The sequence below is a fragment of the Equus asinus genome, chromosome 13, assembly GCF_041296235.1.
Source record: "Equus asinus isolate D_3611 breed Donkey chromosome 13, EquAss-T2T_v2, whole genome shotgun sequence".
Taxonomy (NCBI): domain Eukaryota; kingdom Metazoa; phylum Chordata; class Mammalia; order Perissodactyla; family Equidae; genus Equus; species Equus asinus.
Window position 1 is genome coordinate 58,092,225 of NC_091802.1, and position 69,378 is coordinate 58,161,602.

The window sequence follows — 69,378 nt, forward strand, 5'->3', positions numbered from 1 at the left end:
AATGGTGGGCAGCTGTGGGGAAGGCATGTGGCACAGGAGGAGCCCTGTCTGAAGCGCTCTGCGTCTGTGGCAGGGGGCCAAGGCGGAACCGAGAGCCCAGCCTGCCTCGGCCCCTCGCTGAATTTCTGCCCATGGTGGACGTTTGTCCTTTTGGTTGCTTGGTGTCCAAACGCCCTTCCTACTTTGGAGAAATCCCAAGATAGGAGGGAGGGAGGGCCCTGCTTCCTCTCCCAGGCTCTGAAAACTCAGTAGGCACGTGACCAAAGTGACCGGTCAGATGCTTCCACCTGCATCTTTGAAACGTGAGGGGAGATGCCAAGGCAAAGAGTAATTTAGGATCGTTCACAGGGCCTGTGGTAGGGCAGGCAGCATGCAATGAGGATCCAGCAGGGCTATCCCATGCAGGCCGTTCTGTGCTAACCAATATACCCACAAACTACTCTTCTGCTTAACTTAACCAGAGAGCTCCTCTGGCAGTGACAGCACTGACTAGCGACTTCCCTTGGGTTCCATGAGAACTCCCTGAATCAGTCAGCTATTGCTGTAATCAGGCTGCATAACAAACAGTCCCACCATCTCAGTGGCACTCAGTAGTGAGCCTCTGTCTTTTACTCCTTTCTCTGTGGGTTTGCTGGGGTTCAGCAGCTCCAGACTGGGCCTAGCTGGGCTTGGCTCCAGGCCGTGAGCTGGGTCTGGGTTTGCTCCACAGGTTTCCTATCCTCCTTGCACCGGCAGGCTATGCTGGGTGTGTTCTTTCCAGGGCTATTTCAGTAGTGCAAGAGAGCCAGTTTGTTGCACAAGCACATTCCAAGTCTCTACTCACTGCACATTGCTAACATCCCATTGGTCAAAGCAAGTCATGTGACACTATGGTGTGAATGTTTGTGTCCCCCCAAATTCACATGTTGAAATCCTAGCTCTCAAGGATGATGTATCAGGAGGTGGAGCCTCTAGGAGGGGATTAGGTCATGAGATCTCCGCCGTCATGAGTGGCATTAGTGTTCTTATAAAAGAAACCCCATAAGCTCCCCAGCCCCGTCTGCCATGTGAGTACCCAGGCAGAAGGTGCACCTAGGAACCGGGAAAGAGTTCTCACCAGAACCTGACCGTGCTGGCGCCTTGATCTTGGACTTCCAGCCTCCAAAACCGTGAGAAATAAACTTCTGTGGTTTACAAGCCACCCAGTGTACTCTGTTATAGCAGCCTGAACAGACTAAGACAGGTGGCTATGCCCCAAGTCAAGGATATGGATGCATAATTCTATGAGAAGGGAGTGAAGAAGCAGGGTTGATAATTCAATTCCCCCTTTTTTATTTTTAATTTTCATTATGAAAATAGTTTTCAGGAAACCCAAAAACCAGAAGTAGGCAGAGAGGCATAACGAATCCCCACAGAACATCACCCAGGTTCCATAATTATTAATATCTTCCCATATTTGTCTCATCTGTTTTGTTGGGTTTTTTTTGGTGAGGATGATTGGCCCTGTGCTAACATCTGTTGCCAATCTTCCTCTTTTTGCTTAAGGAAGATTGTCCCTGAGCTAACATCTGTGACAATCTTTCCCTATGCAGTATGTTGGATGCTGTCACCGCATGGCTCAAGGAGCAGTGTGTAGGTCTGCGCCTGGAATCTGAACCCACGAACCCAAGGCCGCCAAAGCGGAACGTACGAACTTAACCACTACACCTCTGGGCCAGCCTCTAATCTGTCTTTTGTTCTTCTTGGTAGGGCATTTTTAAACTTTTTAAAATTGAGGTAAAATATACGTAACATAAAATTGACCAGTTTAACCATTTTTAAGTATATGGTTCAGTGGCATTAGTACATTCACATAACGCACCTGTCACCACCATCCGTCTCCAGAACATTTTCTTGGTCTCAAACTGAATTTCTGTCCCCATTAAATACTAACTCCCCATTCTTTCCTCCCCCAGCCCCTAGGAACCACCATTCTACTTTCTGTCTCTGTGGACTTGACTATTCTTAAATCATAGAATATTTGTCCTTTTGTGACTGGCTTATTTCTCGTAGCACAGTGTTTTCAAGGTCCATCCATGTTGTAGCATGTGTCAGAATTTGCTTTCTTTTTAAGGCTGAGAAACATTCCCTTGTATGGATAGACCACATTTTGTCTATCCATTCATTCATTCACGGACACTTGGTTTGCTTTTGAAACTCGTAAACAGTTAGGCATTGCTGATTAGGTAGCTAGTAGCTAAAGTTTTTTTTGCAATTACTAATTATAGCTTTTAGTCGCTTCCCTTCCCGTTGCTCACTGTGCTGCTTAAGCAATACGCTATCCGACTCCCAGTAGGTTCCTATAGATAACATCTCACTGGCACCTGGGTCATCATTGTAACGGATGTTTGAGCTGTCTTTTAGGGATTAGGACCCTGTGTCCAGTTAGGCTGGTTGAGACCACCGACCCATCAACTGGGCCTGTGCAAATGCTCCACAAGTAACTTTGTCATGTCAAGAGGTTAAAACTCCACCCTCAGGTCATGAGGCCACTGCCATGTTGGGAACACACACCCTGTGAAGAGGCATGAAGCTTGACCATGCTCGCGCAGATCACCAATTACCTCCAATCATCTATTCCCACCTTCAGACCACCTTGCCCCCTACCCCATAAATAGCCCTGAGTCCTCATTCTCGGGGAGGCAGATCTTAGATTGATTCTCCCGCCTCCTTGCTTGGCCGTCTTGTGATTAAATCCTTTCTCTTTGCAAACTCGTCGTCCCAGTGATTGGCAGAATTGTGCGGTGGGCAAAACGAATCAGGTTTGGTAACACTTCCACCTTTTGGCTGTTGTGAATAACGCTGCTATGAACAGGGGTGTACACATATCTGTTCGAGACCCTGCTTTCAGTTCTTTTCGGCATATACCCAGAAGTGGAACTGCAGGATCACGTGGTAATTCGAGGTTTCACCTTTTGAGGAACCGCCATACTGTCTTCCACAGCAGCTGCACCATTTTACGTTCCCACGTGCAGTGCACCAGGGTTCCAGGTTCTCCACATCCTCACTGATGTCTGTTATTTTCTGTTTTTGTTTCTTTTTTAATAACAGCCATCTCCATGGATATGAAGTGGTGTCCCACAGTGATTTTGATTTGTGTTTCGATCTCCTTTTGATTAAGCTAGTTTGAGACGGGTTTCTATTTCTCGTGACTGGTACTGGTTGGGGTGGGTCTGGGGGCTATAACAAGTTCCAGAAGCAGTAGTCGTGGCTTGTGGAGAAGTTTACTTCTCTTTCACGTGACTGCCCGGGGTGGGGTGTCCCCAGTCAGGGGACCATCCTGCCCTCAGGGACCCAGGGGGATGGCCATTCCGTCATTTCAAGGTGGAGCTCCTGAGGTTGCTCTGCCCGCAGCCACCTTGGCTCTCAGGGAGGGGGAAGAGGCCCTGGCTAGGGTGGAATCTCATCACGGGGCCACACTCACTGCCAGAGGGGCTGGGAGCCATCCCTGGCCCCACAGGGGAGGAGAGAATGGATTCTAGAACAGTTCCAGCTGCTGAACAAGCGCCCCCCCACCCCTTCCTGCTGTACAAACTCAGGAGATGCCAGGAGGAGCGGGGACTCCATGGCAAGGTCGGGGCTGCTGCGAGGACCAATGTCCACGGCTGCTAATGTGTCAGGAGTGGACCCTTGGTGGAAGGAGCCTGCGGTCACGTGCGTGGAGGGAGGCCCTTGAGAGGCTCCCCACCATGGGACCCTCCAGGTGAACAGTGACCCCCAAAAAGATATGTCCACACCCTGATCCCCAGAAGCTGTGCATGTGACCTTATTTGGAAACAGGGTCTTTACAGATATAAGTAAGTTAAGGACTCGAGATGAGCTCATCCTGGGTGTTCTGGGTGGGCCCTAAATCCAATGACTGATGTCCTCATAAGATTAAGGCAGAGGGAGATTTGAGAGCAGACCCGGAGGAGAAGGCCATGTGAAGATGGAGACAGAGATTGGAGTGATGCTGTCACAGGCCAAGGAATGCCTGCGGCCACCAGAAGCTGGAAAAGACAACGGAGCCTCCTCCCCTAGCGCCATCAGAGGGAGCGCGGCCCTGCTGACCGGCCTGCTGATGCTGAAGTTAAGACTCAGCTTCTGAAGTTAAGACTCAGCTTCTGGTGTTGTGAGCACCCAGTGTGTGGCTTTCTTACAGCAGCCACAGAAAACTCATACTCGGGGACACCTGGACAACGCCAGTGGCCAGATGGCCAAGCCCAGAACTTCCACTGCTGACTGTAGGACGTCTGCGGTCTGTCTGCTGCTGACTGGGAAATGCCTGCAGGTCTTGGGTCTGTCGGAATCAAGAGCCCGTTAGAAGGGCCAAAGCCGATGCTCGCCCATGGCCTCCCTCCTTCTGTCGGTATCCTCGGGGGGGGCCCTCCAGGATTTCGGCTCTCAGCACTGGGCCCCAACCCTCCTTTCTGTGCCTGCCTCTCTGGAGTGGTCTGATGCCCTGGACAAGCTGACCCACCAGCTTCCTGGGAATCCTACCCAGAGCCTGAGCCCCTGTCAGCTGCAGAACTCCCAGCCTGGATGCCAGTTCCCCCTCTGGTTCTAGTTAAGGTGTGCTGAAAGCCTGCTGCGGGCCAGGCTCCGTGCCCCCCGCGCTCTGTCGCAATTAACCTCCCACAGCCCAGTGAGGTGGGTGCCGCTTGTGATGCCCAGCGTAAGGTGAGGACATGTTAGGGCAGCCAGGTGACTTGCCCAAAGGCACGTAGCTGGGGTTCAAAGGCAGATCTACACCTGAGCGGTGACTGTGCAGCCCAGGACCCGAGCACTGCGACTTTGGGCCCTTGCCAGGGTAGGGTGGGCATTCCCAAGTCCCTGCCAGGGAAGGCCTGCCCTCTCTTTGGCCCAAGACTTGGACAGCTGGTGTGGAGAGGGCGACCCCAAGACTTGGTGAGCTCCCGGGTGCAGGGGAGGCTGGTGGGGGAGGCACTGAGGTTCCTTCCTTCTCTCCCAGGATGAGGCGTTTGGAGGCTGATGGCGTCTTGGAAAGGGGTGCTCATTGCCCAAAAGGGTTGCTGTGATGTCTAAAAATACGGGCTTCCTTCCTTCCGGGAAGGGGCTTGAGAAGGAAGCCCCCCTGCAGCTGACTGTGGACTCAGCTCGATTTCGGTTAAAACCCTGCTCGTCGGCCTGGCCCAGGGGCCTTGGGTGTGTTATTGAACTTCTCCTGTGGAGAGGGTTTGCTGTATGGGTGTCATGGGAAGATGGGAGGACGTGAAGCTGAGGAGACCCTGCCCATGGGGATCAGAGACTTCAGATCCATGCCCAGAGGGAGTGGGGGAGGGCCTCCTCCACCTGCTCAGTGCCCACAGCGCACCCCTGCCCCGCCTTCAACAGGGGTCTTTTTTGCCCCCATGTGGCCCATAAGCCAGGGCGTTAATGCCACGTTTCCTGTAAACCAAGGACTGGTCTTGGAGGAGGCCCTGCAGAAGGAGGGGCAGAACCAGCTGGGTGTGGATGCCCACCCCCACCTACCCCCAGCGCCTCGGGGCCCCAGGAGATCACCTGCAGGAGCCGGGAGTGGGGCCAGGCTGGGGCGGCAGGCACAGCTGGGCCTGTGGGGGGTGGAGGGGCCGCTGGGGAAGGGACTTACCAGCAGGCAGCTCTGCTGAGACCCCAGGAGGCCCTCCGGATTCCGGTAATGACAGAGGTGGGGTAGGGTGCCAGCTTCTGCTCGTGCCAGGGCCCAGCCCCCCGCCAGGCTGTCTCCCACCTGCTCCCCCCACACTCCTCCCTGCAGTGCTCCCCCGCCCCTTGTGTCTATTCCCTGATGAGCCCCTCCCTGGAAGGTACAGAGCTGGGCTAACTCACTCTAGGCAGGTCCAGCAGGGCCATTCTGAGTGACAACTGGGAAGAGAAGCAGGGGCCAGTGGGGGCTCCACCCCCGCCTGGTACAGCGTGCTGAGGGGTTTGGGGACACCCCCTGCGCCCCTTCTCCCACCTGGCTGCCAGCCCAGGCACCTTCCCAGCCATACCTGAAGCCAACACCTGCCAACCCACAGCCCCACAACCCACAGCTGCTCCCTGTCTGCCCCCGTGCCTCCCTCCACGGGCCCGGCAGGCACAGAAGGAGGCGGCAGTTCCCCGGCAAGTAGACAGGGATCTTCTCCAGAGCTCCCATGACCCTGCTTTGGGGGCTGGGCCTCTCCCCTCCACCCTGTGGGGACACGGCAGGTTGCAGGGCTGCCCACCGAGCTGACACTGCTCCCCTCCCCCATTTCTGCTCTCCTGGCATCTGGGGCTCCCCCTGAGGGGCGGGTAGTCCTTGCCCTGCCCACCCCCACGGCCACTCAGGTGCAGGCAGCCAAGCATGGTCTCGGGGAGGCCTTTGGGCAGGTTCCCAGGGCCTACAGGGTGTCCCCTCCTTTTCCAGAAAGAGGAAGGAAGGCGCAGCATCTGGGGAGCGAAGCCTCCATCCCCACCCTCTCTGTGGCCAGAAGCTCCACCCTGTGACCCAGCCTCCGGGAGACGGGCCAGGTGGGGGGTGGAGGCCAGCCCTTTGGGGTCCCAGGGGCCAATTTCCCCCATGCCCACCTTCCCAGGCCCAGTGCGGCCAGGGAGGAGTCCAGGTGCTCCCACTTCTCCAGGAGCCCACTAGTGGCCCTCTGCCCTCTGACTGGCACTGCAAGCCTTGCCCCCCTACCGTGGGAGCAGGCTGCTCTGGGGACCCTCCTCTTGGTTCCAGCCCCAGCTTACCCCGGTCTAGGGATGCAGAAAAGGCCATTTCTCTGATTCCCCCAGGCTCCAAGCTCCAGAAGAGGAAGGGAAGCGGGCTGTCTTTAAACTCCCACTTTATGCAAAACACCATGCAAAGCACACACAGATGGAGGCCCTGCCCAGCCAGTCACCCCCACCCCGTCCCTGCAGCTGCTGGCCTGTGGTCACCAGCGGCAGCCTCAGAGACGCAGGGGCGCCTGCAGCACACAGGGCTGGGCCCTGAGGCTGTGACGGGGAAGGTGCGGTGGCGGCTTTCAGAGGGTTTAATCCCAAGAGGGAGACCAGGAACAGGCAAAGGGGACAGAGAGACCACTAACAGGTGAACGGGTCAGTCAGTGACCGTACCCCAGAATAAATGGGTGCAGACGCGCATGAGGTCCAGAGATCGCTCTGTAAAGCCAGCTTGCTCCTTGCTCCTTCACGCATTCCTTTATTCAGCAACTATTTGCTCGGGGCCTGTTAAGAGCCAGGCCCTGTTCTAGGGGCTGGGGACAGCGCGGCCAACCAAACCGCCTGCCTGTCAGCTCACATTCCCTTGGGAAGACATACTCGTGACGAGGAAGGGAGGTTTACAGTGTATTTGAAGGATAAAGGGGAGCTGGGTTAGGGGGCCCAGGAGCGGGGCCAGGGATGGATTATAGACTTCAATAGGCTGCTCAGGGCAGGCTCCCTGTGGAGGTGATGGAGACAGGCCTTCTGTGATTGAGCCAGGCCTTGGAGGCGGTGAAAGGTAAACCATGAGCCACAAGGAAACCTGAGGGACAGCTGGAGCAACGGCCCTGGGGAATAATGACCCTGGTGACTGACTGGGGAATAATGACCCTGGTGACTGATGGGTGTGTGTTCCAGGAACTGCAAGGAGGCCTGAGGCTCCAGGCAGAGGAGGAGACCAGGGACTCTGCAAGGAGTGCCAGTGGAGGCACTGAGAAGTGGCTGGCTTCTGGGTATATTTTGGGAATATTATTATATTTCCAACTTATTTGCATTAAGAAGAAACAAAAAGCAGAAAAGAAGACCTGTGTGTCCAGGGATGCGGGGATGGTGGAGCACAGGAGCCTGTGGGAGCACGGGGAACGGGAAATGGGGAGGGTGGGAGGTCGGGGGGGAAGGGCATCTTCTCAGTGCTCTGGAACTTGGGGGTCTCCTTCATTGCCCGTGCCCGTGTGCTAACGGTGTACACCCACGGCCACCACCAAACTAAGCAAAACCCCGTGTCGGGACCACGACAGGAAAGAGAGCTGTTGATGTAAGGAGTGGCCCAGAGCTCATGTACGAAGCCCCCCTGGGGTGGAGCCTATTCCAGGGGTCCCTGGGGTTCACCTCTCCTGACTTCCTCCTGTTGGAAGGGGAAAGGGGCAAGCTGCCCAGCTCTGAAGGTGGAATTTTTACAGCAGCCAAAGGTCATTTGCTGCTAGGCTTGGCAAATGAGCATCTCATCAAAATTGCATCATGCGACTTTTGATTGAAAACTAGCGCTCGCTCTTCAAGTCCCTGAGGCTGATGATGTTCCTGGGGGCTCGGAGGCCGGCTGCGAAGCATTGACCGAAAGCAGGAATAGGCTCCCAAGTGAACAGCCTCTGCAGGCTGATTGAAGCGCCCACGGTGAGCCTCTGTACGACCTTGACCTGCCGTCAGCAGAGAGAACGCGGGCGTTGTCAGTCCCACAGCTGCCTGTGTAGCCGGGTGACCGCGCGCCAGCTGCTTAAACTCTCCTGAAAAACAGCAACCGGCATACCCCCGCCTCCCATCACAGTCGTGAGGCGTAAATGAAACGGGGGCATGAATCCCCATCAAAGTCACGACTAATCCCCTCGTCATTTACCTTCGTACCCCAGCGATCAGTGCCAAGGCTGTGGGAACAGCCCCAGAGCACCCCTCACTTCTCCTCCCCCAAAAGCCCTGGGGACGTGGTTAAGCCAACTGAGGCCAAGAACACCCTGCATGGCCAACTTGGAGCACTGGTACCTGTGACAGTCCCAGCAGTTCTTCACTTTAAGGATTCACTTATGGGGTGGACGGTCATCTTTGTTCTTCAGGCCCACCTAAGGTTGCCCAATTTAATAAAACAAACAAACAAAACAACAGGTGCCAGCTAAATCTGCATTTCAGATAAATGACAAGTGTTTTTTCAGTATAAGTATATCCCATGCAATATGTGGGCTATACTTACACTAAAAAATTTATTTGTTGTTTATCTGAAATTCAAATGTAACTGAGCATATTTTATTTTATCTGATTTTATCTGGCAACCCTAGTTCCATCCCCCACCGCCCCCCCACCCCCATTTCCCAGTGTAAGAACTACTTTCGGGCAAAACCATAGATTTCTTGCAGATGAAGCTGTATTTTTATCATGCCATCTTTCCCGGAGCTGAAATGGCTTCTTTTTGCATTTTATAGCTTCACAATTGCAGCAGTAAAAAATTCTTGTCAGCAGGATGATTGAAAATTTCATTACGAAGGGAATCATTTGTTTATTTGTGTCTTGTCAGAGGCATAGAATGGATTCCTAATAACACCACTGCAGTTTTTGGACGTCATCTTAGCGTTTGACAGCCACCTGCCCTGCACATCTGTGATCATCAGGATGAGGCCCCTCTGCAGCCAGAGTGGAATTATTATTTGTGTTTGGGGCCCAGCAGTAACATTTATTCCCAATAATTTGCTGTGATGGGTTCTTGGTACTTTACAGTTATTATGGCAGTAAAATTTATATTCTACAGAATTATAACAATATTCAGCTACTAATGGGATTATTATTTTTGTTGGTTTGTGTTTTAAAGCCATGGAAATAAAATTTACTCCCAACAATACAGCTGCAATTTTATGTCCCTAAAACTGACGGTAAATAATAAACACAATAACAGAATGCCTGTAAAACACATAAAACATTCTTCTCGGAAAAAGTGGGCTCTCTGTGGCTGTCCTGGGGGCACCGGCGGGGTCAGGAGGCCAGCCCAGCAGTTAGGGGTCCCGGGCCAACTTCACACGGATGAAGCAACTTCTTTGCAGGCCTGGGGAGCAAGTTGCTTGACATTTCAGACTCCCTGAGCCAGTGAAATGAAACCAAAAGACTGACTCGAAGGTTTGGTCAGGAGTGCGTGGAGCGGCCTCTCACGGGATGGCCCCCGTGTTGGGGTCCTTGGGCTGCTGGAACAAGTTCCCACATACTGGGCGGCTGAGGACAACAGCAATGGGCTCTCGGGCTCTAGAGGCCAGAAGCCTGAGATGGAGGCATCAGCAGGCCGCGCTCCCTTGGAAGGCTCCCGGAGAGCACTCGTGCTGGCCTCTTCCAGCTTCTGGGGTCCCCAGGCGCTCCTTGGCTGCCTCACTCCAGGCTCTGCCCCTCCGGTCTCAGATCTTTCTCTCTCTGTGCCTCTCTGTCGGTCTTCTCTTCTCTCTTTTAAGGACATTTGTGTTGGATTTAGACCCCACCTGTATCCAGGATGACCTCATCTCAGGATCCTTAATTGCATCCCCACAGACCTTTTTTCCAAATAAGGTAACATTCACAGGTTCTGGAAGAACATTTGGGGGGCATGCAATTCAACCCACTACAGTAACATCATCATCATCTTCATTATTATTGCCAGCTGGGGGTAAGATGGAAAAGTTGAGAAGCACTACCCCCAAGGATGGAATCAAGTACGAGATGTCCCTGGGGGACCATGTGGTCCATCCATACAAGGGAATATTATTCAACCTTAAAAAGGAAGGAAATTCTGACAGCTGCTGCAACATGAACGCACCTTGAGGACATCACGCTGAGTGAAATAGGCCAGTCACAAAATGCCAAATACTGTAAGATTCCTCTTACATGAGGTCCCTAAAGTAGTCAAGCTCCTAAAGACAGAAAGTAGGATGGTGGCTGCCGAGGGCTGGGGGGAGGGGGAAATGAGGAGCTAGGATTTAATGCGGATAGAGATTTAGTTTGGAAAAACGCAAGGTTCTAGAAATGGATGCTGGTGACGGTTTGCCAACAATGTAAATGTGCTTAATGCTACTGAATTAAAGCTTAAACATGGTTAAAACGGCAAATTTTATGTTCTGTGTATTTTACCACAATTTTTTTTTAAAAAAGAAAGCTCACAAAGAATGCATTAACTTTTATGGCCCCATCTAGCGGTGCAGAAACCGGGTCTCCGAGAGGCGAAGCGGGCTGTCCAGGACCCACGGTTGCTAAGTGGCGCCAGCAGGAGCCGCAGGTCCGCAGCCTGGGCCTCTGCTCCACTGGCAGCCAGCACCTTCCAAGCGGGCTGGGGCCAACGTGCCTCCTCTCCTGAGTGGGCCCAGGGCCCCAGAGGGTATGGCTGGCTGAGGTCACCAGAGCCCTCCTAAACCGTGAGCCCTGGAGTCACTCCGGTGTCCGCTGTATGGCAGGGTGCACCAATCCCTCCTGCCTCGGAATCCGGGGCTCTGGTTCCACACGCAGTTTCCGGGGCTCACGGCAGGCCTCCTGGCCCCGAAGCTCGGGCCTGGGGCCTGCCCGGGCAATGAGATGATGGCACAGGGGGCCCAGGAAGTTTCCAGACTTGATCTCAGAATTACCTGGGCTGCTTGTTAACGTCTGGGTTCTCTGGCTTCCCTCCCACTGAGTCCAAATCAGCAGGTTAGGGAAAGGGACCTGAGACTGTTGTCAGGAAGCCTCACGGCATTCTGTGATACGACAGTGGCAGAGCCGTCTGCTGGGTGGTTCACTCTTTCATTCATTCACTCATTCGTTGCACGCCTGCTCTGTGCGGTGGTCACTCACCCCTCTAGCTCCATCTCTTCCCACCTTGCCCCCCCACCCCCTTTACATTTCAGCAAAGCCCAGCCGCCTAGAGTTCCAAGCATTCCACGCAGCCTCCCGCCTCCGGGCCTTGTCCAGCCTCCCATTCTTCCTGGACTGCCCTTCTTCTCTCTTTCCCCCACCCCCGAGATCAAGGCGGTGGGCCTGGGGCACCTTGCTCCCCGCTGTGCTAGGCTCCCTCTGCTAGCTCTGTGAAGGATGTGGGCCCTGGGGTGGCACCCAGCACCAGATGGTGGCCGGCTTTACTCCGGCCAGCCTGGGACCCCCTTGAGGTCCCCACAGAAGCAGGTGTCCAGGCCTGGCTGGGAGCTGGGAGGGAGCTGGGGCCCCTTGGGGTTCTGCTGCAGCCCGGAGCAGGAGCGGTTCCTGTTGCTTCCTGCGGACGGGCAGAAGTCGGGCCCCAGTGAGCAGCTGCTGTTTCTGGGGCCACTAGAGGGAGACCTTCGCATCCCAGCCTCGTGCTCGGTGGAAGCCACCTAGTGCAGCTGCACAGCCCGGAGAGAGCAGCCCGGCGAGAGTAGCCCGCTGCAGGGTGTGTGTGCCGGAGAAAACATTTGTGTGTCCCCCCCTGGGCTGATGGCGGTGGGCAGTGGCCTGGCTTTCTGCAGGGGGAGAAGGTCTTTTTACTGGATGGTGGGCAAGACTCAGAAGCTGGGGCATGTGGTGGGGGCAAAGGGCGCCGAGGCAGGGAGGACAGCAAATGAGAACCACAGTGGCATCAATGGAGGACAGGAATTTGGGGCTTCTTCCGTGCCTGGTGCTGTTCTAAGCATTCTGTGTATACCATGAGAAATAACCCTACAGAGGGTAGGGTCCAGTAATGCAATATCCATTTTACAGTTGAGGAAACTGAGGCCCAGAGGGCCTGAGGAACTTGCCAGGGCTGTAAGGCCAGAGCTGGGATTTGAACCCAGGAAGGGAGACCCAGGGCCTGGGCCCCGCAGCTCCAGGGAGGGGAACACAGCCAGGATGGCCCAAGACAGCCCTTTGGGGTTTCAGGCCTGGCTTTGGATTCCAACTCTGCTGCCTGGCAGCTGAGCGTCCTCTGGTAAGCCCCTTTACCTCTCTGAGCCTCACTTCCTCCTCTAAGATGGGATGAATGACTCCTATCTTGTGGGGTAATTTAGAGGTTTAACTGAGACACAGGAATTAAAGGGAGGCAGATTCCAGGGCTCTTGTTAGGACCCTTGGCGTGTGGCCACAGGGCCTTTGTACATATTGTGCATGCACCTAAGATGCTGTTATAACGTTCTTGCTCCTCTTACCGTGGACTTTTCTCATCTTCTTCCCTCTGCCACCAGGCTGGCTTCAGGGTGTGCAAACGGTACAGGTGCCCCATGCTCAGAAGGACCCTCCGCTGGGTTTAACGCTCTACTGTCACCATTTTGAAATTCTCAATACTTTTTGACCCAGGGGCCCCGCACATGTGGCAGCCAGGCCAGCTCTCCCGGTTCCGTCATTGCCCCATCCCTGTGTCATCAAGTGCAGCAGACAAGGAGCCACCTCCCAGCAAGAAAAGGGCATGAAGAATGCAGAGGGACCGTGGAGATGCTGCTGATGCCTTTGCCCAGGTCCCCAGGAGCTCCCCCTGCAAAGGTCAGTCCCTCCTTTCTTGGGCACACACTCACCTGGCCCCCAGGTCAGTTGCTCCCCCAAAACCCGGCTGAAGGTTGACGTCCTCTGAATCTCCCAGTCGTAGTGGCAGAATCTCTGAGCCCACATAAGTCCACCCTGGATTGTTAGTGGGGATTCCTGAAGCCGGGATCTCACTCAGGCTGGTCAGCCCCACCATTTGTTAAGCTTTCTGGGCCTCGCTGCACCTCCAGTTCCCCTAGGTAGGTGGGAGCTCCGTGGTCGACACTCAGAGCCTCAGCCTAAGCATTGCACCGTTTGGAAAGAGAAATCCTCATGCTTCAGAGCGGAAGCCTCTGTCCCGGTCCCCCTTGGACAGCTCACTCGCCTTCGGACCAACATCTCAGAGCCCCCACAGCACCTGTGCGTCGGGCAGCCTGAGTGGAGGCACATGGGACATTTCTGCTGGCATCTTCCATCCTGCACCCCTGGCTCCTAGGCTGGGGACCTGCCCTCTGGCCCAGCCTGACCGGCCGAGGTGAATGGCCTTCGGGGCAGGCGGTATTCTGGGAAAAGGCAGTGTCCTAGCCAGCAGGGAGGCCAGAGCTAGAGTCTAGCTGGAGGCCTCTCCAAGGTCTGCCCTGGGCCCACTGAGGCTTCCCCAGGTGCTGTGGACACTCGTCGGTTACAGGGCATCCAAGAGTTGCCCCAGGTTGCTGGTAGGAGGGAATGGGGCCTGGTCCTGTCCACTTGGTCTTCCCGCGCTGCAGCCTGGTCTGGCTGCATCCTTCACACTGGCTCACCCTTCTCTGATCTGAGATTTTGCCTCCGGGTCTGCCAAGTTTGCCAAGGTGGACATCAAAGGAACGTGGGGGCCACCGCTCCCAGGGTCAGCCCCGGCCAGCCCACCTTATCTTCAGATCACCTCTGCCCTCTCCATTTGGGCCCCACTCCACAGCTTGGTGGTCCCTGTGGGTTTCATCCTCCTTCTTGTGGCTTTGTTCTCCGTCTTTGACTCGACTGCTCCCTCCCAGGGAAGAGCAAGCTTCAGCGACTGCTCTCAGAAGGGACTCTTCCTTGTCGCCGGGACCCTCTACTCTTGACCTGCCCTTGATTGCTCCCGTGTCCACCGGTCTTCTGGAAGCCAGAACTGCAAATGGGCCTCTCTGTTGGCAGCTTTCTCCTTCTTTCGTGCTTTTCCCTCCTTCCCTCCCTCCCTCTCTCTCTCTCCTTCTATCCCTCCCTCCTCTTTCCCTCCCACCCTCCTTCTCGCCCCTCCTTTCTTCCTTTTTTCTCTTTTTCATTTATTCACTCAACAATCATTTGCCGAACCCCTGTTATGTGGACACCCTGTGCATCTCCAGATGTCCTCTAGGCACTTATAATCATAGGATTTCGGGGCTCGCCCAGCCCACCTCTCAGAGGGGACATTTGTTGTTTTCCTCCCCACCATTCACTTTCCCTGTTGACCCATCTCCACCCTCAGGGGTGAGCCTTGATCGTTTTAAGTCAGTTTGAACATCTCACCCCCTTGGTCACCGTAATTCAGGACAAACATCCCAACTCAGGCCAGATGGCCCCGTGAGACGTAAACCCTGAACTTCCACTGTACCCGGAAGAAGACTCATTCTTTTTCTGTTGGATTTGGACCTAGAGGCATGTGGCCCCAGGGCCGCTCGAGGGCATCCTGCGACCACTCAGGAGAGCCCGCGAGGCTGGAGCCTGTCCCCAGGCAGCAGGGCCCCTCTCAGTGACTGCTCCTGTGGATGGAGGAGCCTTCCCCGGACCCCTGGACTACTCAGTGATGGAGCCACTCAGTGCCTTTTGATGTTCAGCTGGGTTGAACTTGGTTTTTGTTTATTTGCAATCCCAAGCATCTTAGCAGACACAGTTTTCTACGTTCCCAAGAGAAGTTCAGTCTCTCCTGAGTGCCCAGTCGTAAGGAGCCACGACTGAGCGAGGCAGCCTGCTTGATTTCTGGAACATTCTGCCTCAGGAGAGTACTACTATTGACCCCAGATCTGCCATTTTACTTTCTGACCTTTCTAACCCTTGGTCTTGGGTCCATTATTTCCAAACTCAATGTGCGCAAAGTCCCTGGGATTCTCTGCCATCGCTGCCCAGGGACACACACTCGAAACCCTTGCTTTAGGCCACTCCCTTTTGCATCTCTCCAGGATCCCTCTTCCAGAAGGTCTTCAAGTCCACACAGGCTGGTCCTGCTTGACCCTAACGCAGACCTCCAGGGCAATCTTGTAGGAGGCTAGGCGAACACAGGTAATGGTTTCGAGGGAGGGCATGAGAAGTCCCCAGGGTGTTCCAAGGGATGGAGACCTCCGAGGGGTCAATGATTGACCGTAAGTGGTGGTCCAGGAGGCAGATAGGGGCCAAGAGGGAAGCAGACTCCCTCAGAACGCTGGGGGAGGAGCTCAGTCAGCCTTCGCCATTTGCTGGCGAGACAGAGCTGGGAGCGTGAGAACGCTGAGAACTGGACCCTGCGAGGCTTCAAGGTCTCCCAGGGCACGTGGGCACAGGTTGTGAAATGTGTGCCAAACTCGGCCGCAAGCCTGGGCCGCTGCTGACGTGCCACAGTGTCCAACCACTGGAAGGGGTCTCGCTCCTTAACTGGGGAGAATGTCCCAGAAATAAGGCCAGTCGTGGGTGCTGGCCCGGCTCCCAGGCCAACGCCCAAACATGTGGTCTTTGGGGTTGGCTGCTCCAGACGGTGCTACGCGTGCCAGGCTGAGCGAATGGTTTATAAGAAAGCGCTGCAGCGACGAAGCTTTCCCACTGTTTCAGCTTGCAATCATTCACAAAGAGAATGCTGCTTCCTGCATCTGTCTTTGCCTTCATGCTGTTTAAAAAGGTGGGGAGAGGCTTTGTGGAGTAATAGAAAAAATGCATATATTTATTGGTCTCAGTCTCTCTCTCTATATTGCCCCCAGTTCCTGGCACAGGGCTCCTAAAACCCTTGTAATTTCCTAAGTGAGAAGAGCACCAGGAGCATCTTTTGTTCTAATATTTGGTCTTCAATCAGGTTCCTGACACCGGGCTCCTAAATCCTTTGGAATTTCCTGAGTGATCGGAATGTCGTTTGTTCTAGTGAGACGACTCTGGGTGGGCTCCTGGATGGGGGCCGGTCACTTGTCACCAGAAAGACCAAGCCATGATTAGAAGCTTTGAACTTTCAGCTCCACCCCCCATCCTCCGGGAAGGGGCTGGAAGTGGAGCTAATGATCGATTATGCCTACGTGAGGAAGCGTCCATAAAAATCACAACAGTGCGGGGTTTGGAGAGCTTCAGGGTCGGTGAACACGTCTGCCTATGGGGAGGCTGACGTCCCAGCTCAGGACCCTCCCAGACCTTGCCCTTTGTATCTCTTCATCTGGCTGTTCATCTGTGCCCTTTATCATCTCCTTTATTATATAATAAACCGATAAACATAGATAAGTGTTTCCCCGAGTTCTGCAAGCTGTTCTAGCAAATGATCGAACCCAGGGGGAGGAGGTCCTGGGAACTTCCAATTTGGAGCCAAGTCAAACAAGGCGTGGGGAGTGTGGGGACCTATTGCTTTCAAGTGGCATCTGGAGTGGGGGGCAGTCTTGTGGGACTGGGCCCTTAGTCTAAGGGGATCTGATGCTATCCCCAGATAGATAGTGTCAGAGTTGAGTCAAATTGTAGGAGACCCAGCAGGTGTCACTGAGGATTGCTTGATGTGGGGGGAGAAAAACCCAGGAGAGTTTGGCTGGATCTGAGGGGAGGGAGAGACCAACCGTGTCAGACGCTGCTGAAGACCCCATGTGACAAGGATAGAGACTGGACCATAGATGGGACGAGGGCTGGCTTTTTGGTGACGTTGAGGGGTGGTGGGGACAAAGTCTGCCTGAGTAGACCGAGGAGATGCTGTGCAGCGGGGAGAGGGGGCAGTGAGGACAGAGGGGCTGTCAAAGGGCTCCTCTGCCGGGGGGAGCAGGGGATGGAGGCTGTGGACGTAGTGCCACGTAGTGTCCTGGGGGATGATGGGACGGGAGACGGTCCAGCATATCTGGGGTGGGTGGTGGGGCATAAGGGGAAGACTACTGGAGGGATGACGGTGAGAGGGGAGAAGGGACAGGTCCAGGGCACGAGAGGGGCCTGCACCGAGGAGGGAGCCAATGGATGAATAAACATGGGCCAGGCCACTGAGCAACGAGAACCTACAGCAATGGCACTCTTATCATTATGGGCGGGTCTCTCCAACGCAGTGTTGAGGGAAAGAAGCCGGGCAGAAAAGAGTTCCCACTGTATGATTCCATTGATATAGAAAGTACGAAAACAGGAAAAACCGACACAGCGTTTGAAGTCAATGTGGTGGTTAATATCTCTGGACGGATTTCTAGAAGCTGGAGTGCTGGCACTGAGTGTGTCTTGACTTGGGTGCTGGTTACAGGTGTGCTAAGTTTAAAAATTGAGCAGCCGTACACTTGGGATCTGCATTTTTCTGTATGTGTGTTATATTTCAATAAAAAAAGACTTAGAAAACCCAAAACCTAACAATGCGCTTCACTCTCCTGGGGGTGGGGCTCGGTGCTGGCCCGGTGTTGACATTGAACTCGCCGGATACAGCCGTTGCACCGTCAGCATCCAGCCTGGCTGGTGCCAACCGTCCTCATTGCTCTCCCCTCGCCCTCCTCCCAGAGTCTTCCCGGCTCAGGAAACGACAACTCTGTGCTGCCAGCTACTCGGGCCCCAAACGGTGCCTCGTCCTTGACCCCTCTCTTCCCTTGCACCCCACGTTCGATGCAGCCGTCCCACCTGCCTCACACCTGCACACCCACAGCGCCTCCTCCCTGGGCCCCCTTCCTCCTCTCCCTCTGGGGTCTTCTCCCAACAGCTCAAGGACGGTTTCTGAAACTCACATCTGATCCCACACCTAGGGACTCTCCAGTTACACGGTGCCCAAGTGTGTGGGTTCCATGGGGGAAGTGACCCAAGCTCCTCCCCAGGGCTTCCCAGGCCCCTCTCCCCTCCCTCCCTGGACTCCAGCAGCACTGGCCTCATGGACAGACGCATCCCCAGCTCAGGATGCCCTGTTTCTTCTGTTTGCACCCTCCTCCTCTTCCAGACCCCCTGAGGCTCCACTTCCCACCATCCAGGTCTCACTTAAGCCCCTCTGAGCGTGCCAGCCCTACTCTCTCAGCCGTAGTGAAAACCTGCACCTTCCTGTGTTCCCTGCTATGCCCAGGCGTCCCCCAGGGGCCCAGCCCATGTCCCCCGCCCCTCCCCTCCTTGCTGGACCGCACCCTCAGAGCTTCTGGAGTTCACTGTGGCCAGAGCCCTCTGATCTCTCACTTTGCAGCTGCTCTCAGCCCGAGGAGACAGATCCCTGGCCCGTTACCCGGGTGGGGACCTCCAGCAGGACCCGGGGGAGGCACGAGTAATTTTTCCCCCAAATTGGCCAGGTGCCTGCGTTTAAAAATTATTTACTTTTCAAAGAATAGAAAGTCAACCAGGCGATTTTAATTTCCTGTTTTATGCTTCTCTGTATTTCCAAACTTTCTACAACGATCATGAATTGCATATATAATTTAAAGTAAGGCATCGTCTCAAAGTCCATTCTCTTTGATTCAATATTTGCCCTTCTAGGGAAGCGCCTCAAAGAAATAATCTACATCAAGGAAAAGAGTTGCGCAGGAAGAAAAGGATTCAGTGGAGCAGAGGTGAAGACCCTACCTCGCTGCCCACCCTCCAGCACCCGCTTCAGTGGGAGACTGAAGCCCGTGGGCAGGGGTGTGCACTCGGCCGGCGGCTGTCTTGGGAGTTGAACTGAAAACAGTGCGTGTGCGGGCAGTCTACGTCCACACCAGCCACCATCCTGCTTTGCATTTGCTGGATGCTGGGATTGGTGCTGTCCTTCGTGATCTCGTTTGATCCTCCCAAGAACTGTGAGAACAGCCACTCGCCTCTCTTCCAGGTGAAGGATGCGAAGCTCGCCAAGCACAGGTGACTTGCCATGAGGGGGCAGAACTGGGACTAGAACAGGCTTATCCAGCCTGGCCTCACACCAAGCAACCATTCACCCTTCCTCCTCATTAACACAGCCCGGGCTCCAGGGGATAAATAGTGATGAGTGTAAGCCAGTCATACCAACCTCCTGCTCTTTTGCTGGTGATTGGTCTAGGGTGACGGTGTGACCCAGGCCTGCCAGTGAAATGTAAGGGGAGTGTCTCTGAGAGCTACTGAGAAGTTCAAGGAAAAATCTGTTGTGCTTGCATCCCATTTCCTTTTGCTTGGTGCACTGTCACATGAGGGTGTGAGGTTTGGAGCTGCGGCAGCTATTTTGTGCCCATGGGGAGCAACCTCTCCCATACTAGGGTGACTCAAAGTGTAATTTGATTTCGCAGGATGCAGGACTTCCAGTACTAAATCTAGGAAAGTCTTGGGCAACAGGATGATCAGTCACCTTAAATTGGTGGCATGGAAGGATTGGGCCCTTGCCAACATCCTTGAGCTGCCAACCAGTTCTGGAACTCCTACCCTCTGGATTTTTTATTATACAAACAATGAATGACTTTATGGTTTAAGTCTCTGTTTTGTTACTTGCAGCTGGCATCACAGGCATGAGAGTGCGCACCTCCCATCCTTTTCACCTCTTGCTTTTATGGTGTTGCAAGCACTGTGCCCCCGGCACCCATGTCTGCTATCAGCACTGCCTTTATCCTGTTGGGCACCTCCTGGAGGCTGCCTGCCCCCAGGGCCTCCTGAGCTGCTCTGCACCCACACCCGCCACAAACTTGCTCACCTTTGCTGGCACGGCACTTTTTTTTACTCCTTCTGACATTTCTTGCTCTCTGTCCTGCATTGCTGCTGACTAGGTGACCCCTATTTCTCTTCTTGCCCACAGACTCTGCCTTCCCTCCCCCTACAAACCATAAGCCCCCGGGGGCCCACAGCATGGCCTTCCCTCTCCACCCTCCATCCCGGTCCCAGCACACGGAATGTGGGCAGAGGTCTTGGCTTAACAATCCGTGTGACGGTCTTCTCTGGGCCCAGAAATGAGGTCAGGCCTGACCTAACGGGTTTCATTCCTGGACCCGGGGCCCACTGCACCCTCAGCCATTCCGAGGCCCCAGGGCCACCCCGTGGCTGGAGACCCAGCCTGTCCTCCCAACCTGCTGCTGACTCAGCCGCTTATCACTCGTCCCGCCCCAGGCCCTCTTCCCAGGAGAAGCCCCACAGTGGGGTGCTGTTTCTGTCGGGCCTTTTCTTCCTTCTGGGGACCCAGCCCTTCCCCACTGTCTGCTCTCAGCAGCCCCACCGCCCTGGCTAACGTGCTGCTCTCTCTTCTTCAGTTTTCTGGGCTCCGACTTTCTCGAAGCCACGCACCCACTCTGACTGCCCACCCCTACATGCGGGAGGCGGTGCAGCCCAGGAGCCCCACCCGGGGCAGTTCACAAACAGCTCTTCAGGTCACGATGCGACCCCGGTGCCAGTAAAACACACCAGTGTGCCGGGCACAGCCCCAGGTCTTATCCTGACCCGTTTGTAACTTGCCTGTGATCCTGTGCCACTCCCATCCCCTCTGGGGGCCTCAGTCTCCCCCTCTGGGGAAAGGGACTCCCTGTGATACTATTTAAGGTCCTCCACTTAGATTAGGGGCGGGTGTATTTTGGCCAATAGCTCCCTGCAGCGACCTTCATGAGAACCCCCCAGAGGCGGGGAAGGAAGAACTGGGGTCGGCGGTCTCATGTACAGCTGGATGGGGGACAAACTAGCTAAGCAAACCTTCCCGGGGTGACTGCTCCTCTTCTAGGGACTCAGTGCTTGTGAGGGGAGGCGGCCTGGGCTTGGAGGCGACACCGCTGGGCCACAGTGGGACGGGAGCCAGTGGGCTTCCAGGAAGGGAAGCTAAAGATACCCCCTTCCCGGCATGGCTGGAACCCTGCGAGGACAGGGATCCAGTTCCCGTCCTGTTGTTGCTGGGGGCAGGGGGGTGGTGACCGGGGAGGGTCCTGAAGCGGCTACGCAGGGCTGGCGCTGCTGGGGCTGGCGCCCGGGGCCCGGCATCCATTGGCTGAGGCTCTGGGCCGGTGGGCGAGGTCAGGGCAGGGCCAGCGTGTTACTGGAAGCCCAGTCGGCTGTCTGTCCCTTTGCCAAGCTGCCCACTGCATTCTTTGGCCTTCTATTTCCAGGCAGCCTCCGTACAGGTTCCAGCCGGGCCTGCCTGAGCCTCGGTGCCACGGTCCCGTGTCGGGGGCACTCGAGCTGCTGTTTGGGCAGCAGTGGAGATGAGTGGGTGGGGGTTGGGCACGATGCTACGAGAGGAGCTGGGTTCCTGGGGGGCAAGGATCCCCGCTTCCCAGGGCAGTTCCAGCAGCTCAGGTGGTCTGGGTGAGGGGACCTGCGTGCGTGTGTGCGTGTAGACAGCTGCACTGCGACCAGTTGCCCCAGTGTCCCACGGTGTGTGGGCGTGCCCTGTCTTCCCTGTGGGGGTGCCTCAGCGAGGCACCGTGCTCTGTAAGACTGGGGCAGGAACAGTCCGTGTCTGGCTGCCCCATCACCACCTGATGGGCCCTGCGGGGCTGCTGCCCGTGGGGCTTGTCCCAGAACGTCTTTAAGGCTCCAGGGCCTGGCACTCCCAGATTGTGGGATCCTAGGTTCCAGTGCACTGGCTGCCCCACCCCTGTCCCCATCCCCTGGCCCAGGGACTTGGTGGGGGGGCAGTGAGAAACAAAGGTTTGGACCTCGCAGCGTGGCTCCGTGCGCCCTGGTGGTTTCACTATAGATACTGAATTCCATACCTGGAGATTTTTGCTTTTATTTAATATTTTTTATCGTGGTAAAATATATATAACATAAAATTTACCATTTTAACCATTTTTAAGTGTACAGCTAGGTGGTATTAGTACATTCACATTGTACCATCACCTCCAGAACTTGTTCATCTCCCAAACTGAAACTCTGTCCCCGTGAAATACTCACTCCCCATCCCCTCCCCAGCCCTGGCACCTGCCATCCTACTGTGGGTCTCTATGAATTTCACCCCTCTGGGTACCTTATAGAAGTGGAATCACACAGTATTTGTCTTTTTTGTGACTGGCTTATTTCACGCAGCATAATGTCCTCAAGGTTCATCCATGTTGTAGCAGGTGTCAGACCTTCCTTCCTTTTTAAGGCTGAATAAGACTCCATCTGGGCCGGTCCGGTGGCACAGTGATTAAGTTCACACGTTTTGCTTTGCTGGTTCGGATCCCGGGTGCGGACATGATACCTCTTGGCAAGCCATGCTGTGGTAGGCGTCCCACAAATAAAGTAGAGGAAGATGGGCATGGATGTTAGCTCAGGGCCAGCCTTCCCCAGGAAAAAGAGGAGGAGTGGCAGCAGATGTTAGCTCAGGGCTAATCTTCCTCAAAAAAAAAAAAAAAAAAAAAGATTCCATTGTGTGGATGGACTGCATCTTGTTTATCATCCCTCCGTCTACGGACACCTGGGCTGCTCCCATCTTTTGGTTACTGCAAGATGCCCGGATTTTAATCCTGGTACCAAGCAGCAGGGGGACTGGGCACACGACTGGACCCCACTGGACCTCTCGTCTATGAAACGGGACCTGTAACAGCCCCAACCTCCTCGTTCTCGTGTTTCAGTGAGGTCACACGTGGAAAGCACTGAGCCCTGTTTCCCAGAGATCAGACCTCATGCAGATTCTGGACCCGCAGCCCTGGGGTCAGGACTGGGGGAGGCGGTGAGCTGGGCAAGTGACCCTACTTCTCACACGGGTGAGCAGGGGGCGGGCACAACCCTCGTCGTGGGGCCCTGGTGAGGACGCACGGGTGGGACTCAACGCCAGCAATGAGCCCAGAAGGGACGGCAGGGGTGGGTGCCCTGGGCTCCGCAGGGGACTCCTCAGCTTTTTCTCACTGCTGTGCCCCTTCCCATATCATTCTCTAGGGCTCCCCATCCACCTTCCGGAATCTTCTTGTGGGGCACGTTAGGTCTACCTGATCTGCCTGACCGGGAGAGTACCCTGTTCTTCCCCTCTGGGATTCTAGGTCCTTACTCAAGTCTGGCCTCAGCATTCCCACTGGACCCTCCCCTTGAAGCACAAGGACCCTTTTCCAGGACCCTGAGCCCAGGGCCTTCCAGGTGGCAGAGAGGGATCAGAATGTCCAGTGGCTCTCGGGGTGCCTGGCACCCACCTTTCTCGTCCTGGGGGTGTCCCCGCTGCAGCCAGGTGGGGCCGGCCTCAAAGGAGACAGTGGGATGGTTCAAGGAAGCCTGCACAACCAGGGACGTGAGCCTGAGCTCCCCAGATCAATGAGGGGAAGGCTGGCAGCCAGCAGGCCAGCTGGCAGTGTCAGAGCTGGGGTCTCAGGTCACCTCGGGCAGGGTTGCCAGCCCTTTTCCAGCCTCCCCCACCACAGCTGCTTCCTGCACTGACCTCTCCAGACTGTTTCCCTCCTTTTTCGCCTGCTTCTCCCAGCTCAGCCCAAGGAGGGAGGCCCTGGGGGCAGGAGCCTTGATGTGATCACCTGAGGACATTAGGGCCACTGCTGCTCTAGTCTCTACCCCACTGGCCCTGGGACCACTGAACCTCAGTTTCCTCACCTCAATAGTGTGGGTCGATGGGACCCAGTGCAAGAATTGTTCAAGGCTTAATGGGAGAAGGCTATGAAGGGCCTGGCCAGTGGCAGCACGCAACGGATGTAACCCTCGTCTTCCCCTCCCCACTTCCCCCAACTCTAAATTGAGGGAGCAATAAGCCTCACCTGCATGGATAGTGGGGCGATGGAAGTAACCAGCCAGGACAATGTGGCCAGGATGAATGGCCCAGATGGTGTACCCCTCCCTCCCCTTGCCTCTTTCTGCAGGGCCCCAGTTCCCAGGGGTCCAGGGCTCTGTTTGGAGAAGCAAAACTGGGAGCTGCAGTTTCCTTCAATCAGCTCATTCCCTGACCTGCAGAAGGAGGGGGCTGGGGAAGGCCTCACATGTTGGGGCCTGGGGGTGCTCTGAGAACTTCTCCCAGCCTCTCAAGTCCCCCAGCTTCCTCCCATAGCCCTCTCCAAGCCCCTACCAGCCCCTGTCTCCACTGCCATCCCTTGTATGGTGGCCCATCTCCCAGATGGCCCCAGTGATCCTGTCTCCTGGTATTCACGCCCTCAGTGGCCCCTCCCACGCCGAATCAGGCCCATTTTTGTGACCAATAGAACACAACAAAGTGGAAGTGCGTGACTTCTGGGGCAAGGCCATAAAGCGTTGCCTCTTCCATCTTGGTCTTTTGGTTCACTTGCTCTGGGGGAAGCCAGGCACCATTCCGTGAGGATGCTCAAACTACCCCATGGAGAAGCCCATGGGAAGAGGAACCAAGGCCTCCAGCCAACGAACCATCTTGGAAGTGGATCCTTTAGCCCCAGTCAAGCCTTCAGATGGCCAAGGACCTGGCCGACATCCGACTGCAGCCTCATGAGATACCTCAGGCCAGAACCGCCCAGCTGACCCACCCCTGAAATCCTGACCCACAGAAACGGTGAGCCACAATAAATGGTGACTGTTGCTTTGAACCACTAACTCAAGGGCGAGTTGTAATTCAGCCAAAGTAACCATAAGACCCTGGGAAATTCGACCCCAACTCAGTGAGCAAGGAGTCTTGGCCTCCAGTCCCTTCTGGGGCTTCTCTCTCTGACACCTCAGACCTTAGCTGGGTGTTGTGTTCATTTTCTAAGCTGTGTGACAAATTATCACAAATTTAGTAGCTTAAGACAACATACACACCTGTTATCTCACAGTTTCATTAGATCAGTTGTCCAGGGGCTGCTCAGCTGGGTCCTCTGCTCAAGATCCTACAACGCCCCCATCACGGGGGTGGCGGGGCTGTGTGCTCACCTGAGGGCTCAGCCGAGGAGGATTTTGCTTCCAAGCTCTTCCCAGTTATTGGCAGGACTCATCCCCTTGCAGCTGTGTGGCTGGGAGCCTAGGGTTTTGCTGGCTGTTGGCTGGAGGCCACCTTCAAGTTCTAGAGGCCACAGTTCCTTGCCACGTGGGGCTTCCTCAACATGTCTGCTCACCTCGCCGAGCCTGCAGGGGGAGTGTCTCGCTCCAGCCTGCTAAGATGGAGTCTTGTACAAGGCAACCATGGGGGGACAGCCCCTCACCTTTGCCACATTCTGTTTGTTAGGAGCCAGTCCCAAGTTCTGCCCACACTCACAGAGGAGATTAAACAAAGGTGTGATGCACGGGGGTCGCCTTAGGTGTGTCCACAGATGCTAATGGGGGATTTCTCCTGACAGGGTCTTGCTGGCTCTGGAGAGAGAGAGAATCTCTGTCCCCACCCCGCCTCCCCCCACAATGTGGGTGTTCAGCCATATGGGCATTATTATTTGTTATTGTTAATTAATTATTATTAATATTAATGATTGGCATGATTAACAATGGTATTATTATTACCACTGAGCATATCTTCTGAGGCACAGAAGACACACGTGAGCAGCCCAAGGTCACTCAGCTAATAGCTATTAGTCAGGACCGTGTGACGCCAACTTGCACTGGCTTAAGCAATCAGAAGGGGGTTCTACGATTGGCTCACAGGACGAACACACACAGGATGAGAGCTGGGCCTCAGGCAGGACTGCATCCAGTTCACCAGCGGTGTGCCCTGGGAACTGTCACTCCACCTCTCAGCTCTGCTTCCTCTGTTGGCTTCACCCTCAGGCAGCCTCTTCCTCGTGTTGGCCAAATGGCTGCAGCAGCTCCAGGAGAAGTCCAGGGCTCTCTGGCCTTGGCGCGTCTTGGGTCTTGTCCGCAGGCCTGGACCAACAAATGTGTGCATGTTCTGATCCAGGCCTCCTGGGTCAGGCCCCGCTCTGGGTCTTTGAACCACAAAGGCCAAGAAGGGTGGTGGAGCGCACACCCCGGGGGGCTCTTACTGAGAGAAGGGAAAGGGCGCTGGGGAAGCAGAGGCGACGGAGGGCCCGTCGGGGGACAGAACTGGGTTCCAAGCCAGTTCCGCCTGGCTCCAGGGTTGTGCTGTCAGTCCCTGAGACTCTTGTGCCCCCTCTGTGTCGGGGAGCTGAGACAAGACGCCAGGTGCGGCTGGGAGGCGGTCCCAGGGTGCCTGACTCCCCAGCCTCCTCCCCTGCAGGAGGAGGGGAACTCCAGGTGCCACAGGGGCACCCCAAGGACACGGAGCCTCTGCACAAAGTGGCCATGCGGTGGAGGGACTGCTTTCTCTCTATGCCGGGAGGGTATGGCAGGTAACTTAGGGACGCAAAGCCAGCAGGCGGCTTCTGTCACCATCTTCTCCACCACCATCCGTCACCGTTTGGGGAGCATTTAGGATCATTTGTGTACAGTGCTTTAATCCTCGCAACAGCCCCCTGAGGAAAGGAAATGTCACCACCCCCATCAAACAGGGAGAAGGCTGAGGCTCGGGGGGTTGAATTAGCCGCTCACAGGCCCACAGGTCCAGCATTCACGCTGCCCGATTCCCCCACTCAGAGGACAGATTGTAAGATAACAAATTCGCGTGTCTGAAGCCACTAACTCATTACAGCCGACATAGGAAGAATACACCCCCGTCCCTAGCCACCTACTTCCCCATCCCAGAAGGAACCAAGGGTACAAGTTGTTTCTGATTGTATCCTTCCAAGTGTATTTCACACATATGCAAACGCACACACACAGACACACACACTTTCTTCCTTCCTTCCCCCACAAATCATAGCATGCAATACACGCTATTCTGGGTGAGTCTGTCCTCCGGGTGTGAGCTGTGTATGGCCCCATCCTCCAGCAAGCACACGCGGCAGGCCAAGTCGTGTGCCAGGCCTGAGACGCAGCCTCTGACCGAAAGGGGAGGTGGAGGCACTAACAAACACAGGCCACCAGGGCTGGGGGTGTGAGAGCAACCACCTCCTACCTCTGCTCCAAATTCACTTCTGGCCGGAGGCTGGGGGCCGGGGGATGCCGGGGGATGCCGGCGGTTTGGGGGGGTTGATTATAAAGGGCCACATGAGGGATGCTGGTGGTGGCAAACCTTCTCTGGCTGACACACGACTCAGGACAGGTGGCAGAACTGTATACACCAGACTTACACCCAAATGCACACAAGTAAAACTGGAGAAACCTGAATAAGACGGACAGATTGCGTGAAGGCCACCGTGCTGGCCGCGACAGTGTACCATAGTTTTGAAAAATGTCGCCGTTGGGGGGAGCTGAGCCAACTGTACCTGAGATCTCTCTATATTATTTCTTCCAACTGCGCGTGAATCTATGGTTATCTCAGTTCAAAGAATTTATTTCTGGTGCCCAAGTCCACCTTAGAGGCTTCTGTCCTGTGCTCACGGGGGCTAAGGCTTATAACGGGGCGCCCCCTCCACCATGACAGAGCTCCTCCACAGTAGCTCCAGGTTGAGGGGCTGCCTGACCTGCCTGGGGCCCTCAGCAAAGGTGGGATGAGAGCCTGAATGAATGCATGAATGGATGCGTGAAGGAATCTGTGAATGGACGCCTGAATACACACTCATTCACGGATTCATTCATGCATGAATGGACCTACTCCAGGTGGGTGGAGACCCCAGTGAAGGGTTGGTGCCAGGCAGTCACCCTCCTTGGACCTCGGAACAGGACAGCCCCTCGGACAGCTGGGCCACATGCCGGGCCTGAGAGCTGGGTCCCCCTGAAATGAACGCTGCCTGAAGTCCTCCATCTGCCATTTCCAGACGCTCTGAAGTGAATTTGCAATAGCAACACTTCTTACTATGCCATTCCAAACACCCCAAAATGTCCCAGCCCCAGCCTCCCCATCCTCAGGGACATCCTGGATTCTCTCCTCCACGCTGCCTTGCCAGGGCAAGCAGGCCCCTGAGCCCCCTGGAGTCTGAGCTGGGGGTGGGGGGTGGGGAGGGAGTTCAGGGGCCGCAGGTGAGCAGGAAGCCATGAGGGGGAGGAGGACGCCCTGTGCAGGGTGGAGCAGACTTATGGTTCCCACTCTGACTCTGGCCCCCGTTAGAAGCCGCCTTTCTGGCTTATCTGGAAAGGGCAGAAACCAGGGGCTGACACAGGCAGCTTAGTGAGAGCGAAAGACCCCACTGATCTCTTCCTGCTTTAGGTTCCCGGGAAGGGGCTGGGTCCAAAGTCAACCCAGGGAGGGGGAAGGCCGTGCAGCCGCCTCCATTGGCTCCTCCCCCTCCCACAGACTTCCCAAAGACTCGTCTCCCTCTGTCGCCCACCCCAGTCTCCTTCTCCTCTCTCTCCTTCCTTCTCCCTTCCCCACCGGGCTCCCAGATCAGGAGTGGGGGCCTGGGGAGCCGAGCTGAGCCCCTCTCGGCACCTCCCGCAGCCCTCCCCCATCGGACGACGCCTATATCTCCTCTCCCAGAACCCCTCCCTCCAGCCCCCCACAGCCGCAGGCCTCAGCACCAGGGAGGCAAATCCGCGCCGCCAATCTTTGACTAGCGCAAGTCCTTGGTCCCGCTTCTTTTAGGAGGGTGTGTTTGCCCAATTCCTTAAAAAGAAAAAGCGAGGAGGGGGGGCGGGGGGCTGTGTGTGTGCAGAAAATAGTTCTAGTTAAGAGGGAGGAGCTGGCTGGTTCGACCGGCTCGTGGGCCTGGCCAGCGTAGACACTCCGGCGAGGCGTCCAGGAGGACTTGCTGTGTAACAGGAACGATGACTTCCGTGGGGTCTACAGGCAGGGGCCTGGGCGCCCGCACCGGTTAACAGCTCTGGGGTGGGGTTGACTGTCACTCATTTTACAGACAGGCAAGCAGACAAAGTGACTTGTCCTCCACGGAAAGGAGTAAGGGAGCCACCCCTGGAATGACCCCAGGACTCTGTGTGATGTGGAGGGCGGTCTCGGCCCCCGCTGCTCCACGAGGGGGGAGGAGAGCCGGCGCGCATTGATTGCTGGTGTAGACGCAGCCGGGGCGGCATCCCCGCGCGCCCGCGCCGGGCCGGCTGTCGGGAACTCGGGCCGGCTCCGCTCGCGCTTACTGGAAACGCGCTCCCGAGCGAGGAGAGGCTCGATGGATGGAGCCCGGGGCCGCCTTGCCCCAGGGCCGGGCCACCCTGGGAGCGGGCCAGCCCCGGGGGACCCGGCGCCTCGCGGGGCGCACAGGGCCTGGCGGGACCGCGCTCCCGGGGGCGGGCGGGAGGCAGGAGGGAGCTGGCGCGCGGCCGGGGAGGGGACCCGCCGGGGAAGCCGTGGGGCGGGATGTCAGCAGCTGCAAAACGAGCCCGCCTCCCTTCCCGGTATCCTCGCGGCCACCCCGCGGAAGGTGGCGCCGCGCCAGGCGGGCACCAGAACCGGCGCAGCCACGCCCTGCCGAGGGTGCAGGTGGGCCCGGGCCCCGGGGTGGGGGCGGGGGCTGGCGGGGTCTATCTCCTTACCCTGGAACCCTGGAAGAACCCCCTCCCTGCTGCCTGCCCCTCCCCCCACCCCACCCCACCCCCCACCAGAGCTGGGGGCTGGGCACGCCCTCAGCCGCGGATGTGGATTGAGCACCTGCTATACCGGGGCCCTGGGGGTGGGGGTGGGGGTGGGGGTGGGGGTGGGGGTGGGGGAGCGGTTTTCTCCCTTTCAGGAAAGTGTTCCAGTGCGTGTGGATTTATTTATTTACAAGCTATAGGCACTTTATTACTAGGTTTATATATTATGTACTTACAAAAGTTGAGATTTTCAAAGGATGAGATAAACCATGGAAATAGAGAGGCTGTGTTTCTTTCCATTCGCCGGAGGCTGGTCTTGCACACATCCCGCGGCCGAGACCTGGGTTTTGGGCTGCATGTTGGCTGGGCCCCGAGCCGCAGGAAACACCCCACTCTCCCCCTCCCCCTCCCGCGGGGTCCTATCCTCCCGACCCTCCAGGCCCAGGCTGAGCTGCTCCCGGGCCTGGTTCCGGCTTCATAGCCCTCAGCAGAGGATAGCAGATGGCAGGCTGGGGCACCCGAGGGTGTTCTGAGGTCTGGGTTCAAATCTTGCATCTGCTACTTTCGGGCTCAGTGACTTCAGGCCTCTCTGAGCCTCAGTTTCCTCTTCTGTAAAGCCGAGAGAGCAGCATTTCCCTCCTGCCTACCAGAGTGCCTGGTTTGCAGGCCCCCCTCACCCCCTCCCCCGATGGGCACAGGTAGGGTGTGGGCAGACACCCCTGAGCAGCCCTGATGGCAAAGCTGTTAGGAGCGCACCCCGAGGGGGCAGGCAGGGTCCTGTGATGGTCATGTAGATCCAGAGGGAACGATTTCTCAGTGTCTAGCTTGGGATATGGTTGTGTTGAAGGATAACTTTTAGTAAAGTCTGTGTCACGAAACTGAAGGGCTGTAGGAGAGGAAGGGTTCAAGGAGGAGCTGGCAGGAGAGAAGTGTGAGGGACCAAAGAGTCAGTCAGTCGGTCAGTCAACAAACATTAACTGAGCATCAGCTCTGTGCCAGCCACTGTTCTAGGCACTGGACAAGGCAGTCAAGGAGCTCACTCAGCTGCCTGGGATCCCTCACAGCCCAGGGTGTTCCCCTTAGCGAGCAGTGCTTCTCTGAGGTGCCTCAGAGCCACCTTCAGGTCAGGGTTGAGGGGCCCCCGGAGGTAGGGGGAGGCCCGGGCCAAGGGCTGAGGTGTGGTCCCCCTGGGCGGAGAGTGACTCAGGCCCCGCCCAGCCTCCCCACTGCCTGGGTTTGGTTTGTTTAAGAACAAATTAGTCACGGAGTAGGCAGGTTTCCCGAAAATAAAATGAGAATCCCCAGGAAACAGGGAAAATTGAAGGCAGGCGGGTGAGTCAGCACGTGCTGGCCCCAGGGCTCCACTTTCCAAAACGCTGTGCCCTCCTGCCCTCCTCCTCCTCTACCCCCTTCCCCTCCTCTCCTCTCCCCCTCTCCCCTCCTCCCTCTCTTCCTCCTCTCCCCACACCTCCTGTTCAGCCTCCCTCCCAGACACTGACTTTCACCTCCCATTTCAGCACGTTCTCTACCACTTCTCTCCACCACGATGCTGCCCCTCGGCTTTCCTCCTTCTCTTTTACTTTTCCTCTTATCCTGTCCTGACTGTTCCCTCCCACTCCGTTGCCTCTCCTCACTCACCAAGTCTGTCCTCACACAGGCGCACTCACTCATTGATCTCGGGTTCCCTTCCTCTGTCCATCCATCCCTCCATCCATCATCCGTGTGTTCATTCGGATTTACAGAGCACCCACCAGGTCCAGGCGCTGTGGGCGGGAGGGAAGATGAGCAGAGAAAGCCTCATGCCACCCCCAGAACCTTCCTTGTGGGGATGGAGACTCTTGCGGAGGAGACCTAAGAGGATGTGACCAGACAACCACAGCCGTCAGCGCCCTGGGCTCTTCCCCACCTCCCCCTGCTCCTCCAGTCACTCCTCTTCAGGGACAGGCAGAGCGGGTCCCAACAAAAAGGACAAAAGAACAATGCCTGAGGCCCCCTTCGGAGCCCTCTGTCCTGGTCCTGGGTCAGAGCCCGGGGGGACTGCGTGGTGAGCAGGACAGGAGAGCTGGCTTCTCACACCCTCGTGCCTCCCTGCACCCAGAGCAGGAGTGAAGGGGAGTGGAGCTGGCTGTGTTCTGAATCTGAGGAAGGGGCTCTGATGTCCCCTGTTCCCTGCCTTCCCATCCTGAGTCTCTGTGGGAGGCGGCGGCCAGGCCTGCACTTTGGGGAGGACTCTGCTCATGCTCCCTCCCACCCCGCCTGCCTGAGGTCAGCAGGGAAGGTTCCAGCTGTAGGAGGGAGAAGGCATGGGGAGCCAAGCACCTCGGGCCCTGGCCTCTCAGGACAGTGCCAGCCTGCTGTGGCCTGGGGTCCACCTGGCCGGAGTGAGTGAGACCCTTCCATCAGGACAAGTCCCTGGGGGGCCAGGGGCGCCTCTCGCTGTGGCTCCCCACGTGGTCAGGGCCCTCTGATTCAGTCTCCTCTCACCCCCATCTCCAAGCTGGCACTGATGCCCTTCCACTCTGTGGGACCCCCAGGACCGCTCTCTCCCCAGACCCCTCTAACTCGGTGCTGGTCCCTCAGGAGCAGGGGGAGGTGGCCCCATGTCTGGGTCACCGGGCTGGGCTGGGGTCTCCTGTCTCTCCGGTCACTGTCCAATCTCTGTCTGCTGCTCTCGATGAATAATTTAGTTGTTCGAATTACAGTAAAGAGCTATTCAGCTTCCCTTCCCAAATCATTAAGAGCTGATACAAGATGCCTTGGTTCCTTCTAAGGAAAGTCCCTTTCCCAGAGAAACTGAGCCTTGTGGGCGGGGATCTCCCCCTCCCCCCAATCATTCAACAATATCAGACAGTAATAGGGGCATCGGTTTGGTTTTGTTGTTTTTTTAAAGATTGGCACCTGAGCTAACAACGTTGCCAATCTTCTTTTTCTGCTTTTTCTCCCCAAATCCCCCCAGTACATAGTTGTAGATTCTATTTAATTGTGGGTCCTTCTAGTTGTGGCATGTGGGATGCTGCCTCAGCATGACCTGATGAGCGGTACCATGTCCGCACCCAGGATCCGAACCCGCAAAACCCTGGACCACCGAATCGGAGCGCGAGAACTTAACCACTGGGCCACGGGTCTGGCCCCTGGTTTTTTTTTAATCTCGGCTGTAAAAAATATATTGGAGCATTTGATGCCAGTTCTTGGGAGCAGGAAAGTTCAACTGTCCTGAGGGATTGGGGAGGGTGCCACTCTGCCAAGAGCCTTGGGGAGCCAATGGTGTCCCCAAGTCGCAAGTGCAGGTCCCTGCAGGGGGTTTGAAATGCGGGAAGGAACACTGCAGGAACCTGGGAGGAGGGAGCGTGTGGTGTGAAACCCACCATACCGTGCAAGTGTGCACGCGTGTGCACGTCTGTGTGCAGGTGCACACGTGAATGTGTATCCACAAGCCTGTACACATATGTTCATATATACATGCATGTGCACAGGCAGTGTGTATGTATCCATGCGTGCATGCACAGGCGTGTTCGTGCGCATGTCCGTAGGAGCGCGGGTGCCTGAGTGTGGCTAGGAAGGGGTGGAGGTCTGCAGCGCAAGGACAGCGCTGTCCAGGAGTTCTCCATCTCCTCCCGGTTCTCAGAGCTGGGTGAGTTGTTGCGTGGGGAATCTGGGTGGGGCATCTGGGTGGGGCGGGGCTCGGCTGCCCAGTCAGGTGACTTGCAGGCAGGCAGGGGAAGGGCTTTAGGAAGTTCAGAGAGAGGGAGGGAGGAATGGGAAAGGACGAGGGTGGGGACCTTAGCTGGAAGATTCACTGGAGAGTGAGGCAACAGCCTTGGCTTTGAGCATTTCGGGTTCCAGAGCCAAGCACGGCCGGCCGCCGGGAGGTGGGGCTCCCCCGAATGATGGAGCCCAGTGGGTGCGGGCCCAGAGGAGAGGACCAGAGACCAGGCCTGGGGCCTCACTCCGGCGATGGAGGCTCCCAGTGCCTGAGGAGGTCCTGTGGTCAGGGGTGGGGGGGAGCATGGACGGCTGGGGTGGCAGGTGGAGAGGAGGAAGGGGGCGGAGGGGAGCCCTGAAGTTCTGCCTGGCCTGGCGGCAGGCTCAGCCACACAGCAGGAACCTCTGCCTCCAGCCTCACTGGTGGAGTTTGTTCTCCGTAGCGCTATCCTCGGGGATGGCCCTGCATTTCCCAGCACACGCCCCAATCCCAGAGCCACTTTGCTTGCAGCCTACACCTGATTCACTTCATACCTGGGCCAGCACAGCTGGTCTCTCGCAGCTGCCCAGGGGCCCTCACCTGTAGAAGGGATCTCGGAGACCAATGTTCAGAGGAGGCTTCTGGAGGAGGCACGACCCATCACACTCCTGGGTTTGCAAATCTGGGTGCCCCTCATCCCAAGAATCCACTCTCCTCTGTGCTCCAGTGAAGGCCCTGGCCCCTGCAGCCGTCAGTGGAGCAATCTCCCCACCTGCTCCAGGCTGGGCTTCTGCAGCTTTTCCCACCCAGGGGGACAGCCCTCAAGCATGTTGGGATGGCAGTGGGCACTGCTTCCTCCAGCTAGATGGCTTGGTTTGCCCCATAAATGCCCAGGTGTCCCCTTGAAAACCTCCTGTGGTCCCAGCCTCCAGACGCAGCCTTGATGATGCTCTCCCACCCTCATCTGCTCTCATCGGTCCTCTCCCTCTCAGAAGATCACATAGGGCCCAGCTGTGACCTCCGCACCTCTTGGCCAGATGCAGGCCAGCTCCGGGCCCCTGGGGACAGCCCTAGATCTGCTATGTCAGCATCCCTGCAGCTGTGGCTGAGCAGGAGCTGGACAGAGGTGGAGGGAGCGCCCCACAGACCTTATTGGGGCCCCCTCTAGAATCAAGACAGCAGCCCCTGGTAACCTCCCCATCCCTCCCTCCCTGAGCCCCAAGCCCCAGTCTTGGCTCCTTGGGGAAAGGGAGTGCAGTCCCTCAGAGGGCAGGAGCGGGTTCTCCCAGTTTCCTTGGAGAAGATGGGGAATGTTCTGATTTCCAAGCTCTCAGGGAGCCCCATGCACTGCTCCTTGCTTCCTGGTGATAAGGAATAGGGAGCTCTCCGCCCTGTCCCTCCCCGCCTCCCCCCTTCCCTGGGAGCCATGTGCAGGGTGGCACCTGGCTGGTGGCAGCTGAGCAGACCCCCCCTGCCCTCTGCTCTCGTCCTCTCCCGGGTGGGAACTGACGAGGGTTGTGGGGATGCAGTGGACAGTCACCTCGCTCCCGCCCACTGCAGGCCTGCCACATCTGCATCTCCACGCTCCAGTCAGTGGGCTTCCCTCGCCGCCCCGAGAGTTCCTCCGTCTCTCCCTGGCCTCTGGACAATCCTCCCCTAGGCCAGGGGTCAACAAACTCTGAGAAGGGCCAGGGAGTAAATATTCGAGTTTCTGCTGTTGTAACGTGAATTAGCATGAATTGCAAATTCACAATTCGCAGACTGATGAGCGTGGTTGTGTTCTAAAAAAGCATTATTTATGGACATTGGAATATGAATTTCATCTAATTTTCACGTGTCGTCTTCTTCTGAAATAGTATTCTTCTGATTTGTTTTGCAACCATTTAGAAACGTAAAAGCCATCCTTTGTGGGCCGGGTGGGACTCGGCCTGTGGGCTCCTGTGCACTGCCCCCTATCCTAGGCTCCCCCTTGGCTAACTCCTGGGGGTGCAGCTGACACACTCTTTCCCTCACCAGGTGAGAGCTTCGTGTTGGACACCCCCCACCGCCCTGCACTGCCTCTTCCCTAATAGGCAGCCTAGCACAGCGCCTGGCACACAGCAGGTGCTCATAAGTGTTTGTCGATTAAACATGCTTGCTGCACATTGTCTCCTTTGAGCTTCACAACAACAGAGTCATAGCTATTATCTCCACTTTATAAACAAAGTAACTAAGGCCCAGAGAGGTTAAGTAACTTGCCCAGGGTCCCCGAGCTAGTGTGGTCAGAGGAAGGAACTGAGCCTGCACACTGTTTCCTGGGTGCTGGCTGGGCAGCAGGGGCCGGGTCCTGGGCCTCTGTCCCGGGGCTGGGCCTCCAGGAGATGTGGGTGGCCAGGCTGCTCTGGGGATCAGGAGTGCAGCCTGACTTTCCTCCTTGGCGTCAGGCTTGCATGGGGGCTGACCGGAGACTCCCATTACCCTCTGTCCTCCCGGAGGCTCCCGCCCTGCCCTGGGGTGGCGTCTTTGTGACTCAGTGCTGGGCTCCAGTCCTGCCTTCTCAGGGCTAGACCCAGTGATTCTGGATCCCTGATTCCATCGTCACCCACCCGCTCCTCCCCAGCCTTCCGCCTGAGCCACCACTTCACACAACCTGGGCCAGTAACAGCTGTCCTTGCTGCCCCCTGACTGTGGACGTGTCCCGTCCCCACTGGCCGTGGCCTCTGCTCGGCCTCCAGCCCAGTGCTTCTTGCCAAGTGTTAACCAACCCCTGTGTCAGAGGAGGACGATTCTCCTGTCACCTTCCCACTCCCAGCTTCAGCCTGGGAATTGGGGCGCGCTCCTGGGCGGGCGAGGCTGGATAAACATGTGGCCCAGCTGTGGTCTGCCTTCCCATCATGGGGTGTCTCGGGAGGTTTCTGAGGCTGGGGACCGGAAGGTGCAGGCTCCCTCCTTTGGACTTGCAGGCACTGACCCCAGGACCAATCTGGCCGCTGCAGCTCGGCTCTTCCTTCTAGCTCTTTCCCACAGAACATCCTGGCTTCAGGGATTCCCATCACCTCGGCCAGAGTTCATGTGAAGTCCCCCGTCCTCTCTCTCCCCTAACCCCTGGAGGACAGAGAGGAGGACAGAGACTAGGATCATCCGGGCGAGCTGGACAAGGGAGCTAGGGTTCCTGTGATGGGGGTGTGGTGAGGTAGCAGGGAATTGGCGGAGGTCAGCCTGCGGGTAGCCACAGTGTAGATCCCGCAGTGGACGACATTGTGGCTTCGGGGACAGTGAGACGGCAGCAACATCATCACCAGAGATCGCCAGCCCTCACCCAGGAAGCAATGCCCAGCCGGGAGACAAGCTGGCTCTACCCTGGGATAGGGAGCAAGTACCGATGAAAGGGCTGGGGGCCAGGCAGAGGAGTTCCAAGGAGCTGGATAGGGGTCCTTAGGAAAGGCCCCAAAGCTCTCCTCCTTCCTCCTCCCTCCTTCCCGACAGATAGAGCCTGAAATGCCCAGGGTCTCCAGCCAGCCAGAGAGCTGGAGAATATGGCCAGGCTGGGCCCCCGGGGGCCTCACTCCACCGCAAAAGCAGCCCTGTGGTATCAGCCATGCCAAGAGCCACCTGCCAACTACCCCAGGAAGATGGGGACGTGGTTCCTGGGCTGGGGCAGGGCAAGGTCGAACACCTAGGAATCAAGGAAGGAAGGAGGGAGGGATGGAATGATGGAGAGAGAGGGGTAGGAAGAAAATAAAGAAGGATGAAAGGAGAGAGGAGACAGGGGAGAGGAGAGGAGAAGGGATGGGGCCATGGATACCCTCCCACCTGGCGGAGGTCCCTGGGCTGAGAGGCCCCCAGGTGTGCATGCACTGCTCTTCAATGGTATTTATCGCCCTCCCACGTGTACTCATTTATCTCCTGGCTCTGGCCCCAGGTCCAGCTGGGATGACAGCCCTGTGCCCGCAACCCCGTTGCCTGGGCAACGCCCCTTTGTTGGGCAGGAGCATCTGAAAATGTCAGATGTTTTCAGCAGGTCAGACCTGGGTCCTTCCCGTCTTTCCCCTTCTCCGTTTGCAATTCCAGTTGCCTCTGCCCAAGTTGCAAACTTCCTCTGTCTCCATGGGGATAGAGAAGGGCTGTCTCTCTTTTTCCGTCCCAAACATCTGTCTCTATAAACAGTTGTGTTTGGGGCGCCTCCTCCTCCTGGGCCCGGGCTTGGGGAGGAAGTGTCTTGTTTATCTGGAGGGGGTGGGTTTCCTTGCTCCTCTGGGGGTTGGCCGTGTGGGATGGCTGCAGCCCTGGACTCTGGGAGCCCCTGGCTGGCGGCCAGCGCTGGCTGTTCCTCCGGGGCCAGTGCCGGCTGGGAAGGGCGGCTGCTCTGCACAGTCGTCTGGCAGACTGCGGCTCGCTTTGCTAGCTGGGTTGCGTTAGACAGGTTACTTAACCTTTCTGAGCCTCTGCTCCATCCTCTGTAAAGAGGAGGTGCTAATAGTGTCTCCCTCAGGGATTTTGTTGAGGGGGTGATGAGATGATCTTCACAAAGCTGTGGGGCTACCTCCAGAGGCTCTTGTATTTCACACTCCAGGGCCTCTCTCCGTAAGTGACTACTATCTTCAGCCTCATTCAGGAGAATGTCGAGACTCAGGGAGGTGAATTGGCCCAGAGTTATATGGGCGCTCAGCAGCAGGGACAGGATTTCACCCCAGGATGCAAGCCCAGACATCTTCTAATCCACCAGGACCTCTGTCGGAAGCCCAGGTCCTCAGTTTGCAGGCCGAAGAGCTTGGAGCAAGTGCCCTCCTCCCCAGCTTGAAACTTCGACTTGTTTCAGGGAAGAGGGTGGGACGAGATGAGAAGTGAGTGGGGTTTTGCTGAGAGCCAGGGACTGGAATGTACGATATATAGGCAAGAAGTCAGGGACAGGGCCCCTGATGACTCAGATCTGCTTTCCCTGCCTGGTGGAAATGGGAATTGGGCCACGGGCGAGAACGTGGGCCTGGCCCAGGCCCAGCCCCGGCTCTGCCACCTCAGAGAGCCTATCCTGGGCCCACGTGGCCTGGGCGCCAGCATCACTCCCATCCACCTCACCAACCTCACTCCCAACTCCAAGTCCAGCACCTTTTCCCGTGTCCGCAACCCAGTGTGGTGCACAGAATGAGATCAATTACCCTGTTTCTAGACAACCAAGGAGACACCTCGCGAACAATCAAGTCAATGGCCGAGTGATGGCTTGGGCTTCAGAGCAGGAAGAGTTTGAACCCAGCTCGATTAAGTACTGGCTGACCTAGGGTGAGTTATCCTCTCCAAGACTCGGTTATTTCTTCTGTAAAATGGGTAGCAGAAGAAGAGCGCCTGCTGGAGGGGATGCTGACACAGGACTGGGGGTTGAGCCTGGGGAGTGGCTCCAGAAATGAAGAGGACGTTACTGCCGGATTCCTTGTTGACTCGGGAGGCAGGAAGCTGTGCTCCCCGGTCCCACAGTGGCCTATGCTCTCTCGACTGGACACCTAGGGACCTGGGGTCTGGAAGCAGTGTGAGCGCAGTGCAAGAAGGAGGGCAGAAACAAGAGCATCGTGGGAGCAGTAAGGCTGGGGGGTGGCAGTGGGTGCTGAGGGGAGTGAGGGAGCCGGGACCAAGAGCCCATCCCTGGAAGGCTGGAGGCAGGACCGCATGGGAAGCTCGGCTCCAAGCCGCAGCACGTGCTCCGTCGTCCCATTGGACTTCACTTAGAAAACACAAGTTATTAAGAATTTCATGGTGACTGCAGAGCACCACATCCCAAGCACGAGGCTCCTTTCTGAGTACGGGGTCCTGGAAGCAGCTTGCCCCTGAGGATGTAATGTGACTAATGGCAACTCCCGGGATGTCTCCCAAGACACTGAATAAAATGGACCTGAGGGCAGACAGCAGGTGGAAGAGAGAGTTCACATACAGGTTCCCATCTCCCACTAGCCAAAGGTTCACCCTCCAGCAAATTAATGTCCCAGACTTCACTGATGCTGCGTGGTGCTTCAGCAGCCCAGGCCGGGCAGGAGGGAGGAGCTTGGGGTGTGGGCCCGGTGGAGCCCCCCAGGGCTGGCCCTATGCACAGACCAGGAGCATCCGGGTGACACGTAGAAAGCATCTAACGCAAAGTCTATTTCCCGAGGTTGATCCTTGTGCTGTGACTCTCTAAGAAATGCCCTTGTTTTTAGGACACACACACTGAAGTGTTTCGGGGGAAAGAGCCCTCATGTCTGCAACTTACATTCAAATGTCCTGCGAAGAAAATGAAGAGAGAGGGGGGAAAGAGAAAATAACATACAAACGTGGTAAAGTGCTAACATTTGGGGTATCCAGGTGTAGAGCATACAGGAATTCTTTGCAGTATTTTTGCAACTTTTCTGTAAGCCTGACATTATTTCAAAATAAAAAGTTGGGGTTGTTTTGTTTTGAAGGGTGTGATACTGTTATTATTGCTGGGGGAAGAAATAGCAGCAAAGAGCCAGCCCTGCTGGCAGTGGTCGCTTCTGCTTGGAGGGCTCAGGCTCGGCCCGAGGCACCATGGCCATGGGACAGGGCAGCAGTGGCACCACAGTGCCAGCACCCCCCACTCCTGCCGCCATCGGGCTCCAGCTTTCCTGCCTTGTGGCCAGTCTTTCCCTTTGGGGGGCCAGTGACTCAGCCACGGGTTCCATGTGGCAGGAAGTGGGCACAGTGACTCATGGGTGGCTCTGCACCCTCCCTCCGGGAGGCTGGGATAGCAGCCGAGGCCCCAGGCCAGAGACGGTCCTCAAAGAGGGGGATCTGCCCGCCTCGGGGATAAGCCCAGGGGGTGCTGCTCTGGAGGACGGGGCCCGGAGCACTCGGCTGGCATGGGCTTCCCTCGCCCTCTGGGGGCTGGCTGAGTGTACCCCCTGCCCACAGCCCTCGGAGCTTTCTGGCCATTTGTGGGCATGTGCACGATGCTGGACACTTCTTAATTCCCTGCCGTCTGCAAAGCCGGCAGCCGCTGCCAAGGGCCCCGACCCTGCTGGCTGCCCCCAGCTGTGTGCCTTCGCCAGGGGCCTTGTCAGCACTCAGCAGTGGTGCAGATGGCCCGGGTGCCCAGTTCCCTAGGGACGGCCGGCTTCCAGCCTGTTCAGGCTCAAGCTCCATGGCATTTCCCCCTCTCCTTGAGGATGGGTGCTGGGAACTCATCCGTTCTCTCCATGGTAGGTTCCAACCCAGCTCCTAATTAGTGAACGAACGTTGCTTCAGGGCGCAAGCTGGGTCCTCCCTCCAAGAGGCCCTGACTTCTGCTTTTCTTCTTCTTCTTCTTTTTGAGGAAGATTAGCCCTGAGCTAACATCTGCCATCAATCCTCTTTTTGCTGAGGAAGATTAGCCCTGAGCTAACATCCGTGCCCATCTTCCTCTACTTTATATATGGGACGCCTGCCACAGCATGGCTTGATAAGTGGTGCATAGGTCCGCACCTGGGATCCGAACTGGTGAACCCCAGCCCACCAAAGCGGTGCATGAGAACTTAATACTGCACCACTGGGCCAGCCCCACCTGCTTTTCTCCTCACTTAGGGCTGGCAGTGCTCACTTCAAAGTGAAGGCATGCTCACATTTATGTTGTGGGGGTTGGGGGTTGACCCAGTGCTTATATGGTCTCATTTATTCTCATAACAGAGAGGGAAACAGAGGCTCAGAGAGGTTAAGGAACTTGCCTGAGGCCACACAGCACCAACTCCAGATTTGAACTCAGGTCTTCCTGACTCCAGAGTCCACCCACCCTCATCCCACCTTGTGATGGGCTGCGTATTCTCCCTTATTGCTCATGTGTCCACGCTTTGTCTCCCCAGCTCAAGGGTGAATCCAGGAGGGTCGGTGGGAGGATGGCTTCCTCCTTTTCTGAAGCCTCCAGCACCCCACAGTCCCTAACACATTGAGGTGCTCGGGCACAACTCCCAGGTGAACTAAGGGTCTGATGGAGAGTCACTCTGGGCGCAGTACCAGCCCTCTGCAGCAAACCGGGCTCACTCCCACCCTGCACCCAGCAGGCTCCTGCCTGTCCCTTCTCCTCCCACGGCCCCTGGTCAGGGAGAACCAGCAGATCCCTCCCTTCCCAGGCTGCCTAGTACCCCTCCCGCCTCCAGGGCTCTGCACGGAGGACCACGTGGCGTCTCCGGCCTCCCTCGCCCCCCCCCCCAGCCTCTCACTCCCGTCTCTTCCCTACTTTCCCCCTCCAAAGTGTGTTGTGTGTGTCTCTCTCTCCTTGATCGCCTGATCCCCTCCACCTCTATGTTGTCATAGGCTGCTGTCATTCCTCCAACAGCCAGTCAGCCAGCCTAGGCTTCCCCGGGGCCACCCACGCTCAAGGGCCCTGTCATCCGTCATGGCTTTGCTGGGTCACTTCCCACTTCCTCTGTGCAAACACAGACCCAGGGGAGGTGCTTCCAGTGAATTGGAAGGGGACCCTGGGGTGGTCCAGTCCAGCCTCTCTGGCTGTCAGCTGACCTCTGCCGCAGCACTTCTGTCAGTGGTAGGCTCCCGGCCTCCCACAGACCCGTGTTCCTGTGTGGACAGCAGGGGTGGGGGGGCTCTCCCGGGAGGGCTGGATGAGACGGCGCTCTGTGTCCAGCTCTCAGATGAACGCCGCTTTCCCCTCCTTGTACTCAGTTGAAACCAGCCTCCTGGAAACTTCCTTTGTTCTTGGATCTGGGGGGGAGCCCTGTCCCCATGATTGCCAGCTCGCCGGTGAAACTCACTTGCCCTTTCTTCTCTCAGGACGAATCCTGCCCCTGGGGAATGTGAGTCTTCAGACCTTCCTGTCCTCCTCCCCTGACGCCCTCCAGTTTCCCGACATTGCGCTTCAAACGTGTCACCCAGAACAGTGCCCACGGCTGCCCACAAAGGACTGGAGACGGCTCCATCCCGATGGGGACCAGGGACGCGGGGGCTTCCTCATGTCCCATGGAATCCAAGCGCAGCCAACGCCTCCGCGTCTTTCCTCCTCCGCCCCCAGTTCTGGAGCACCTGGGCATCAGATCGAGGATTCCATATTTAGTCCTATTCAGTTCCCTCTGTGTCTTTCAACCTCTTGTTCTACCTAGGCTGTCACCATTTTTGAATCCAGATAAGTTAGATTACACCCTAGTTTTGTTTTGTCTGAAAATCTGGTCGTCTGCTTTCGTGGTCTTCACTTCAGTCCTTGATGAAAATGTTGCACACGACTCGGGCCAGGCCAGAGGCCGTGGCGCCTCTCCGGAGACTGACCTCCAGATGGGCATTGCTCACTCATCGAGAGACTTTTGTCTTGTTTCTAGTAACTCTTTCTAGCTGCTACAACCTAATTGTACTATTTCCTAGGCTACTTTTTCCATGTCTTCCATGAGGTTATCACAGAAAGTCAGATGTTTTGATGGAATCAAGGTGTTCCATATCCACAGCATTTCTATGGCCTGACAACCCAACCCAAGAAGAAAGGACTCCCTTTGGCCTGCGTTGCTAATAGTAAGCTTTTAATTTTTTTATCCTTGAAAAAAGGATAGAAAGTATTCATTTTATTAAAATTCCAAAATACAGATAGATGAAAAGGAATTTTAAAGCACTCTAAGTCCCCCCCTGCATAAACGAGCACTTTAAACATTTTGGTATATATTTCTACAAGTTTCTAAAAACATCTAATAAATAAACAAAAGCATCTAAAAGCACATATGCCAAAAACCTCATAACAATGCAACCAGATCTAAATACTCTTTTGTCATCTGCTTTTTTCACTCACTAATATTTCGTGAATATCTTCACATATGAATAAAAGTACCGCGACATAAACTATTTTTATGGGCTGTGTAGTATTCCATTATAAGGACATAGACTATTCAACAGATCCCACATAACTGGATTCAGTTTTTTTGCCTTTATAAACATTGTATTTACCCGTTATGAACACGTCCGACAGCTTCCCTGAAATTACTTCCAATGTTAGAGTCTGTCTTTTCTGAGTAGCCCTGGATCCCCAGACTTCTTTATCTCTACTTCTCTGGTAAACATATTTTCCATTACAATCATTATAGACTGTCATCTCCCTACTTGTAGTTGCTAAGCTCCTTTAGGGAACCGTCCACCCCAATTCAAGATTTCACCCCTAATGCCTAACACAGTCGCTTGCACTGAGAGATACTCCGTAAGCGTTTGTTGACGAAGGGCATGAATAAAGGAATTTGTTTAATGATTCAGTCCAGAGTTGCCCTGGTGACTAATGTCATCCTCACTGGGTTCCCGTTTCTCAAGTCTGGTTTCTGCCCCACAGGGGCCTGGTTTGCCCATCTTCCTGTCCCTCTCCCGATCTCAGGGATGAGAGAAAATGCGCCGCTCCCCCATCTCGGACTTCACTTCCCTCTTAACCTCAGCCTGCCCTGCTTTCTTTCTGAGTCTTATGGAGAAGCAAGTACAACTTGGAGCAGGTCTGCATGGCCTTGCGAGGCCATTTGGAGAAGTGGCGAGGGTGTGGCCACCTTGAGTTGCTCCCTTGCGGGACATTCGCAACAGCCCCTGCTCCTCAGGGCTTTGGTGAAATTGACAGTCTTTCGGGGGTGGACCAGTACACAGTAGGCACTCAACAAAGGCAGCTCTCCTTCTCTTTCCTCTTCTGTCTGTTGAGACAATTCCGTCTTCTCACCTAAGGGCTGGGTCTCTCCCTTGGCATTCACTTTTGGTGGAATGCCTCCCTTCTTTTCTTCCTTCCTCCTCCTCTCCCTCTCTTCTTTCCTTCCTTTCTCCGTCTTCTCACCTCATCTTTTTTGAAATATGACCTCAGCTCCCTAGAAGGTTCCCCTTGCTTGATTTAGTACCCCCACCCATCAGCGTTCCTTCTCATAGAGATCTTTTGTGATCGGATTATCTGAACTGTGGATCTCGCCCCCCCCCAGTTAATAATTTTCCTCGATTGACCCATTTTCACTCTTATAACCTATAGCATTTTTTGGCCAGAATTCCCTTAACTTTTTGAACAAACATCCACTGAAGTCTAGGATACCCATCTGACAATTCCCAATGTCTCTTTCCCTGGCTATGATAAAGGGGATCACCCTGTGTGAAAAGGGACCCCACAATGCAGTTCCTTTTCTGGTGGTCAAACATCAGAGTCTTCACCGGAATAAAGACCACCTCATCCCCACCACCAATGTGATCCCTAAACTCAGTCCAAGACGAACGGATGATGCTCTGCCTGCCTCTGTAAGGGGGTGACTTTCCAAGCAACAGCTAAGAAAGACAACGCCATCCGACAGAACACGATCCACTGAGCATGCACTCTGTGACTGTGACCCAGGGACCAGGGAGACAAAAGATGGAGGAGACTTGATTTCCTGTTCAAAGAGCTTAGAATTTAATGACTAAGAGTTTAGGATTTAGAATCAGAGAGTTTACGACCTAAAGTGAAGAACATAACGTTGAACAAGGTAAAATTCAAGATAGTTTTTTTTTTTTTAAAGAATTTTGAAATTGTGTTGCCTGCCTGTTTCTTCATCAGGGTAAGTAATTTCCAGTTAGCCCATCCATTGAACAAATATGTATCAAGAAAGAAAAACATGGGCCCAGAGCCTACCATGCGCACAGCTGACGGTATGATGAGTGGGTTCTTGGAAGACTGAGTTCTGCCCTTGAGACAGCATAAAATGGAGGGACACCAAGGTCAGAGGGCAAATGCCCAGTCCTTGCCAGTGGGAGTCATCTTGATTTCCACTTGAGGGGCTAAGGGTTAGGTCATCGAGAGTGGAAATCTCTGGAAAAACCCGGTTACCCCTGTTGCAATATTCTAGGAAAACGGCCCATCTATTGAATAAGAGTGAATCAGCCAGGGGAAGCTTTGGGGCAGTCAGTGCTGTCCCATGGCCCCTTGCTCCACCCTTTGGTTCCCCAGTGATGCTCCAGCCGCCCTCTGGGGGCCATGGGGAGGAGAGAGTGACGCTCTGATCCGGAATTTCAACCAGACATATGCAAATGGGCAGTGGGCTCTTCGGAGGAAGTTATGAGAGAAGAGGGCTGTGGGCAGAAAGCAGAAGTGAGAATGTGAGATTTCCCAGTCCTCCCTCCCTCCTGCCCGCTCCCTCGGCCTCACCCCGAGCTGTGTGGCCTCTGCGCCTTCCCTCTCAGAAAGGAGGCCTGTGACTTTTCCCCAATTACCCAATGCTGAGAATTGTCAGTCTTTAAAGGAAACCAGACTTGTAAGGCTTCCTTCGGTTCCAGAATTGAGAGATAGAGTTGGGGCGCCCAGTGGAGCAGGTGACCAGGTGAAAGAAGGAGGAAACGGATAATCTGGCCACAGCTGAGGCAGAGCCCAGAGCCCTCCCGCAGGGGGGTTACCATCCCGTGCAACAGACGAGAGAGAACCCGGCACAGGGAGAGGGGTCAGGACCTGAACTCGTCTGCCAAGTTCCCAAGCTTCTGGCCCTAGTGCCACCACCCCCCTGGACTGTAAGCCCCCCAAGGTTGGACAGACACTATTCTTTCAGGAAACTAGGACCCCATGTCCTGTATTTCAGCTCTGGCCTCCAACACAGACATACGTCGGGAAAACACTGCCTTACCCGCTGAGTTTTGATGGAGCAATTTGGTATTCCCAGTAACTTCCACTTTTAATTAACCGTCAATTGATTATCCTTCCACTTCCCCGTGAGTGTGAAGGCTCCCGCCTCTGTCAGGAAGTACACCACCTATTGACAAGTGAGTCAAAGCTTCTCCAAGCAGCTGTCGCTTATTCATGAAGCAGGGTGTTGGGTGTCTGGGTTCCCCTCACCAGTCCCAGCTAGGCCTGAAAGATGGAAGTAGAGGGCCCTGGGGAGAAAGTGGTTTCCTGACCCTTCCTGGGCCCTTATCTGAACCACTTTTTCTTCTCTCGCTCACTTGCTCGCTCACTCGCTCACTCACCAGCTTTCCTTCTCAGGTTTGGTGGCTTTTTTCCTGACCTTTTATCTATACCCTACAGTGTTAACGCTGGCCAATCCCAGGTGTAAACAAAACTATATGACATCAATTACAGGATGGGTAGTCAGTTGTAGACTGGATTTCTTTTCCTGTGGAGTGAGCTGAGAGGAGTTAGGGATGGGCATAAGTTTCATTTTTTATTCATATAGAACTCATTTTTTATTTATTTTAATTGAGGATAAGTAGACATTTAGCACACACATGTTTTATAATTCAGTGTGATAATTTGAAAGAAAAGGAAAGGAAGCTGAGGGTGTAAATATCTGGAAAAGAAGTCTGGGGTCAAGAGAGGACCATCTGGAGGACCCTGCCCGCTGAGGCACCAGGGGACAGGGACATTCTGTGGACCAGCTGGGCCTGGGCGCTGGCCTCGCCACATTCAGCAAGCCGCGTAATCTCTCTAAACCTCAGATTCTTCATGTGAACGCCGGCAGACCTGCTGTGGGGCTTCTCCCTCCCTCCTCCTAGCATGCGGGGATGGAGAGCCCCTGGGGCTGGTTAGAAACGCAGCATCTCAGGCCCCACCTGAGGCCTCATGACTCAGGGTCTGCATCTTAGCAAGAGGCAGGTGGTTCGCGCTGACATTAAAGTTTGGGAAGCGCTGGGCTAAATGACATAACTTACTTAAAACACCTAGCAGAGAGTGGCAGAAATGTCACCTTCCCTCCCCTTTCCTTCCCTGAGAGTTCTCAGACACTCTCTTTGGGAAAACTTTTGTCCTGGAGAGAGGAGTTTGGGTTAGATAATGGGAGGGACTTGCATTCTGATGGTGGTGCATATACTTTATCTCCTTACAACCATGATGAGGCACAGGCTGCAAATATTCTTATCCTCATTCACAGAGGGAAGATGTGGCCCCGAGGAGTACAGCAATTGGCCCTAAGGTCACAGAGGAAACCCAGAGGGACCAGGGCCACATGTGCAGGTGCCCTTGGCTTTATCCACTAAGCAGAGGCCACCCGTGGAAGCAGTCACTCCCTCTGGAGAGGAAAGGGCCCAGGCTGCAGCTGGAACTTATGAACGTCAGAAGGGTTGCTGGACAGGATGTAAAAAGACCCTAAGGAGCTGGAGTTTGGTGTCCTAAATGTGACACCAAATGTGACAGTTTCATTTGGTGGCTATTTTGGAGGCACCCATCCTGTGCTGGGCACTGGGGATTCAACATCGAACCATATGGACCCATGGGTGAGGGGTACAGTCAAGAAGGGCAGGGAAATGGGACATGTGGGCTCAAAGGCTGTGCCTGGACAAGCACAGGGTGCTGAAAAGACCATCCCAGACAGAGAGTTGGGAGCAGAGAGAGCACCAGTGGCCACAGGCTCTGGCCACTCTGTCAGTGATCTGGCACCAGAGAATGGTCCCAGCCCAGCGAAGGACCTAGGTTTCTCCAAAACGGGGAGGGAGCGGGGCGCGGCCTGGGAGGAAGGTGGGGCGTCAGGAGCGAGGGAGCCCTGCCCCAGCGTGCCCTCTGTCCCGGGCGCGCACCCTGCCGGGAAGCCCTGGGGCCGCAGCTGCTCGGCCGGCCCGGCCCAGAATAGCCTCCTTCCGGGCAGGGCTGCCCAGGCCCGTAGCGCCAGCGCCCGAAATAGGGCTCGGCCCGGAGGCAGGTGGCCGGCGCAGCGGGGTCGCCTAGTTCGGGGACGCACCGGGCAGCGGGGCCCCAGGCGCACGGCCGGGGACCCGGGCGCAGGGGCCGGGGGCGGGGCGCCGGCGGGGATCCCGGCTCGGGGACCCGGGAGCAGGCGGACGCGGGGTGGGGGGCCGGGATCCCGGGCGCGGGGCCAGCCCCGAGGCGGCGGGCGGGGCGCTGACCTCAGAGCGGGCGAGGAAGCCCGTCGGGGGCCGGCCGCGCTGATGGAAGGAGTGAGGAATTCGCAGCTGGCGGCGCAGCCCAGCGGGCGCGTGTGTGTTCCCTTCCCCTTTCAACATTGCCGGGAGAGGACGGTTGCCATGGGCGCGGACCGGACCGGGGGACCAAGGCGCGCCCCGTCCGCAGCCCGGGCCCCGCGCGGCGCCCGCCCGAGCCCAGCGGAGGCGTCGGGAGCATCCCGCGCGGGGGCGGGGCGGCCTCCGGGGACACCCCGCCGCTGCCCTCACCGCGCGCCAGCCGCGCCTGTTGCAATGCGGGTGACGCTGTGAGGTGCGGCCGGAGGCCAGGTGGTCCGGGGAGGCTGTGCGCCTGCCTCAGCACAGGCTCCCTGCGGTGAGCTCAGCGGACGCTGAAGCTGAGCCGGAGTTTAAAAGGTGCCTGAGCTGACCTCACATTCTGCCAGTGCAGCCACCACCTGCCAGGGACCCTCCACACACCACTAACCTCCTTAACCCCTCCCAGCCTCAGTTTCCTCATTTATTAACCAGGGATTAGTCATATCTACCGTCCAGGGTTGTTATGATTAAAATAGAATAATTATGTAATGCACTCTGCCATCTTTAAATGGGGTCCTCTTTTCCTTCTCCCCACCTCCTTCCTCCTCAATCAGGTTTGGGGTCTTTAGGCCTTCCCATGCCACTGTCCTGTCCCCCAGGCCTGAAGCTGCTGGTGCATCAACACCCTTGCCAGGGCCCTCCCCTCCCCTTCCCTCCTTTCCCCTCACTTCCCTTCTCCTCCTCTCCCCTCCCCTGTCCCCCCCACTCCACTGTCCTCCTTTCCCCTCTCCTCCTCTCCATTCCCCTTCCCTCCCCTTCCCTCCCCTCAGGGTAACCTTGGAAGCGGACTCATACAAGAGGATGGTCCAACTTGTTGTCAGAACCTGCAGGAATCCCAGGCTGAGGTCCAAGAATACTAACGGAGGGCCCAGCCTGGCTAGAGTGAGTCAGCCTCTCCTTCTGAGCCTTCCTTGCTGCTTCAGCTGCCCTTCACAGCTTGGGCCCAGTGGTTGCCAGGATGAGGGGGCCCCTGGAAATCGCTGGGGAGATCAGCATGTCCTGGGGCAGAGGTTGAGCTGACCAGTGCACAGGGCTGGGAAGGGGGCTCTTGATCCCCCCTTCTCCTCTTCTATGGGACTGGGGCTCGGGACCCGAGGAACAGTGGTACCCCACGTAAGGAAGGGCGGGCCTGGCTTACTGTAACTGCCTGGCGGAAAGCCTGATTGTCCTGTGGTTGGGCAGGCCAGCCAGAGAGGGGCCCGGGTGTAGGGAGAGCTCCCTCGGTGTGTGAGAAGTGGCGTTGCTTTCCCAGGGAGAGTTAGTAGGCCAGGTGGGGCCGTCAGGAAGGTGCTGCTTCTCCCCTACGCAGGTCAGGCCACTATTTAAATGCCAGATGATTTGCAAGAAGTAAAGTCTGTCCAGGGGCTCAGCCCCTTCCCAGGGACACCAGAGCAGCCAGGGTGACTGAATGCTCATTGTGTAGTATGCAATGTGGGTGTTCGCTCACTGAGCTCACAACACCCCTGGGAAGTGGGGACCGTTAGGATCCTCATTGTACAGATGGGGAGCAGATTAGAGACCTACCTGGGTCTCCCAGCTGTGAGGAGGCACACTGAACCCGGGTGAAAACCCAGGCTCCTAATCCCCACTCCATCTAGCCTCCTGAGTGTGGGAACCAGTATGACCCAGAACAGAAGCGCAGTGGCTGGCCCAGGCGCCTGAGCACAGCACCGCCCCCCCACCCCCACCCCGGGGCACAGCACACTGCTTGCTCGGTACTCAGCTGACTTCCTGTCCCTGGAAGAGCCGCTGCGGGTATGCTGGGGCAGGGCGGTCCCCTTCCTGTGGTTCAGGTAAAAGCATAACCCTGTGCCCTCTTAGCATCTTCCCTCTCTCCTTTCCTGGGCTCTAGAAGTCAGATTTGGGTACCCCAGAGAGCCTCTCAGGGTCAGACATTTGTCCAGTGTCCCCAGCTGCAGATGAGGGGCAGAGTGGGCAGGGGGAAGGGCTGCAGGCCCTGGTTGAGGAGGGTTTGGGGAGGACCCAGAACTTTCCCTTCAGCTATCAAAGACCACCTGGAGGCTCTCTCCATCACGCCTCCTCCGTGAGGATGACACGGATGCAGTGATGAAAGATGCAGATGAAAGCCCCTTAACTTCATATCCCCAGCTCTCTAACCTGGTCGTCTGGATTCAACAGGAGCATCTGGGGGATGGAGGCTGCTGTGCACCCATGTCCACCTCAATGTCAGACACCCAAGGCTTTGCAAAGATCTGGCTGTTGGGCATCCCCTGGACTTTTCCCTGGGTGACATTGCCAAGGAAGTGTGGCACTGGCCAGATTTCCCATGCCCAGCCCCATGGTTCCACCTCCCTCTCTCTTGCTCACAGAAGCTCAGAATAAGCTTTCTAGAGGATGCCTTTTCTTGTGTGAGGAGTCATCTGAGGTTGCTAAGACTGAGGCTCTTCACCCGAGAAATGCAAGAGACATCCCTGCAGCTAAATGAGGCAATGTCTGTGGAGGACCAGCCACGCCGGCAGGCTGCAGGCCTATGCTCCCTCCCCAGAGGCGCTGCCCTTGGCCGTGCAGTCTGCTTCTCAGCCCTGCTCTTGGCTAGGCCATCTTCGGGGCTCCATCCCTGGGTGCCTTCCCAGCCTGTTCTTTGCTCAAGGTGTCTTTAACAGAGATAAAGGGGCATTCCACTTGTCCCTGTGCCCAAGGAACACATTTCTCAGGCTCTTCCTGGAAGATGCAAGGAAAGAAAAAAAAAATGCTCTTAATTTAAGATCCTGCAGGACCAATCAGCAGTACTGGGTTGAATGGTGTCCTCAAAATTCATGTCCATGTGGAACCTGTGCATGAGACCTTATTTGGAAATAGGGTCTTTGCAGCTGTAATTAGTTAAGATGAGGTCATACTGGATTAGTTTTGGCCCTAATCCAATGACTTGGTGTCCTTATAAGAAGAGGGGAATTTGGATACAGTCATATGAGGAAGACTGCCATGTGGCGACGGAGGAAGAAACTGGAGCGATGCGTCTACAAGCCAAGGATTGCCAGCAACCGCCAAAAGCTGGGAAGAGGCAAGGAAAAATTCTCCCCTAGACACTTCAGAGGGCGTGTGGCCCTGCCGACCCCTTGATTGTGGATTTCTGGCCTTCAGGACTGTGAGAAAATCCATTTCTTTTGTTTTAACCCCCTAGTTTATAGTCCTTTGTTACGACAACCCCAGGAAAGTCATACAGCCACCAAATGTCAGACAGAGGCCAGTTGAAGAAAAGAAGAAGGAAACGCAGCAGGCCTGTTAAGCAAAGGCTTGGAAGAGACCAAGGAAGAGACAGGAAGGGACACTTCCTCGGCATCTTCCTCTCACCCAGGACAGGAAACTGTGGAACGAGTGGCTGAGCCTTGACAGTTGCCACTTTCCTCCAGCGGGAGTGCGTGGGGTTGCATGTCAGGTCAACAGGAGGTGTTGGAAGCTTGGTGGTCCAGGGAGAGCCTGCTAATAATCATAAACCTGTGACAGGGTCTTGTCTCAACCCCACAACAACACTCGAAGCTGATATTATGGAGATCCCCATGTATAGATTAGGAACCGAGGCAAGGCCGTTGGGTCCCCGCCCAAGGTCATTCACCAGGAAGCAGTGATCTGGGGATCACACCTAGCTTTCCTGCCCCCCTGCCAGCATTCCTCTCCTGTGCCCATACCAGGGCCTCTATGGGGTTGGCAGATGGTGGCCACGGGCAGATACACTTCAGTCCGACTGCCCGGGTTTGGATCCCAGCTCTGCTCCTGGTTAGCTGTGTGACCTTGGGCAAGTCACGTTACATCCCTGTTCTACAGTTCCCTCCACTGAAAAAATGGGGACAATTATAGGATCTAACTCATGGGGTTGCTGGAGCATTAAATGAGTTCATACTTTTCAAGCGCTTATACTAGTGGTTGGCATGTCGAAAACACGGCCATGAAAGCGTTTGTGACATAAATACAACACGCTGAGTGAGAGCTCTTTTCCTCCAGAGTCGGGACCAAGGAGAGGGCCATGGGATGGTGAACCTGTCTTAGTCTTACTCCATAGACCAGGGGGGGACCAAGGCCAACGGCATTCCCATGCAGTCCCTGTCTGTTTCCCACAGAACCCTCCAGAGACTAGCAAGGAGGGCTGAGACCAGGGAACAGACACCTTTTGATCCTGGTCCAGGCCAGCTTTCTCCTCCCAGAGGACAGCCCGGAGCCCTGCCATCACCTCCACACTGAATCCTGGTCAGCCATCCCCTGGTTAGCTGTGTTGCTAAGGGGACCTAGACTGGAATGACTCACCATCACACATCACCCCATGGAAAGATAATCCACAGTGCACATCCGAGCGACAGTACTGTGTGTTGCATTTACAGACAGAGCTCAGAATGCACTGAGCAGCGTGTGCGTGCAGCAACACGTCCATCCCGTGCACGTCTGGGAAGTCCTCCAGGCGTCTCTGGCTATTTCCCCATCTTACTCTCGGGGCCTGCAGCCTCTACCAGCGTCTGGCCCTTTTCACTGGCTCCTCTCCAGATGTCTCTCCTACCACCCACAGAGCCCAGCCTGATGGTCCTAGGGCCTTGTATACTCTGCCAAGGCTGAGGCCCCTCCCGTCCCCCACTCAAGACTGACCAGCTCAGTCCTCAGCCTGGTGTGGGCACAAGGTCTCTTGTGGCAGCTGGGCCCCTTGGCTGACCTTCTCAGCTCCTTCTCTTAGACCGGAGAGGCCTGGCAGTGTGCCTGCGGGAGGGCCGGCTGCTCTCCTGGGCTCCTCCCCTCCACTCTGGGGCTCTGGCTGAAGCCTGGTCAGGGTCCTTGCTGAGTTCTCAGCCAAACCCCAGAGTGATGGCCTGAGGAGTCCAATGGGGAAGCCCCAATGTGTACAGCAGTATCCCGTAGCCATTGAATGTCCCCACCCCGCACTAGGCAATGCTGGCCTGTGTCTGAATATCTTCTGGGTCGCCTGCCTGCCAGACCCCCTTGCCTACTTCCATCGGTGCCAAGGAACACTGAAAAGGACACTGAATAGCTGGAGGACCACACTTGGAAATCAGCTTGCCTCCCTCCAGGCACTGGCTCCTCTCCCTCTAGCCTCCTTTTCATAGAATTCTGTAACAGAAAGGGGCATGGAGGTCATCTAATCTATCCCCCAGCTTCCAGAAAAGATATTTTAGAGCAATACTGGGGTTTTCTGAGGCTTCAACCAAAAGCTTGCACGTAGGGTTGGCCTGAGGTCTCGCGGAGTTTCCTTGGGAATTCTATGTCCATTGGGAGCAGGGGCCCAGAACTTCTGAGGCTCCCACCCCTGGAGAGATGGGAGGACCCTGGAGCTCCCTGCAACCAGCCGAGATCTTCATGCATGGAATGACAGCCCTGGGATGGTCCCCTGGGGCTGAGCTGGTCTCTGATGAGATGCAAGTGTGGACCCAGCCACCACTGGGTGACTTAGGAGTCTTCACAGTAGCTGCTAAGTGGCGGTCCTGGGTGGCGGGCCTCTCACACACAGGCACGGGCAGTAGTGGAAAGGGCGCTGGATTTGAAGTCAGGTGATCGGTGTTCTAATTCTGCTTCCACCCCTAATTATCCGTGTGCTTTGAGGCAAGTCTAAATCCCCTCTACACCTTAATTTGCTCATCTGGAAAATGCAACATATTTCATTTTACCTGCCTCACTTACATCTGAGCCATACAGGGAAGATGGAATGAGATAACATATTAGGATGCCTTTGGAAAAAAATAAAAGTGCAATTTATGCAAACATAATGTGCTAAAAATTAAAAATGCCTGTTTGCTTCCCAAAGTAAAAAGTTGTGAATGATTTAAATATGATTTTAATGAATTCTGAAGCCCAGTGATGACAAGACATTTCTTCTTCGGTACAGCCTCGGGTCAAGCGTTTGGTGGGCTTCCTTCTGCCGGGCACTACCCACTTTGCTGGATTTTGTGAAGAACATAAAAAAGCAGAAGATTAAGTGCCTGGTACAGAGTAGGTATTCAATAAATAATTGTCAAAGGAGTAAGAGAGAGTTTTCTTGCTTCAAAGAGTTCACAGTCCAGCCCGGAAGAAATCAGGAGACAGTAGCACCATGTGGCCAAATGGGAATGAGTAGCAGAGGCTGCACATAAGGGACACCTTCCGGGGGTAGAAAGTTCCCCAGGGCTGTGGAAGTCCAGGAGGGCTTCAGGGAGGAATCAGAAAGGAGGCAGCCTCGAAGGAGAGGCAGAATTCCAAGAGGGGAGAAGGGCTTGCTGGCAGGTGGGATAACCCCAACATGACACGGGCTCACAGGTGAGCACAGGGTGAAGCATGTGGTGGGCAGATGGGGAGACCACCTTGATGGGAAGAAGAGTGTCTCCAGTGAGGGGTGGAGAAAGTGGGGGAGTTGAAGAAGATAAGCTTTACATGAGCGTGAGAGCCTGAAGACTACCGGAACCTTACTTAGAGGAAAGGGCCAAGGGGAACCAGTGTGGATCCTATGGGGACAGGCTGTGTGTGACGTGACGAAAGCAGTATTTTTAGACGATGAGTCTGGCATGGATGTGCCTGACGGGGACATACCAAACTTCTTGAAGTTCCCCAAAGTTTTTTCCCTTTTCCGGGCCATTTCCCTGTTTCTGATGATTAGAATGCCCCATTGTCCCATGCCTGCCTGCCGAGGGAACACCTGCTGTTTCGCCTTCGCTAGAGAGAGTCACCTCTTCTGGGAAACCACTGTAGGTCATTTCCTCCTGGGGGCCCCCAGCTGTACCCTGTATACCGCTTACATTTTTACATTCATTCCTTTTTAGGATACTTCTTGGTTTTTGTGTCTGGTTCCCCTTTCAGATTGTAAGCCTCTTGAAGTCCAAATGTTTCCTGGTTGGCACTGATCTCCAGCACCAGTCACAGCGCCCAGAACAGGGTTCCCACTTGCATTGTTATCACCTGGAGCAGTAAGGCAAGCGTTGGGTGCTGCTAATGAACCCGAAAGTTCAGAAACACTGCAGCCCCCATCACACAGGTTCGTGGGATACCATCCACAAAGATCATATTGTGAATAGTGCCCCCTGTGGTTGTGCAACAGAGCAGCCTCCTGGAGGACCAGGGCCTCTTCGGGTTTATGTTTCACGTCTATACCTTCAACACCTTGTACCTTACAGATACTAAATAACGTTTTCTGGATGAAAATGTTTGAGGGAAGGGAGGTGAAAGAGAGGAAATAAATTTTCTTGTGTAATGTAAATAATGAGCTTGCATTCTGTTTTGTTTGTTTTTTTTGAGTCTAGGTTTTCAGCCTTTTCCTAAAGCTGGGCCTGATTATTGCTAGGAATAGCAGCAGTGATGGTATTAATGAGGATTGCACAAAGTTGTAGCATTTGGAGCCCTGGCTTCTTTTCAGAAGAGAGTCGGGGGCCTCTGATTCTCTCTGCAGTGCAACCTTCCAGCTGCCACTGTTGCTTAAGGCTGTGCTGCAATCCAGAGCGCTTAGGAGTGGGAAGTCCAGAGTTCTCCCCGCTTCTGGGAACAGCCCCCCATCCCCCTCCCCACACCAGCTTCCACAGGCAGTCCTCATGACAGTGGGTCAGGCTCACCCAAGGATTTCACAAATGCCTGGCCTCTTCCCAGCAAAGCACAGCACAGCTGGGAGGGCTCAGCACTGGGGGGAAGTGCTCCTCCCCGGGCCCCCACTATCCTCCGGCCCAGGGCCCAGAGGCTGGAGCCCAGGAGAGGGAAGGGCTGCACTTGTCCATGCTTGCTTGCCACAGCAGCGCAGGCAGTGAACCCAACCCGGGCCTTCCCTCCCTGCTGACTTCCCAGCGCCCCGCTTAGTCAAGGTTCAAGGAGGAAATTCCCCGTCGCAGGAAGAGAGGAGGATCCAGGCTCGTCTTCCCCGAAGGAAGGCAGCAGCGAGTGGGCTCCGAGTCACCTGGGGAGGTGTTGATTATTCAGACTCCCTGACTATCCTCTGGGCTTCTGATTCAGAACAGCTGGGGCTGGAGTCCCGGAATCAGCGATTTCATCCACTCCCTATGGGGCCAGCCGCAGGTGGTGCTGGGCACTTTCAATGGCCTGGGGGGGGGGGGCTGGTTCTGGGCAATGAAAAGTGTTTAGCGGAAAAAGCTCTGGATTCTCAGGGCCTCCAGCTCTCTCTGATTAGCCCCAGGACCCTGGAAGAACTGCCCTTGTATTTCAGCCCTCAGTTTCTCCATCTCTGAAATGGATGTATTCTGACCTGAGGGGAGGGTAATTGACTCTCCTGGTTTGGCTGGACTTTCAGGGCTAAACGAGGACAGTGCTGTGCAGACCGGGACGAGCTGGTCACCCTGAGGCTGAGATAGGATCGTGGATGTGCAGTGTAACGGAAACGTGACTTGAAGACACATCTTTGCGGCACAAACAGCAGTCTATCTTTATTTTATCCACCTGTGTGCTAGTTTACTGTCTGTCACTCTCACTAAATCTCGGGACAGCGGGACAAGCAGGACCTTGGCTTGTTCAACACTCAATCCGCCGGACCCAGACGGGTCCCGACACAGGGTGCGTTCAGTAGATATTTGCTGACTGAATGAGTGAGTGAAAGGCGAGGAGGCTGTGGGGCTACATAGACAGGATCCCTGGATAGAGGGTGTGTGTGTGGGGGGGGAGGGGGGGGTGGAGGGCAGCTCTGCCGGCCTGGAGGGGGATCTCGGCTCCCTTGGGACGAGAAAACTTAATCCACTCCCAGCCGGGAAAGTCAGTGCTTTCTGAGCAGCACCCCCTCCGAGGGGTCAGTGACCCCCAGTGACGAAGGACTCCCTCCCTCTCTCCCTCCCCACAGAAGCCCCGGGCGCACTGGTCCACCCTCTCCTCCCTCTCCCGCCCCCCACCCCAGGGAGGTGCGCCTGGCAGCCTCCCCGCCGAATTTCCTGGCACTCGGCTGAGAATAAACAGCACTCTGCGCCTGTAATCCCGTTGCCATGGCGACCGCGCTCCGCGGGCGGCGGGGCGGGGCGGGGGCGGGGCGGGGCGGTCCGGGGGCGGGGCCTGCCTTTCCTGCGCCGCCCGACTGGGTGGTGGCGGCGGCTACGCGGGCCCGGGAGGTGCCACCCGCCAGGCTCGGCGCGGACATTCTTCGCATAGCTCCGCCAGGGCTCCCGCGGTGTCCGGGAAGTGACTCTTCCTGGCAGAGGGCGGCCTCGGAGCGACGCGCCCGCCCGCTCGGCGGCCGCCCAAACGGGAGGGGGCGGGACGCGGCGCGGGAAGGTGCGCCCGGTGCCGGCTCTTCCCACCCTCGGCCTCGGTTTTCCCGGCCCGCCCGTGTGCACGTTGTCCCCCACCCCGCAGACTTCTGTCTCCGCTTAGACTCCCTCTGCGACTGTCTGTCTCTTCTGCTCCCTCTCTGCTTGGGACTCCGGCGGTACCCACTCCCAAACACCCTTCCTCATTCCTTAGACTAGGACACGACCTGCGGGCTTATTTTCCATCTCCAGCCCCTGTCTGTGGCCTCCTTTCCTCCCTCCCCCCAGAGCAGGCCTTAGATTTCCTATTCCTGGCTGGAATTCATCAGGAGGCCTGCCCAAAAACAGCACCACCGAGAGAGGATAGGGCCTCTTGGGGGTGAATTCTTAGAGCGGGAGCAGCGTAATAGGGCACAGGGTCAGGGGAGAGGCGACCTCCCCCCTTTCTGTTGGCCAGGGTCCCCCTGCTGTGCTCTGCTCAACCCCACCGAGGCTTGGGTGTCTGCTCAAGCCATAAGGAATTGTCCCCACACCCTGCCAGGCGCTTCTTAGCAAATTTTGGCACCAGGCGCACCCCCGCCTCTGGCCACCAGACGGAAGGCCCCCCACTAGGTCCTTTGCAGGAGGGTTGTATGCCCCTGAAAGGATTGAGAAGTACAGAAAGACTTCTGCAACAAGGGGTGACATGAGAAGGGAAAACAGGAAAGAGCACTGGAGAGCAGAGCGACCTAAGGAGAGATTCTTGTCCTGGTGTTGCTGCTAGCTTGCTATGTGAGCTTGAGCAAGCCACTTTCCTTCCCTGGGACTCCGTTCGTTTCCTTGTCTGCAAAACCAGAGGGTCGGTCCAGTCTGTGGTCTGAAAATGGAGCAACAGAGAAAAGCGTGGGAAGGAGGCTGCGGTGGGCATCAAGGGAAAGGACTGAGGGGTCTCCCTGCCTCCACCTTCAGTCTCCAGGCAGTGGAGAGAGCCACTTCCTCCCGGGCCAGAGAAGGCCGAGTCCTTTTGCTAGTGCCCTGTGAACTCGGAACACTCTGGCCCCACAGCTGCCTCTGGGCTGAGGACGGGGGCTTGGTGCTCTCCAGGTTCCAAGGTTCTGTTGGGGCTGTGATTCCAGCAGATGTGGAGCTCTCTGCCGTGGGAGGTAGAGGGTGATGGCTGGCAGGTCCCAGGGCAGGGAAGAGCCTGCCAGAAGTTTCCCAGCCTTTCATCCTCTTGGGAGGTGCTGGGGAGCCAGGCCCCACTGGTTCCCTCATCTGACCTCGCGCTCTGGGAAGGTGACATTACCTGGGTCTGTGCTCCCAGTTCCAGAGGTGACAGTTCCTCCACTGTGGGTTTTATGTGCTTTGTCCACTCAGTGTTCGCACGCTTGACCTGGCCCCTTCTCGTCACATCAGGTTATTTTCCCCAAAACTCCAGGAAATGGGAAAGAAAAATGATTTTGTTTACTCTCTCAGTTGTCTTTTGGACACTGATTCCTGAAGCAGCTTATCGGGGAGGCTGGGCTGGGAAGAGGGCTCTGGCATTTGTTTCAGGCATCGGAGGCTCAGAGGAGGGATGTCCCTGACATGGGGATAGCATTTATCTCTCCGGCTGTCAGGTCTGGGGGGTTGGTGGAGGAGAAAGCGTGGAGGGAAAATGTCGCAGAGAAGGTAATTTCTGTTTTTTAGCAGAACCGTATTGGTGAAACCCCAGAGCAGTGCGTGTGGGGGATACTAACTTGGCTTTGCACGGGGAGCCCCCTCCCCCCTAGGGACAACGCGGCTACTTTGTTCTTAGGGAGGCAGAGAGAGTTCACGGACTTTGGAGAGCAGATGCTCCTGGGTTCAAATCCTGTGTCTTTCCCCTGTTCCCAAGTGGTTTGTCCTTGGGCAGGTTGCTTAACCTCCGTGAACCTGAGTGGCTGCCCCCCGCAACTGACAAATATTTACTGCGCGCCGTCCTAGGCATCAGAAGTGACCAGTGCCAGTTTCTGCTCCCATGGAGCACACAGTTGCATCTGAGAACATGGGGGTGATAACACCTGCCTTGTGGAGTTGGCTGGGAAGGTAACCTAGGTGGGCTCGCCATGCCCAGGGGATGGGAGTGACTAAAAATATATGTATAGATGGGTGTTCTTACTGGGAAGCATGCGGCCTGGCCACTGCTCAAGCTGGGGCTCCTAGTTAATTGGGAGGGAAGCTGGAGGTGTGGGGAGGCAGTGCCCCTGGGAAAGGCCCCAACCACCACGCAGGGTGCAGGGTGCGCACAGGGACTACCCCTCCCCTCACCTCCCATGAACCCGGCTGTGCTGAGGTCATGGGTCACCCCCAGGACCCTGTAGCCTGGGCTTTCTCGGAACACCTCCTTGCCAAGGAGCCGCGCGCCTCTAATAGCTTGGAGCCTCTAAAAGCTTTGACCACAGCTCAGCTTACTCCCTGCAAGCCCTTTGAAGCGCTTCCTTCGAACTTGCTTTGCATATTCTGGTCAGATCTGAATCAGACTAGCAGGAATTACCCCTCTCGGTACAGTCTTAGGTGGCTGCCTTAGCTTGTGAGTGACGTGAAGTCGAGTTTGATTCCACCGCGAGGAGCGCCATGGCAGTAAGGGGGCAGAGCCGCCACTCTCGGTGGCTCCTTTCCTCCTCCTCTCGGATGCAGAGTGTGGGTGTGGGTGAAAGAGAAAGCAAGGCACAGAAGGGGCCGGGGGTGGGGGGGGGGGGAAAGGCTCAAGTCATGTTTTTCATTAAAAAATAGTGCTCTTTATTATAAATTACTGAAATGTTTCTTTTTTGAATATAAATATAAATATGTGCAAAGTTTGAGTTGGACTGGTATTTTGTTGAGTTCTTCAAGCATCTCCTAACAGCCTCGAAGGCCTGGGTAGGGGGAGGGGAGAGGACTGGAGGTGGAATCTTTATAAAAGATAGAGTGATTGAGGCAGATTGTAAACATTATTAAAAAACAAAAAACCCACAAAATAACAGGGAAAAAAAACACACCCCACCACACAGCTGCCCCATCCAGCCCAATACCTGACACAGAAAACTTTGTGTGTTTGTTCAGTTTTCCCCCAAAAAAGAACAGTTCCAGGTAGTCCCATCGCTGCTACATTCCCGGAAGCTTTCACTAATCAGTGCTATTGCAGAGTGGGAGCAGCTGGGGCCCTGGCCTCCCGGTGACTTCCTACCTGTGCCCCCCACCCTACGTGAGGAGGGACAGGGTGCAGGGCCTCGGGGGCTGTGGGACCTGGTGGTTCTGCTCTGGCCAGAGCCCAGGCACGGTGAGGCGCAAGTGACTGGCCAATACCAACTAGGCTAGCATTCTACCAGCGCTCAGCTGGAAGGCATGGATCTCCACCCCCTGCCCACTGCCATGGTGAGTGGCCAGCTGCGTGCCCTCCGAGAATCCCTTGGCCTCTGGCTGGATTGGCTTCTTGTGTGCCAGTCCCTATCCATGGGACAGGGAGCATTTAAGGCGAGAATCTCCTAGCCAGACATAGTCAGGAGGCACAAAGTAGAATCCCCCGTCTTCACTGTCTGGGGTCTGGGGTCAAAGATGGCTCCTCTCCTCCATCCTCCCCAACCCTGCAGGTGCTGGAAGGTACAGCACGGGTGGGGAAGAAGAACCGACCAGTCCGTCATCCCCCTCCAAATGCCACTTCCCCCTTAAAACGAGGGACGGGCCCTGGACTCTAGGACCTGTGTTTCCGGTGGCTGTCCCAAGGGGAGGAAGGGGGGGAGCAGAAGAGTCCCCTTCAGGTCACCCTTTGCCCTTCTCCCCAGAGCCAGGGGAGGACCACGCAGCCACCCTCCTCACCTGGGCTGGGCGATGGGAGTGGCCATCTGCACTGGCCAGCCTGCAGCCCTGGGGCCCCTGAGGCACCCTCTCTCAGCACCCTTCCCAGGCCCGACACTTGCTCAGGTTTAAAGCTCCATTTTAAACCAAATCAAAGAGCAAACAAGTTCCGTTGGAAAGTTTGAAGATTCCCCGGCAGTTCTCATAGTTCAACACTCCGCAGTGTCCCCTGTTTGGAAGCGCAGGGGGAGTGGAAGAAGTGAGGAGAGAATCCACTGCTGTCCTTGCTGCTGTCCCACCGGGCCAGCTGGCTCCTCCGGAGAAGCTGGAGTGGGGGAGGGGCGCTCAGGTGGCTCCGCCCCTTCCCTCAAACACATTCCAGGTCCCGCCTGCCCCTTTCTGCAGGGGGGAGGGCCGGAGGGAGGGGCCTGTCCACCCCCTGGCTCACCCAGAGCTGCAGGACCCTCACGGCTGGATGCTTGTGCTTGTGCCATGTGCCACGGAGGAGAGGGGACCCACGCCCCTCGCCGACCCCTGCCCGTTGCTCTCTTTAAAGCGGGGCATCGTACTGGTCCAGGAACTCCCGAATGGGCCCAGGCAGCTGGGTGACTTTCTCATAGGAGTCCAGGTGGCCGTTGACGGTCTTCCGACAGAGATGTTGGAGAGTGGCCACGTTGGAGGAGAGGGGCCGGCTCAAGACCAGAGGGATCTTCTCGCCCCCCGAGTAGATGTAATAGGCTCTCCTGGGGGGGTTCCCCGGGAGCGGCTGGGCCGGCGGCTGATCTGGCACCTCGGAGGAGGGCGAGGAGGAGGGTTCAGTCGGTGGCGAGGGGAGGGAGGGGGCGCCGGGGGGCGGCATGTAGTGATGCACCAGCTTGAGCACGCAGTCGAAGCGGGGCACCGGTTGCGTGCTCCGGGGGTCGCTCTGCAGCGAGAAACTGCCCCCTTCGCACTGGATGCGCAGGTTCTTGGTCCCCGACTGGGTCTTGACGCTGAGCGTGAAGAAGTGGCGCTGGTCCGAGCTGTCGCGGATGAGGAAGGTGCCGGCCGGCTCAGCGCTGAGCAGCAGGTTCGCCTCGCCGCCGGTCACGGCGCTCCAGTAGAAGCCGCTCTCCTGCAGCTTGCGCACTGCGTTCACCACCAGCTGGTACTCGCTCTTGGAGCTGAAGGTCTTGAGGCGCAGGCTGGTGTCCAGGGGGCGGCTCATCCCGGCGGCGGGAAACTTGCTGTGGGTGACCATGGCGCACGGAGCCAGCGTGGATCTGCGCGGCGGCGGCTGCAGCTGCTCGGCGGCCTCCGCACAGCGGCCGCTACCGCATCCCGGGGGGCTGCGGGGATAAGGCGCGCGCCGCGTGAGTGCCCGGAACCCTCCAGCGCGCCCGGCCCGCCCCGGCTCCCCTGCCTCCGCAGAGCGGCCAGGACACCCCATTGCCCCGAAGGCCCTCGCCTGGGCCCTCATTCCGACCTGGGCACCCCGCAGAGTCCGCCCAGCCCCCGCCCCGCCGGCAGGGTGGACCCCGGCAGCCCCTTCCCCCGTGCGCACTGGGAGGGCGCAGAGTGGGAAACTCAGGCGCGGAAGTTGGATCTCCAGGAGCGTGGCCCGGGCGGGGAGCGGGAGAAGGGCCCCCGGGACGCTCTGGGCGCCGCTCAGTCCGGTGGCCTCGGGCGGCGGGGACGGAAAGAGAAATCCGAGGCATGGGCGGTAGGGAGGGGAACAGGAGAAGCCCGAGGGCCCCAGCTTGGGTATTCCGGGAACCTGGAATCTCCGGCTTCCATCCGCTCTGCCCCCTACCTCGTTCCCTCTCTGCCGGGAATGACCCGGGAAGGGGAGGGGAAACCGGGAAAAGCTCTCGGGACTAGCGAGGGCTCCCCGTGCCTCCATGCCGCGCCCCTCCTTCCTACCTGGTCCCAAACTGAAGTCTCTGGCCCTGGGGCTGCGCCTCCTACGGTCCCCAAGGCGAGGCGGCGGCGCGGCAGCCAGCGGTGGCCCCCGCTGAGCCCAGATGTTGGCGGCAGTGAAGTCCACAAAGGGGCCCTCGCGCGCGCGTCCCTCGGGCTTCGCCGGGGCGCCCGCCCTGCCCCCTGCGCGCCCCTGGGCCGGCCGGGCGGGGGCGAGGCGAGGGGCCGCGGCGGGAGCTGGGCCGGGCCGGCGGCGTTCGGGGCCGGAGTCGCGGCGGCGGCGGCGGCGGCGGCGCGGGGAGTCGGAGTCGGAGCCGCCGCGGAGGCCGCGCTAGCGGGTATATACGCGGCCGCCGCGCCCCGCCCCCCGATTCCTGGAACTGCGCGGCCGGCCTTCTTGTAATGTTTAGTCACTACTCGCAGCAATGAAAGGCTGCGCGCGGAGGGCGAGGGAGGGGCCGCGGGCGGCCGAGGGCGGGCCGCGGGCAGGGCCAGGGACCCGCAGAGACGCGCGCGGAGACAAAGCGCGACGCGAGGCGGCCAGGGCGGCCGGCGGGCGCGGCGCCAGCCTCGGCGGCGCGTTCCTGGCAGCGGCCCCTCCCCCGCGCGCGCTCCGCCCCCAACTTCTCATTCACACTTTCCCCCTCCCTTCTAAGAAGGCCAGTTTCTGGCAGAGGCGGGGGCGCCGCTCCAGGAGCGCCGGCAGTTCCAGGAGGCCGAGCAGGAGAGTCTCCCGGCTCCCCTTCCCTTTTTCTCGGACCTCGCGGGGACACCCCCTCGCCGCCCCCTCTTCCCCCCGAGTCTGCCCGAGGTCCCGATCGCGGCCCCAGGAGGCCCGGGACTGCCGCAAGGGAACTGGGGACACCCCAAAGCCGGCCCACGAAGCTGGGGCCGGACATGGGAGCAGGAGGCGGGGCGCGACAGTCACCTGTGGGCATGTCCCCGAGGCGAAGCCCGGAGTCCCAGGGGTAGAGGGGATGCAGCCGGCGTGGCAGCTGTCCGGCCTCAGCCCATCAGCTCACTGCCAGGTTCTTTCGCTTCGCTGACATGAGTGCCGCCTCTCACCACCAAAAAAGCAAAAACAAACAACCACCACTCTCTGACACGTAGGTCTCCAAACCTGCGTGGTACGGCTTGGGTCCAGCCAGGTGCTCTTCCGCAGCGGGACTGCCCCGAGGGCGAACGATGGCCCCATCCCGCACCCCGCGTCCGCTAGAGGGCGCCCTGGGGTCTAGCAAATGGAGTATCGTTTGGAGCTGCTCCCCCTAAGCCTTGGAATGGGAACCAACTAGTGGGGGCAGTGGGGATGATGGCTCAGGAGCTGGGACGGCGACCTAGCCGAGGGACCGAAGAGAATTCACATCATCGTCTGGAATTAGACCTGGGAATGGGGAGGATTTCCAGAAAGCAGTTTTCAGGAGTTCAGCCCACTTCCGGATGGCCCACCACCACCTAGAAGGTGCCCCCCCTTACCTCTGAGTGTGGGGGTCTGATCTCTTTCAGGGCAGAAGAAGAGGAGGTGACTGCGGTGAGTGATAGATTTGCTCCTGGTCACGTTGGCATGGATGTGGTTGGTTTGGGCTAACCAGGGCCAGCTTTCTGAAGGATGGAAAGTTTTGCAATCTGTCCCCAAACAGGCAGTGGAGTGCTAGAGACACCTGAGAACCAGCTTAAGCAGCACTGAGATCATCACCTCTCAGGACACAGGGGCTGTGGGCCCTGGGCCCTACCTTCTTCCCAAATGCCGCCGGACTGAAGAGAGTGAGTGGGAAAGGAGGGCCAGGGGGCCAACAGCAGGCAACTTGGAGTCTAGACCACAGAGACCTTGCCCCTTGGCTTCTCCAGGAGCCGAAAGGCACCTCCCTGCCTTCGCCACTGTCTTCAATCTGTGCCATCACCTCGCTCCCCCACACATGTCAGGGGGACTAAGTGGCATTTGGGGAGGACATCCAGCCTCTCTGGGATTTAGTTTTGCCATCTGCAAAATAGGAAGAAGAACCTTTTTCCCATCAGAGATCTGAGATTAAAAAAAAAAAAAAAAGAAAAGATTCTGCATGTCAAAGTGTGCTAGGAATGGAAGCAATTCAGTCCAACTCTCCCTTCGGAGTCTATTAGAGGAGCAATAGTAAGGAGGAAATTTGTCACTTCTTGTAACTTCTGCAGAGAGGGAAATTGATTTATTCAACACATTTCACAAATATTGGACTCTATGTACCAGGCCTTGTGCTGGGCATTGAAATGTAATGATGAATAAGACCCGGTCTTTGCCCTCAGGATGCTTGCAGGCGATTGAAATGGATGCTCCTTCTCTCCATAATGAGTTCATTCTTTTTCTCATCCATTGATTATTAGGAGGCTGCACCATGACCATACAGTTCTGTGCTGAGCCCTGTGGAGGGCAAAGAAGACTCACAAGGAATAGCCCTCGAGTTAATGGATGAGAAAGTGCTTTGTAAATGATAATGCTCTGACACAAGTCAGGTTCATTCATCCATTCCACAAACTCTCATTGAGTGCCTGCTTTTGCCAGGCATGGGGCGAAGTGCTGGGAAGACAGAAGTGCCGGGGGAATCCTGCAGGGAGATAGGCGAGGCAAGAGACCTGGGACCCCCAAGTGGTGAGTGCCAGGAGAAAGGGGTGGTTGTGATTACCATCCCATGAGGCTATGATGGTTCATTTGAGGGGGAGGGGGAGTTTGAAGGGGGAGAGAGATAAGGAAGAAGCAATAGCCCTGGAATTCCAGAATCCCAGTCTGATTGGAGAGGCTCATTCCTCTGAAACAGGTAAGTCTCAATGTCGACAGCATGGTACCCAAGTGAGCCTGGGCTCTGCAGAGGGCCAGCAGCAAAGTCTGCATGGCTAGCGAGGAGTTTAGAGTGGGTCCAAGAGTACAGGGATGACTTCAAGAGGGGGGTGGGGGCAGGGTCAGCAGGCATGCCCAGGGCCCCAAAAGGGGCTGCCCTGGCCAGAGAAGGTCAGGCGGGGCATTCAGTGGGAAGGTGGCCTGGGCTCCCTGCATACTGACTTAGGAGACTGAACTGCTCTTCGGGCTCCACCACCCAGTGGCTGCATGACTTTGAGTAACTCACTTCCCCAGCTGTGCCTCAGTTTCCTTATTTGTAAAATGGGCTAATAATAGTACCTACCTCATCTGGTTGTTGTGAGGACTGAACGAGCTCGTGCATACAAAATGCTTAGAATGGTGCCTTGCACATATTCAATGCCCAATGCATGTTAGCTGTGGTTATTTTGGAAGCACTGAGGAGTCTTTGAGGAGAGAGAGGAGGGAGAGCTGAGCTGCTGTAGCCCCGGGTACTGGGAGATGGATATGGCCATGAATGGCTTGATGTTTTGGAGAGATATATCTTCTATATAAGACATTCCAAAAAGCTGCTTGTCTTCAAACAGTACAGCCCGCCATCAGGTTTGCCTTTGGCTTTCTACTATCTTCAGGGGTTTCCCGTTGCCTTTGGGATGATCCAAACCTCTCAGCGAGTGTGTATCTAAGGCTCTCTGCCCCACTGCGGCTTCACCAGCTGCCACCGGCCCACGGACACCTCCTGCTCCGGCTACGTGGAGCTCCAGGCTGTCTGCAAAACGTTCGCCAGGCCTGGGTCTGTGCATGCTCGCTTCCCGCCGTGGAACTACCTTCCACACCTTGGCTGTTTTCTACTTTTCCTTTGCGATTTGTCAGAGGTGCAGCCTAAACTTCCAGGGTACCTCTTTCCACGTTGACCAACATGCTCTGACTACTTGTCCAGTGAGAACCTTGAGGAAACGGACTATATTTAATTTTTTCTTTGTAAGCCTAGAACCTGGTACATACAAAGTACTCAGTGAATCTTTAAATAAGGGATTGTGTTGACTTCTGTTTTCCAACATTTTTAGATACCACCTGCTGCTTTATTCTAGAGCACCTTTTGGTTTCTTCCTGTGGGGCTCAGGAGCGGCTGTATAGATGGTACAGAGGGTTTGGAAGCCCTGTGGATGGTTTGGTGGAGATTATTAAACCTGCTAGGGCCTGGCCCCGTGGCCGCGTGGTTAAGTTCGCGCACTCTGCTGCAGGTGACCCAGTGTTTCGTTGGTTCAAATCCTGGGTGCGGACATGGCACCGCTCGTCGAGCCACGCTGAGGCAGTGTCCCACATGCCACAACTAGAAGGACCCACAACTAAGAATATACAACTATGTACCGGGGGGCTTTGGGGAGAAAAAGGAAAAAACAATAAAGTAAAATCTTAAACCTGCTAATCTGAAGACCAAGGGTGTGAGGACTCCAACTTTGCTGGAAAAGTGGGAGAAGAGACACTGTGCCAATACAGGGTACATTCCCAGGGACCCACTTCCTGGCAAGAGAGATGCCCAAACCAGGGCTGACCTCAGGCAGTGCTGTCTCTTGCCTTCCCTGTCTGCCGGGGGCCCAAGGGGAGAGAAGCATTATCCAGGTCTGGCCCCTCCGTCTGACTCCACTGTTTTCCCGGCTAAGGGATTTAGGAGACTCCCGCCTTTTCCTCGTCTCTCCCTTTGCAGAATTTCTATGAAGTCAGAATCCCATTTCCAGGCAAAGATGCTTGGTCATAAAGATAATAGAGATATTCATTCATGATGGAGGGGAAGTACACAGTGGTTTCAGCTGCCTGTGGGGCTCCACTTACTCATGGTGTGTGACAGATGATGAGCTCTTCCCCCAACCTCACAGATGGGAACCCTGGTGCCCATGGGGTGGTCGCTGGGAGCTATGGCCGGGCTCAGTGAGCATAAGATCTCACACTTGCATAGATGATCTCCTTGTCCTCTGGCCAGCCCGGGGTGGGCGGCGAGCCCTAAGGTTGCCATTGTTTGGTGGCTGTTTTGCAGCCAGATGGGTTAGGAGACTGGCCTCAGACCACAGAGTTGCTCAACACCAAGCCCAAGGCCTCCCTCCTTCAAGATTGGTGGGCTTTCTACAGCCCAGAGGCAGCCCGGGGGTTCACTGTGCAGGGGCCTGATATTACTTATTCCACACTGATTGTGCTTCTACTATGGGCCAGTTAGTTGGCCAGGCCAGGGGGTACAATGGTGGGAAAAGAGCCTGGTTCCTTCCCTCTGGAGCTTCTGGTCCAGCGCCGGTGGTGAAAGCAAAGGGGCAGGAGAGTCCTCCTGCCCCTCTTTCTCTTGGCCAATTTGGAGAAGATGTTGGGGGCTTGTGTCTCACCTGACCTCTTGAAGCCCTGGCCCTTGCTGCCCCAGTGTGGTCCTCCCAGGGCTGGACTTCCTTGGGCAGCCCAGCTCTGTGCATCTTTGCCCCTCTCAGCTGAAGCCCCCGCCCACCAGGACTGATGGCGGGCCAGCATTGCTGGTGGCAGGCCTATGGTGGAGATGACCTTTCCAGCGCATGGGCAAAGGTTCGGGGGGTCGCATACCGGGTTGACCCTGATCTCTTTCTTTCCTGCTTTAGACAATTCCGAGGGGCGGGCCAGGGATGCCAGGACAATGGCCTGTGGCCGGGAAGCTGCATTCCAGTTTATAGGCCTTTGTTCCTGCCGGGAGGGGCCCCAGAGCTAATGAAAAGGTTTGTGGCTCAGATGTCTGCGAGCAGTGGAGGAGTTCTTTCAAGCCTGGCATTCCAGGCCCAGCCGGCCTCTGGCGTTTCCCAGAAAAAGTGCCGAGGGAGGGAAAGAAAACACTTTACCAACCCACCCGCCTGCGCCTGCTCACCCACCCGCCCACCCTGCCCTCTCAGATTCCTCGTTCCCTCTGGGGCTGGGGCTGGGCCTGAGCTCCCGACCCTTGCCCTGGGGGCCCATGCCTCCTCCCGCAGAGGGGGTCTGGGAGGCGGTGGGAGGGTGGCGGGTGGGTGAGTAGGGGGGCGCTCTAGGAGGGCGCAGACGGCATGAAGTGTGTGGGGAACATCTGGGGAGGGAGGGGAGTTTCCTCCCACCAGCTCTAAGAGGAATCCGCGTCTTCTCCAAGTTCTGAGTTGGGAGGTAGAGAGTGAGGGGAGTTAGCTTCCAGCCAATTATCTCCCCTGACCCCAAACCAACAAACCCTGCTCTGTCCGGGGCAGGGGTGGGAAGAGTCTCTATTCACCTCGAAGCAGCCGCTGTGCCCGCGCCTGCACCCGGGAACAGACACCAGGGTAGCGGGCAGTTCTGGGAAGCGAGGCTGTGGTGAACCATCTGGGCTGCAATGCAAATGAGGGCTGGCCCAACGCCTGGAGCTAAAGTGGCAGTGCCCAGGAGAAGGAGAGCCCGCGAGGGGGGTGAGCGGTGAGGCTGGCTCCTGGGAGACGTGCCTTGGGCCCCAGACGCCCTTGGAGAGCTGAGGGCCCGTGGGGGACACGGTGGATGCAATTGTTTGGCTTGCCCGACAATTAAAACAGCCAGGCTGGCCGCTGGAGCACTGCAGTGGGAGCCCCTGACTGGTGGGGCTCTTGGGTCAGGTGCTGCTCACCACCTCACCTGGGTGTGCATGTCGCATCTGAACTGACCTCCCACGGCCTGCACTTAGCTTCCTGCAGAGGTGGGGTCTCCATGAGGACCTCCTG

General features: G+C 56.5%; 1 protein-coding gene and 2 long non-coding RNA genes across 3 annotated transcripts; 1 reads left to right on the forward strand and 2 right to left on the reverse strand.

Annotated features, from left to right (window-relative positions):
* Nucleotides 1–19,845: 19,845 nt before the first annotated feature.
* On the reverse strand, nt 19,846–33,144 carry LOC139040087 (uncharacterized). Its single transcript, XR_011493962.1, has 3 exons — nt 31,132–33,144; nt 29,730–29,833; nt 19,846–25,875 (listed from the first exon to the last, which is right to left on the reverse strand). It is a non-coding gene; the product is annotated as an uncharacterized lncRNA (long non-coding RNA).
* LOC106845260 (uncharacterized) lies at nt 28,497–43,251 on the forward strand. Its single transcript, XR_006512854.2, has 3 exons — nt 28,497–29,401; nt 38,322–38,431; nt 41,897–43,251. It is a non-coding gene; the product is annotated as an uncharacterized lncRNA (long non-coding RNA).
* Nucleotides 43,252–59,895: 16,644 nt separating this feature from the next.
* Nucleotides 59,896–63,206, reverse strand: SOCS3 (suppressor of cytokine signaling 3). The gene is made up of 2 exons (XM_014863239.3): nt 62,857–63,206; nt 59,896–62,282 (listed from the first exon to the last, which is right to left on the reverse strand). Exon 2 carries the CDS (start codon nt 62,192–62,194, stop codon nt 61,505–61,507), a length of 690 nt encoding a protein of 229 aa, XP_014718725.1. The 5' UTR covers nt 62,195–62,282; nt 62,857–63,206; the 3' UTR covers nt 59,896–61,504.
* Between the last annotated feature and the right edge of the window lie 6,172 nt (nt 63,207–69,378).

Bases quoted from the DNA above. Each gene is read 5' to 3' on its own strand.
- SOCS3 (XM_014863239.3), bottom strand. From the start codon at position 62,194: ATGGTCACCCACAGCAAGTTTCCCGCCGCCGGGATGAGCCGCCCCCTG.